Source organism: Homo sapiens, chromosome 7 (assembly GCF_000001405.40).
Source record: "Homo sapiens chromosome 7, GRCh38.p14 Primary Assembly".
In the NCBI taxonomy this organism is placed as follows: domain Eukaryota; kingdom Metazoa; phylum Chordata; class Mammalia; order Primates; family Hominidae; genus Homo; species Homo sapiens.
Window position 1 is genome coordinate 19370045 of NC_000007.14, and position 72089 is coordinate 19442133.

Sequence of the window (72089 nt, forward strand, 5' to 3'; positions counted from 1 at the left end):
TTATGCACAAGTACACATGAGAAGGAATATAGAAAGGTAAGCACATATATTTTTACTCTACCTTCAGCATCTTTTTATGAGTCTATCATTAAGAAAAACACACAGGTCATTAGGATATGTCATCTTTTTGTTTGAGCAACTCCTGGAGCCTGGTCATGGCGAAACATCAAAGTCGAAGGAGATTACGAGCTGAGTTGGGTCGATGGTTCTCAGCACTTCAAACAGTGTGAATGGTTGGGAACATCTAAAATTCCAAAAGGAAAGCATTATCTTTTATATAAAACATGACCTTGAAACAATGTTAATATTTTTTTGGCTATGAGTACTTTATTATCTGCTGTTCAACAGCACCTTTCTAAAGCATGCTCGTCATTTCCATCAATCCAGATGTTTCCTTTTTATTTAAAATAGGAAAGTCTTACCCATGTAGATGCACACAGTTGCATTAAGGAGAGTAGCTAAAGATGATTAAGAAGGGCCTGAGCAGACAAAAAGAAGTACTGTGTTTTCTTGAGGTTGAAAGAAAATAAGTGTGTTTGACTCTTGATGAATGGATAGTTTTTTACTTTCCATCATAACAGTTTGTAGTTACTTCTTATTGTATTTTTAAAAAATAATCCAGTTTACTTTTTCAAAATATTCACATCTGTCATTCATTCTCCTTGCTCCTCCTTTCTCAGTACTTCAACCTCAAACACACACATACCACTCTATCTGTGAATGGGCTTTTTTTTCTCTTTCAAGGAGACCAAGATCTTAGATGTCTTTTTAGCTCCATCTGCCATTGCTCACTATTATTTTGCTTATTGACAATGCAGAGGTGACATGAGTGGTTCGAGATTCTGCACTTATTATGAGGAGAGATTAGTAACTCTGCTGCTTCAGTCTAGGCTAGTCAGGTCACGATTTAGAACTTTCACCAAATTGATGAGTTAAGTCCCTAAGGTGGGGAAATGCATGATCTTCTAATACAGGAAGAACTCTGTTAATAATGCCACCATAATAGTAATGATGTCTCTGCTGTCATACAGGTTACTCATGTTACACTGTTCTGTGCTACCTTTGCGTGGTCTAATCTATGCTATAATTAGCAATTGAACATTAACAACTGTTGCTACACGCTAAGGCCTAAAATAAGTTTTTCTTTCTTTTTTTTTTTTGAGATGGAGGAGTGGTAATCACGTTGCTCCCTGTCAGTAAAGAACTATAAGGGGTGAAGCAGGCTTGACTTGAAAGAGATGTTGGTTAGATGTAAGGAAGCAATGCTTTGAGGTTGATAAATCCTCCAAGAAAGAGTGAGTTGTCAATCATAGAAATCCTTAGAGAATAAGTTTCTTTAACCTTGATGTTTTAGACGTAACTTATATGAAGGCTAGAGGATGATCCAAAAGAGATGTGATATCTTCTTCTAGGTTTGAGTCTGTTCAGCGATGTAAATTTAGTTTCAGATCTACAGCAAATTTACAATGTGACCTTCCCACTATGGGTACTGAATAGATAAACTCCATCTCTCAGGTCCAAGAAAAAAATGGTTGCTTCTCTAGAGGCATTTTATGAATATTTAGATCCCCACCCCCATCCATCTCTGGTGCCAGATAGCCATTTTAAAGGATGTGTGAGCCGTGCTGTACAATTGTGTGAGCATTCCATAAATGTGTGATCAGAAAATAATTTACTGTTTATACTTTAGGTAAAGATAATGGTATTATTACCCTCATACCAACTTCAGAAGGCACATATTAGAAAAAAATACTTTATTTGTATATAACAGCTTCTTCTTTGCACCACTAAAACTTTGGATTGTTATATTTAGATTTCTTGTTCCACTACTTTTCTGTAAAGAAATGTCAATTTTGAGGAATACTTTTTTAAGTTGGTGCTCCTCAATGGCAAAATGTGTTTTAATAAAATGCAGGTAATTTACTCAATCCGTTAATTAATTTACAAATTTAAACTTGTAATATCTCCTTTGCTCCTATGTTAACACAGGTGAAATGAAGCATCAGCAAAGGATTCAGAAACAAAATGTAATTTACAGTTAATCTCTTTTAAGCATAAATATTTCTCCTCCTTTATGAAAACTGTACATAGCTTCTACAGCCTCCAGATTACTCAAAATTTTGAAAATACATGTTTTTCACCAAGCACACTTTTCACATTTAAAAAATTTTATATTCTAGAATAGTTTTGGATTTATGGAACAATTACAAAGATAGTAAAGATACCATCCCACACAATTTACCCTATTAGTATCTTCTGTAGTATATTGTGACATTTGTCACAATTAATGAATCAATATTGATACATTTTTATTAACTGAAATCTATAATTTATTGAGAATTCCTTAGTTTGTACCTGTTGTTGTTTTACTGTCCAAGGGTCCCACCCAAGATACCATCTTACGATTACTTGTCCTGTTTCCTTAGGCTCCACTTGGCTGTGACAGTTCCTCACACTTTCCTCGTTTTTGATGACCTTACTAGTTTTGAGGAGTTCTGGTTAGGTACTTTGCAAAATGTTCCTCAGTTTGTGTTTGTCTGATATTTTCTTATGATTAGACTGGAGTTGCAGATTTGGGGGAGGAAGCCAAGTACATTTATAAAGGAAATTGTTTTGTTCTACCTTCCCATTTTCACACTGCAGATATTGTTTATGTTCACAAAAGTACACGTTAAAGGGTCTCCTGGAAACATGGATGTTAACTGCATTGCTTACCATAAAGTTATATGTAGATCACATAGCAAAGTTAAATTCTCAAAATCAAGGATACATAACTTCAGCAATAATTTGCTTCCTTCTGAAAATAGTCAGGTGGCTATAATGAATTTCTAGTGGTGATTTCCTGACTTCTCAATTATAAATCTATGGGATTGGAAAGGACTAATCCCAGATGCTTGGGAGTCTCTGTAATTTTCTAACTCTTGCTAGCCATGAAAAATATCTGTTGAAATGAAATCTTGCATGCCCACATAAACAAATAAATAAAAGCAAAACTGGTCTGATTACAGCAGGGCCCCAGAAGGACATGCTTAGCATAAATGCATATCCACTAGTTTGGTAGATCGGTAGAATGAACAGGGAGTAAGTATACTACTTCACGTGATTGGAGGAGAATTCAGTGATGTGTGAGGTGTCTAGTGTTGCAACTTAATGGCACATGGTCACTCAAGAAATATCAAATTCCCTTATAAACTATAATTTAGTACATGGATCTTTACTTGCCATTTGAATATCTTTGTGTGTGTGTGTGTGTGTGTGTGTGTGTGTGTGTATGTGTATGGAGGTGTACACGCCAAAGAAAATACATATAATGATGGGATATGAGATAATCATGATGAATAATTAATCTTATATTGTGAAATTATGAGAATTACTGTGGGTTAATATCAAAACTCAGAATAACCAAATAAAGTTATATAAAATATTTCCTGACATCTGAAATATATTACATTTTAAAATGCTTTATGAAGACATAAATATTGGTTGGTCAGCAGTTTTAAAAACGATTGCCTATATATCATCTTGCATTGAAAATGTTTTCATTGATGTTATGGAGTATCTTGTCAGTTATGGTATTCAAATATTAATCTCTACTCTCCAATACTTTAAACAATCCAAAACAACATCACTTATTAAGTTTATACAACAGGAAGATGGAAGCTTAGAGTTCAATGGAAAATTTGTTTTGTGTCCAGTGTATTAGTTGAGAAAAATGAGCAAAGTAAATATGTTAAGGCCATTAAATAATAATTCTAATACACTTTACTGTATTAATATTTTACTAAAAAGTTGCAATAATAATAAAAATGAGTATGAGACAAATTTTGCAATAATTATAATTTGTCTTTGGTATTTGGCATATTTGGTGAATCTAAATAATACATTTTATAAAATTTAAAAAATATTACATTTGATCATGAATGGATGACTAATAACTGTTTAATTTGCTCTATCATTTTATATTATTGTTTCAGGTATTGTTGTCTTAAGGCATTTTGTTAATAATTATACTGCAATTGGTTTAAAAATATTTTCAAATCCATATGAGGTAGGGAGGGAAAACAATTTTTCTTTTTTTTTTAGTTTACAAATGAACAAAGCAAAGCAAACAGCAATTGAGTAACTTCTGTGTATTACAGAGGGACTCAGTGGAACAACTAAGTGTCCTAAATCTCCGGTCGTAGTTTTTCCACTGAAGATCATGGTTAGTTTAGCTACATCTATTCTCTTTTAAATCTAGTTCCTTCCTTCTTTCTGTTTAGCTAAGAGTGTTCCTTTTTCTTTATATTTGAATTGCCAAGTGGCTTAAGTCAGATAAAATTCTGTATGTGATATACTTGGTTTTGAAGCGGCAAACTTTTATGTGCGCTAAAAGATGACAGAGTGAGGTGATGTACTATTATGTGTACACCTAAAGTTCAGAGTCACTGTAACAGCAGTCAGAGCTTTACTTTCTGTGACTTTGTGCCATGATTTTTTTTTTTTTCTAAATTTACCTTGGTCCTGGTCAGTATTATTACCTACGTGTTTCTTAGTTCACAGAAATAAGGCAAGAAGCAATAGTAACTGTAGTCAGGCCACGGTCACCACGAATAGTGATCCCAAACATCATCTGCATTTACTTTTTATTTATTTATTTTTTTTAGTTTGAAAATTTCTTTTTTTATTATACTTAAAGTTTTAGGGTACATGTGCACAACGTGCAGGTTTCTTACATATGTATACATGTGCCATGTTGGCGTGCTGCACCCATTAACTCGTCATTTAACATTAGGTATATCTCCTAATGCTATCCCTGCCCCCTCCTCCCACCCCACAACAGGCCCCGGTGTGTGATGTTCCCCTTCCTGTGTCCATGCATTCTCATTGTTCAGTTCCCACCTATGAGTGAGAACATGTGGTGTTTGGTTTTTTGTCCTTGCGATAGTTTGCTGAGAATGATGGTTTCCAGCTTCATCCATGTCCCTGCAAAGGACATGAACTCATCATTTTTTATGGCTGCATAGTATTCCATGGTGTATATGTGCCACATTTTCTTAATCCAGTCTATCATTGTTGGACATTTGGGTTGGTTCCAAGTCTTTGCTGTTGTGAATGGTGCCGCAATAAACATAGGTGTGCATGTGTCTTTATAGCAGCATGATTTATAACCCTTTGGGTATATACCCAGTAATGGGATTGCTGGGTCAAATGGTATTTCTAGTTCTAGATCCCTGAGGAATCGCCACACTGACTTCCACAATGGTTGAACTAGTTTACAGTCCCACCAACAGTGTAAAAGTGTTCCTATTTCTCCACATCCTCTCCAGCACCTGTTGTTTCCTGACGTTTTAATGATCGCCATTCTAACTGGTGTGAGATGGTATCTCATTGTGGTTTTGATTTGCATTTCTCTGATGGCCAGTGATGATGAGCATTTTTTCATGTGTATTTTGGCTGCATACATGTCTTCTTTTGAGAAGTGTCTGTTCATATCCTTCGCCCACTTTTTGATGGGGTTGTTTTTTTCTTGTAAATTTGTTTAAATGTGAGAATTGCTGTATACATTATTTATTGTTAGAGCCGCCATATATTGGGGTTTGTTTGTCATTTCCTAGAATATTAGAGATATCAAGAGAACATTTGGAAAACTGGCCTTTAGAACTAGGGAGAAATGATGGTGAGATAAGTTGTATTATTTTATATCAATTTAATTTGATAAAGCACATAATCAATGCTGACATTACTAGACTTTTCTGGGTTCCAAGAGATCATATAAAACTGTGTTCTCTGAATCTATATCAGAGAGATGAACAGATATTGCCTTCTGAATGGAAGTCAGGGACCAGGAATCTACTTCTTTTTTGGTTATCCTAGCTGAGCTATCTTTTTCAATTGGAAGTCACTTACTCTAGCCTTTAACTTGCTGAAGTGTGTTCCTGGCCAACAGACAAAATGGACTTCCCCACGGCTAACAGAAGTGCTTAAAGTTGAAACAGAACTATGCAGCCATAGCTGGGTGAGGGAGCCATCAGTAACTCTATGTTCTCAGAAAGATGTTGTGAAAGTATCATGAAACCTTCTTTTCTACAATCAAGCAAAACCAGTTCCTGTTGTCAGGCCTGGATCAGAAAGCCAGAACCTCACCCAGCTTCATGCCATCACATGCCCTCTTGCACACCCACCACTGCCCTTTGAAAGAAACATAAGACAGAGACTTCTGGTTTGGGGCTTTGAAACAAACCAGTCAGCTCTTACTTGCCCCAGCCAATCAAGGCTCAGCTGCACTGACCAATCAGAACTAAGGAAGATTCAATCTTTCATTTGCATAAACAGATCTGATTGGCAACCCAGGCAGGAGTTTCTTGCTATAAAACTTGAACCCTCTCCTTGTTTTCTAGAATGTGCACCTTCATTTTTACACTAGAGGCTGCATCTCCCAGGATTTGGTTCACTGAAACAAAATCTCTTTCCTTCAAATTCCTTGTCAGAGAATGTTTACAAACTCTTTTGCCACAAGTCGTCTCTATTTCTTTATCATTATTTTAATGTGATGGAAGTTATCCATCCTTCATGTGATATATATGATATATTTTGAGAAGATGAAAAGGTCCAAGGCATAATTTTCATTGACTTCCTCTTTCTGGAAGTCCTTCCTGCCACTTCTGTACGTCCATAGTTCTGCGTTTTTACTTTTCTGGTGTACTTCTCTCTTTTAGTTGTGTGGTGTAGTTATGGCTGTGCTTGTTTTATCTTCTTTCCCTGAGTGCACATTCTGATAAGATAGCAAGAGCAATGATTCATCACTTACCACCCTTTTTAGTCCTAGTCTGGTGCTCAGTGTGTTGTAGAAATTCAGTGACAATTATTGAAATAAATCTTTAACATGAAATATTATTTCAGTATAATGCAACTTTTGCTTAATGTCTCTCAATATTCAATATTGTTTGAATGCTACCCAAATCACATAACTCTAAGTTATCAGAACAGAAGGTGCATAGAGTAAACATCTCTCTGTGGGTACATGCCTTTTGTTTTTAGTGTGGATTATATTTTTTCCTCAGGATTTTGGAAAGCCCAAAGTGGCTTCTAAATATTTTAAACATAGAGACATCTCTAGCTTTCTGAATGATTACAAAAGCCATTTCTACTTAAATTAAGCCTGCTTCACGTGTTATAGTTTTATGTAATTTCTTCAGCTTTTTAATAGTCTATACAGTTTAGTAACTGCACGATGTTTAAGGTGTTTGGATGCCATTTGGAAGCTTCATAAAAGGAGGTCACTTAGAGTTCAGAAATGTTTAGAAAAGAGAAAAAAAATCTTAGGAAGGTTCTCTTTGGAGTTAGCAATTCAGAACCTCTTCTTTGTTTGCATTCAAGATACAATATGCCAAGCTAAGATTATCTGTTTTGAATCAGGAAAAAAGCAAAGTTAAAAACAGAGCAAAGTAAGTTGTGTCATATATAAGGGAATATCTCAAGTCTCTTGTGCTTGCGTTGTTTAAAAAAATTGTATTTGTAAATTTATGGTATTTTAAAGTGATGCGCTTACTGAGTTTGAAAAAGAAATTTATAAAAAGAATAACAGAAAGTTTCATTGCTCTGCCTAAAGTTATGGCTCATAATTTTGGAACATATGCTCTAAGCTGTGTCATGAAGTGGTGGGGGGGGGGGGTGCTTCTGAGTCATCCCCCTTCTTGTTTAGCCTAGAGAGAAGTAGAATTTAAGATAGCCATTTATGCATCTACACATACTTAAAATGTAGCCCGCCAGAGCAGAGGATCCATTGAGAGAAAAAGACAGGGGAGACGGAAGTGACCAATAGCTAGCTTCTGGCTGGATAAAAAATTGACACATAACTTCTGGCTTCCCCTCAAGTGGAGCTTTTGCGAGGGATTTATAGGTCAGATAGCTCAGCAGTTTGAGCTTGTTGCCCACCGTACCTTAACAAAGCTTGTGCGTGTTTGTACAGCTGGACTGGTAGCTGTGGGAGTCCCGAGAATCCCACAGCCCTCCCGTCCCTGTACCTCCCCTTCGCCATTTACCAGCACACAAATACACACAGAATGAAACTGTCTGACTAGCAGGTTAAAGGCCCACAATTCAAGCCCTGTTTATTTTCTTTCCTTGATTTCCTGCTGCTACAGTGAGTAAATGATATTTTTCCCCCTTGCTTTTTTTTTAACCTGTTTGTCTATCAATGTCTGCTAGGGAATGGAAGAAATACTAACATTTTAAAATAGTTTATGTGACACACGCTTTGGTGTACTATTTTAAACTTCTCTCCCTCTCTCCCCATCTTTCTCTGAAGCTCTCTCCACTCTCATCTTTTTCTTATATTTCGGGGAGAAGGAATTTACCCAAAGGAAGGAAAGAAAAACATCCCCGAAGTCTTCAAGTGTAACTTCACCCTGAGGAAGGGTGTTATTTTAATTACTGCTGAACCCATTCTGTAGGGAGGCCTGTAAATGCTTGATGCAGCTAGTAGAGTGGCAGTTAATATGCCTTTTGAATCAGTGCCACAAACTACAAAGACTGCCATCTGGGGAGGTATTACATTTTTAAGAAAAAAATAGCTGAGACTTTTCTTTAAATGAGCTTGTAAATTCCAGTCAATCTTAAGTTCATTTCATTTTTTTTCCAAAAAATTCTTTCATATGAAATATTTAAAATTGTATTAATTAACCAGACAAGGAACAGCGATTCTGAATATCAACGACTATGACTATACTTATAGGTTTGATTGGTGTGTTTGTATTTTGAGTTGTTTACTGTCATCTCCAACAGCAAGTTCACTAAATCTCTTTAATTTGAAAAGAACCAAACTGATGAAGAAAAGTTTTTTGCGTGCTTAATATTCCCGAGTTATCTTTTTTTCCTACCAGGAAAAAAGTTTTACTTATAAAGCAAAGGTAGTGTATTTATTAATTTCTGATATTTTAAATAACTGGTCACCCTTCATCCCCTGTGTGTAGCTGTTCTGGCAGATGGTGTAGGAAAGGAAGATTATTGGAGCTGGACAAAGCTGGTCAGAATTCAAGTCTTGCAGCTTAACTAGCACATTGTTCTAAGGCAACGCATGAAAGCATTTGGAGCCTCAGCCTCTTCATCTGGGAAATGGGAAAAATACCATTTCCTTGCCAACCTTACAGAGTTGTTGAGAGAACGGAATGATATAATGGCTGTCAAAGTGCTTTATACATGGAGACATTTTATATAAATCTAAAATAGCCTTATTTTTCCAAAGTTTTAAATTATCCTTGATATATGAGCTTTTCCTTTCCTTCTTGAGGGCATACTTTCATGGCAAATCCATAGCTGCTAGAAGTTACAAATTCTAAATTTCAAAGAAAATTCAAGTCAGACATCAGAAATTCATTTTTGTAAAGGTTACATTTATGTTGTGTCTCTTAATAAAATATAGAGGTACGCGAAATATAATGAAAAAATAAGCAAAGTATTACTTTAGTAGTCAATCCAATTAATCTAGCCGTAACTATTCAGACAGAGTGCCCAGGATCTTATTTCAGAATTCTCCAAGATGCCTAAACATCACACTCTGTTGACATTTTAAATGTACTTAGCAAGAAACCTTCTGATATTTATTCTTTCATTTGCTAACATTCCTTAGATTACTATGTCCCATGGAATTGCAAACTTACAGGTACTTGTTTAGTAAGGAAAATACACATATAGCCTCACAAGTAACAGACTCTGAGCTACATTGAACTTCATGTAACACCTTTGCAATTCACAGTATTCTGAGGGAACAATGGTTGAACAATTATTCATACAGGAATTTTCTTTGTCAAATATTTGAACTCACGTGTGGAAAATATTTTCCAGTTTCCTCTCTCATCTCCTTCCTCCTTCCATCTCCCTATAATCCTGGCCTATGGCAGTCTAATTTCAAGAAGTAGGCATCTCTGTAACAATGTTCTTGTCCATGTCTATATTCGAGTTCATATATCGTATGGATATAGACATATATATTTATTCTTTATCTAATCAGAATAAGAGGTGTTCCCAGAATACCTGCTCTCATCATTTGGATTATGATAGTGGTACTTTCTTCACCTGATAGTTTTTGCACAAAAGTAAATATTTTATTTGAGAATAATTAATAATGTTCTTCAATTAGAAAAGCTTAATGAAAAAAAACTGTCTATTTTTTATCTGCTTTTAAAAGTTTACCTGTATTTTTTCTCCTTCTTTTCTGCCTGCCATCTTTTTAATCTTAATAGTAAGTCTTCACGTGAAAAAATAAAGCATTGGCCAGGTGTGGTGGCTCACTCCTGTCATCCCAGCACTTTGAGAGGCCAAGGCGGGTGGATCACTTGAGGAGTTTGAGACCAGCCTGGCCAACATGGTGAAATTCCGTTTCCATTAGAAATACAAGAAATTGGCCGGGCGCAGTGGCTCACACCTGTAATTCCTACACTTTGGGAGGCCAAGGCGGGTGGATCACCTGCGGTCAGGAGTTCGAGACCAGCCCGACCAACATGATGAAACCCCGTCTCTACTAACAATACAAAAAAATTAGCTGGGTGTAGTGGCACGTGCCTGTAATCCCAGCTACTCAGGAAGCTGAGGCAGGAGAATCACTTTAACCTGGCAGGTGAAGGTTGCAGTGAGCCGAAATTGCGCCACTGCTCTCCAGCCTGGGCAACAAGAGCAAAACTCCATCTCAAAAAAAAAAAGCCAAAAAAAAACCAAAAAACAAAAAAATAACCCACAAGAAATTAGCCAGACATGGTAGCAGTGTCTATAATCCCAGCTACTCGGGAGGCTGAGACACGAGAATCACTTGAACCGGGAGGTGGAAGTTGCAGTGAACCGAGATTGAACCACTGCACTCCAGCCTGGGTGACAGAGCAAGACTCTGTCTCAAAAAATAAATAAATAAATTAATTAATTAAATTAAAATAAATAAAGCATTTAGCATTTAGATTACTATGTGATGGGTCAACTTAGAGTTTTATATTCGCTGTGTTCTGATTATTCATTAAGATAGAATGGCTGTGACAATTAGTTTGTTCACCCCATACAATTGTACTACTGTTCTTAAGGCCCTTACATGGTGGATCAGGCAGTAAAGACAAGCAGTATCTGTTGCTTCCATAACATTTCCATGTAGCCAACTTTGCTAATTGCATGAAACAAATTTACATGGTTAGGCTATTTCTCATAAATGCTCAACGTATACTTGTCCCTCAGCTGTCCTCTTACACTGATAGTGTCTTACTCTAAAGATTCTAAAATATCCCCAAACAATCTGCTTAATAACTACAAGGAGGTTGTTGAAACTTACAGACAACTTCTAGGTTTACACCAGCAGCTGAATACATTTATTGCATGTCCAGCTTAAGGAAGCATTTATAAATTGAAATCTTTAATGAGTTTCCTAACTTAGGCGGGAGAAGAAGATGCAATCAAGATGTATTTTTCCTGTGAAAAGTAGGAGATAGTTGAACAGTATTAGAAGTTGAACAGCTGGTCACTGTTTATGAAAACAGCTAGGCTCTTATCCATAAGACAGGAAAGAGAGTCAAAAGCCAAAGTCTCCTTTTAAGATACAGCTGGAAAGTTTTCAGAGTTCAAGGAAAATTTTAAACCTAGGGTAGATATGCCTTTTTTTCCCTCTTGTAGTAATAGTAAAAAGAAGAGTAAACCAAAAAATCTCAAGAGTAAAAATACCTTTATCAATTCAACAATTGATATTCTACCAAACACATATATTACTTTTGGGAAAAAAAATTGCAAACTTTTACCGCAAGTAAGAACAGGTCAGTGATGCAGACACTTTATAAAAATAAGAGGAAAATGCATTAAATGTAAAGTGGATAAAAAAGTATAAAACAAGAAATATAGCTAAGCATGACTTTCAATTTCTCTTATGGTCTCCTTAATGACTGAAAATAAATTAGAAACTTTAGCAGGAAGTACTTTTTTCAAGGTAGAATGAACAGCTTTCTAGATCAGCTATCTGTTATCTAGTAGATTCACTGAGTTTTATGGCCAAAGGGACTTAGAAAAGGAGCTCTGGATAGAAAAATTAGGAGGAAGTAGATTGAATGATTTATTTCTATATTATTTTATTGATAAGTTTAATCGTGATTCTTTCTGTGGCAAACATTTGTCCACTGTCAGAGAAGGATTAACCTATGTAAAACAGTTGAAATCAGATTTAGAGGCCATTTTGAGTAAGTAAGAAAAAAAAATAAGGAATTAAATACAACATCATCCTACAAATAAACTTCACTCCACTAGGCAGTTGTATTCTGGAAGTATCATATTACTGTATTTTAACAGGTGACGTGAGACTTGCAAAAAAATACCTGGTCCCCCAACAGATAAATATGAATTTGTTCAGAGCTATGTCCATACATAATAACTGGAAGTGCTCCATTGGATTCTTTTATTTTTCTTTAGGTTGCTACTAAGTTCTGATAAAACAATTGATTATTATTTTGGACAAGGGAATTTAAATTATGCATGGAAACATAAATATATGTAAGTTTTACAGAGAAGATAATACTATGAATTTAGTGCGTTTGAATTCAAAAGAAAAGATATCAAATTAAAACGCAGCATGAGTTAAACCATGGTTTTAAAAGCTTGCACACACATCTAGGTTTTCAAATAAATCAGATTAAATTAGCTGTTATTTTATTCTCTTCTTTAGCTGCTTTTGAAATATGTGGCAGGATTCGTCATTTGACTTAAAAAATGAATGTAGTTGCTTATTTCCTTTTCAGCTTTTTTTCATTACTGTAAAAACAAAGTTTTAGCAGTCCATGTCTGCTCTCATTTCATCAAGAACCAGTAAAAATTAAATTTAAAAAACACTTTGAGAGCTTGCCCTAAAGTTAGCAGCAATAAAGCATATGCTGGTCTGCATATAGTTTTAGTTTTCATTCCCTTCAAACTTTTGTACTCTTCTCAAAGCTTTGACTGCTATTTTCTTTCCATGATTAGATTGTTATGGCCACACCATCTACCTGAAGAGAATTATGATACTGGTTTGGAACAAAACTCTCCTTTTTTTGGAAAGTGCAGGTAAACAATGTGGCCTTTGCATTCTGTACTATTGATGAAACCCCGCCTCTCTCACTTTCTTTTCTTGCTACCATTATCAACAGTCCCTCTGCAAAAGAGGATGTAGATTTTCCTTATCTTTCCAATCTAATGCTTCTAAATAATGTCAGTCTTGGTTCACCCATGATGTAAACCACTCTAATTTCCTTTATAGACTTCAAATGTAAAGTTCATTTGATTTATTGGTAACTTATGTGCTACTCCTTTCACAAATATTGCACAGCCTTTGCCAGAGGATGCTTCCTAGACATAAACCCCAAATGGTGCAAAAGTGAAAACTGACTCTAAAAGCTGTTAAAACAGTGCGTGGATGAAATACGCTAGATAATCTTTTTTTTTTTTTTTTTGGTCAAGTGTAAATGAAGCAAAGCTTCCCTTCACTTATATACATGTGTGCATGTGTGCATGCACACGTGCACACATACTACTTAAAGGTTTGTAGATGTAACTTTTGTTGCAACCTAAGTCTCTGCAAACCTGTTTTCTTATATCTTGTCAATAATGCCATGACCAAATAATTAAAATCTTAGACTTTCAGAGTTAGGAACTTGCTTTTGGCTGAGTGGGTAGACATAGAGTTACAGAATGCCTGGGAAGGCTGTATGAAAGAAAAATCATAGGCAAGTACAAAAGCATATAACCTCAAATTAGAAAATAGTTGTGAAAAGAAGATAAAAGAAAAAAAAACATTTCTGTATAGTGTTAAGAAATCTTAAAAAGTAGCAAAATGCTTATCATGTGTATATATAGAATAGCTGATAGAAAGCATAATCCTGAGGTCCTAAAGAGCCTTCAGTAAAGCACAATACTTGTAAGCTATAGGTAATTGGTATTATCTATAAAAGGCACATAGCTCATCTTCCAACTTACGATGACACCAAGAAAAAGTTACCTACTGATGGTTGAAAATTAATATCTAATACTTATTATAGGCAAAAGTTTTTGGGAAAAAAATTCTAAGTCATATTAGAAATCTCCTAAGAGGGTAGTCAATAAAACTAAAGATTTAAAATTTTCTCTTGAGTAAAAACTAAATAAAAAATCTCACATAAAATCCTTAGGTCTTATAAAATATGAAACATTTATTACTTTTTCTCTGTATTATATTTCATTCACTATAACAAGAATTTGTTGAGTTAAAATTAACATGCAATGAACCTTAGTTTCCTAACACCTTGTGCACTTTCGGATATAGAATAAATTTTTTTTATTTATTATTTATTTATTATTCTTATGATTATTTTTTAATTTGAGCCAGTTCGGCAGAAGGCTGGATGTATTGCCAGGGTAGATGTGTTCTGCTGAGAAGCCAAGTACATGTCATAGAGAGTAAGAGGAACAATGGCTTGTAAGGTGGTCACATGCGTGGCTTTAGCCTTTTAGTCAGTAAATAGGGCACCACCATGTGTCACGTCAGAGAGGTCCATCATCCTTCCTTCTGTTTTAGCCTTGGATCCAACCTCACTGAGCCACCCTCAAGGTTAAATGGGCTTTCTGATACCCTTATAATCTGTTCTCTGAGCTACTAACATTGCCAAAAGCCAATGAAGAAGTAGTACTAACATTCATCAGAATTCATTTCTACTCCAGCACCTGTTGTTTCCTGACTTTTTAATGATTGCCATTCTAACTGGTGTGAGATGGTATCTCACTGTGGTTTTGATTTGCATTTCTCTGATGGCCAGTGATGATCAGCGTTTTTTCATGTGTCTTTTGGCTGCATAAATGTCTTCTTTTGAGAAGTGTCTGTTCATATCCTTTGCCCACTTTTTGATGGGGTTGTTTGTTTTTTTCTTGTAAATTTTTGAGTTCTTTGGAGATTCTGGATATTATCCCTTTGTCAGATGAGTAGATTGCAAAAATTTTCTCCCATTCTGTAGGTTGCCTGTTCACTCTGATGGTAGTTTCTTTTGCTGTGCAGAAGCTTTTTAGTTTAATTAGATCCCATTTGTCAATTTTGGCTTTTGTTGCCATTGCTTTTGGTGTTTTAGACATGAAGTCCTTGCCCATGCCTATGTCCTGAATGGTATTGCCTAGGTTTTCTTCTAGGGTTTTTATGGTTTTAGGTCTAACATTTAAGTCTTTAATCCATCTTGAATTAATTTTTGTATAAGGTGTAAGGAAGGGAGCCAGTTTCAGCTTTCTACATATGGCTAGCCAGTTTTCCCAGCACCATTTGTTAAATAGGGAATCCTTTCCCCATTTCTTGTTTTTGTCAGGTTTGTCAAAGATCAGATGGTTGTACATGTGTGGCATTATTTCTGAGGGCTCTGTTCTGTTCCATTGGTCTATATCTCTGTTTTGGTAGAAATACCATGCTGTTTTGGAGAAATAGGAACAATTTTACACTGTTGGTGGGACTGTAAACTAGTTCAACCACTGTGGAAGTCAGTGTGGCGATTCCTCAAGGATCTAGAACTAGAAATACCATTTAACCCAGCCATCCCATTACTGGGTATATACCCAAAGGATTATAAATCATGCTGCTATAAAGACACATGCACACGTATGTTTATTGCAGCACTATTCACAATAGCAAAGACTTGGAACCAACCCAAATGTCCAACAAAGATAGTCTGGATTAAGAAAATGTGGCACATATACACCACGGAATACTATGCAGCCGTAAAAAATGATGAGTTCATGTCCTTTGTAGGGACATGGATGAAGCTGGAAACCATCATTCTCAGCAAACTATCACAAGGACAAAAAACCAAACACTGCACATTCTAACTTATAGGTGGGAATTGAACAATGAGAACACTTGACACAGGAAGGGGAACATCACACACCGGGGCCTGTTGTAGGGTGGGGGGAGGGGGGAGGGATAGCATTAGGAGATATACCTAATGTAAATGACGAGTTAATGGGTGCAGCACACCAACATGACACATGTATACATATGTAACAAACCTGCACGTTGTGCACATGTACCCTAGAACTTAAAGTATAATTAAAAAAAAAAAAGAGAATTCAATTCTATTGCAAGGACATAATATAGGCTATTTCTACCATGTAACACACATTTTTGGTGAAAATATTTGCTAAAATGAGTATTAAACAGCCTCCTTTCAAGATGATCAATATTATATTTCTTTAAACCTCACATATTCTGTGTAGGTGAGTTTTGAGCAATATTTTAAAGAGAAAATATCTCATATAGTCATTGAATTACTTGCAGTGATATAGAACAGCAGTAACTGCCTTGAACAAAAGACAGTTAACAAAATGTATGTTTCATCTTAATGCTACTTCATGATAGGTAGGGAATGAATTTGTCAACCTATATGAGTATAATACTAGCAGGTCAGTTTTAAAGACCACTGATTTGTATAAAGACTTTCAAAGGATTAAAAATGTAAAATAAACACATATCAATCCACAAAGTCAATGACTTATTAATATTTTTAGAACTGTATTAAAAGTTCTTAATTATAATTCTTTCCTATGTTATTAGAAATGCATGTTATTAATTTGTATGTGCTTTACTTAGTTCTTTAAATGTAAAGTGTTGCTTCTAAATTTGTGGACAAATCAGCTTTTGCTTTACCTAAAAGAATCCCACACTAGAACAAATGAGTTCTTTCTTTTAAAGTAGTATAACACGGTGTTTTAATAAACATACACATTGTTCAATAATTTTCACAATGAAGCTAATGAACATGCCTATATACTTAAGACATACCTTCTTAGTGTCTCTGAATTTCAAGCATATAGTGCATTTTTAAAATTGATAGTCAACATGCTGAACATTAGGTCTCCAAAATTCATTCAACCTGTCTAATTGAAATTTTTTAACCTTTGACCAAAATCTCCCCATTTCCTCAACCTCCAACCTCTGGTAACCATCATTCTCTCTCTTTCTGAGTTCAACGTCTCTAAATTCTACCCATAAATGAGATTATGTAGTATTTGTCTTTCTGGGTCTGGCTTATTTCGCTTAGTATAATGTCTTCCAGGTTCATTCATGTTGTTGGAAATGTGAGGACCTTCTTTTTTTTTAAGGCTTATTAATATTTCATTGTGTACACACATACACACACACACACACACACACACGATATATCCATCCATTTATCCATCAAGAGACAGGTGGTTTCCGTATCTTGGTTATAGTGAATAATGCTGCCATGAACTTTTGATAATAGCCTTTTTAATTTTTTTTTGTTGTTCCATACATTATTGGGTTACAGGTTGTATTTGGTTACATGAGTATGTTCCTTAGTGGTGCTTTGTGAGATTTTGGTGTACCCATCACTCAAGAAGTAAACACTGCACCCTATTTGTAGTCTTTTATTCCTTGCCCCCTCCCAGCCTTCCCCCGAAGTCCCCAAAGTCCATTGTATCATTCTTATACCTTTGTGTCCTCATGCTTAGTTCCCACATATCATTGAGAGCATACGGTGTCTGGTTTTCCATTCCTGAGTCACTTCACTTAGAATAATGGTCTCCAATCTCATTCAGGTCACTGCAAATGCCGTTAATTCATTCCTTTTTATGGGTGAGTAATATTCTATTGTATTTATATATACCAATTTCTTTATCCACTTGTTGATTGATGGGCATTTGGGTTGGTTCCATGATTTTGGAAAATAAATATAAAGTGATAACATCTTTGATCTAAAAAAGTGGGCAAAGGAACTAAATAGGTATTTTTCCAAGGAGGACACACAAATGGCCAATAGGTATATAAAAAGGTACTCAGCATCACCAATCAGAGAAATGCGAATCAAAACCACCATGAGATATCACTTCACATCAATTAAGATAGCTTTTATCCAAAGGCTGTTATCTTTGGATAAAAGACTGTTATCTTTGGGTAAAAGGACATGTTTCATTTCCACATATTTGTCAATTTTCCAATTTTTCTCCTGTTATTGATTTCTATTTTTATACTATCATAGTTGGAAAAAAATACCTACTTTCACTCTGCTTAAATTTGCTAAGACTTGTTTTGTGGCCTGATATAGAATCCATTGTAGATAATATTCTGTTTTATGCTTGAGAAGAATGCGTATTCTGCTGTTGTGGAATGGAATGTTCTGTATATATTTGTTGAGATCGTTCAAGTCCAATGTCTCCTCATTGATTTTCTGTCTGGATAATCTATCCATTGATCAAAGTAGGGTATTGAAGTCCCTTACTGTTATTATATTGCTGTTTATCGCTCCATTTAGTTCTGTTAGTATTAGCTTTACATATTTGGGTGCTCTGCTGTTAAGTGCACACATATATATAATTGTTATATATGTGATGAATTGACCCCTTTGTCATTATATAATTACCTTCTTTTTCTCTTTTTACAGTTTTGACTTACAGTCTTCTTTGTCTGATGTAAGTATAGCTACCTCTGCTTTCTTTTGGTTTCCATATGCATGGAATATCATTTTTCATCCTTCGCTTTCAGTCTTGTCTGAAAGCTGAAGTAAGTCTGATAGGCAGCATATAGCTGGATCTTGTATATATTTTTCTTTAACCCATTCAGCCACTCTATGTTTTGTTTACTGGATAATTTAATCCATTTACATTCAAGGTAATTATTTTTAGGTAAATACTTACTATTGTCATTTTGTTATTTATTTTCTGGTTGTTTTGTAGATCCTTTGTTCCTTTCTCCTCTTATTTTTCTTCTTTTGTGATTTGATACTTTTCTTTAATGACATGGTTTGATTTCTTTATCTTTGCTTTATCTACTGTAGCTTTTTGCTTTGTGATTACTATGAGGCTTACATATAACATCTTATAATCTTAACAATCTATCTTAAGCTAATATCTTAATTTGATTGCATATGAAAACTACATACTTACTCTCTTCCCGAATTTTTACGTTTCCAGTGACACAGTTTACATAGTTTTATATTGTGTATTGATTAACAAATTATTGTAGCTCTATTTGTTTCTAATAGTTTTGTCTTTTAACCTTTATGCTAGAGCTATAAGTTATACACATACCACCATTACTGTATTACATATTCTGAATTTGACTTTATACTTACTTTTACCAGTACATTTTATGCTTTCATATTACTTTATTTCACTAATTAGAATCCATCTTTTCAGCTTGAAGTATTCCTGTTGCATTTCTTGTAAGGCAAGTCTAGTAATAATGAATTCTCTCAGGTTTTGTTTGTTGGGGAAAGTCTTGATCTCTCCCTTGCTGAACAGCTTTACCAGGCAAACTATTTTTGGTTGGCAGGTTTTTCTTTTTCTTTTTCTTTTTTTTTTCCTTTTTTTTTTTGAGATGAAGTCTCTCTCTGTCACCCAGGCTGGAGGGCAGCGGGCGGCTCACTGCAACTTCCACCTCCTGGGTTCAAGCGATTCTCCTGCCTCAGCCCCCCGAGTAGCTGGGACTACAGGTGCGTGCAACCACGCCCGGTTAATTTTTTGTATTAGTAGAGATGGGGTTTCACTGTGTTAGCCAGGATGGTCTCCATCTCCTGACCTTGTGGTCTGCCCACCTTGTCCTCCCAAAGTGCTGGGATTACAGGCGTGACTCACCATACCCGGCCTTTTTTTTTTTTTTTTTTTTCAGTACTTCAAAAATATTATTACACCTCTCCTGGCCTGCAAAGTTTCTGCGGAGAAATCTGGTAGCCATTATGGTGTTTCCATCGTATGTGACAAACCACTTTTCCCTTGCTGGATTTAAGATTCTCTTTGTCATTGATTTTTGGCAGTTTGTTTATAAAATGTCTTGGTGAAGTCTTCTTTGGGCTGAACCTGATTGGAGAGTTTTGATCTTCATGTGCCTAGATGGTTGTATCTTTCAGTAGATTTGGGGAGTTTTCAGCCATTATTGAGCTAAATAAGCTTTTGTCATTTTATCTTATGAAATTCCTGTAATGCAAACGTGTCCCATGAATCACACAGGCTTTTTATGTACATCCCTTTTCACTGTTCATTTTCTCTCTTCTGACTAGATATTTTCAAATGTCTCTCTTGAGTTCACAGATTCTTTCTTTTATTTGATTAAGTCTGCTGTTGAAACCCTCTATTGCCTTTTAAATTTCATTCATTTGTATTCCTCAATTCCAGTGTTTCTGCCTGTTGTTTTTTTCCCATATCTATGTTTATTTTTTCATTTTGTTTGTGTATTTTTTTTCTTGATGTTATTAAGGTGTATAACAGTGTTCTCTTGTAGCTTGATAAGCTACTTTAATACAATTATTTTGAATTCTTTGTCAGGCACTTAAACTGACAAATTAGTTTGTGCTTTACCTAAAAAACACCCCAGAGCACAACAAATGATATATCCATTGTATTAGAGTAGGCATAAGTTTCCAACTAGTTTTTATTTCATTATATTTGTGGGTCTGACTTCTAATATTTACATATTTGTCTTTCTTCCATCCATGTCTTGTTGCTGACATTATTAGACCTGTGTTGCAGACGTTAATTATATATGAAATATATGAATTTGGTTTTATACTCTTATGTAAGAACAATATTTCTGTTTAACTTCAGCTGGATAATTTTGAATAGCACTCAGTAACCAGCAGAGAGCAAGATTAATTTCAATATGACACTGCAGAGAGTTCTATCCTGTTGCAGGAAGTGTTGTTTTTGCAACAATGGTAGATGCCCTTTGCTATTTTTCTGTCCCCTGACAGAAATTAATAGTAAAGATCTTACAAAGTAATTTATCAACTACTTTTTAAATTTACAGTCGTACAAACCATATGTCCTCAGTTGAGGGAATATGTTGTGTATGATTTTGCATCAAACTGTTAGTGAAAGGTAGATTCTGACCAGAGTAAGCTCTCGGGAGTAACTGATCCGGGTGACTTTGACTTTGGTTAGACTCACTGAGGCCTGGTCCTGAAAGAAGCTAAAGGGACCTGCAGCAGGACTCTGAGTGATCCCACAAGTTATGTAAACACAGATGTAGCAGGCAGAGGTGTGCAGCCCAGCAAAGAGCCCTGGCCGAAGTCAGAGCAATTAGCACATTTTGAAGTAAAGTGCCCACGCAGGCCTCAGAAAATAAACAAGCAGTTTTGTGTGTGCGTGTGTGTGTGTGTGTGTGTGTGTGTGTGTGTTTCAAAAAGCATCAAGGTAGGCTTAAAATCTTATAAAGTATCATAAAAATGGGATGGATTATGTACTATTTATATCTCATAAAAATATATAGTTGTAACTCTGTATAGATCTTTATGTTTATCTTTAACATAAAGGTAAAATATCCATTTAAAAATGTACTTTCAGCTGCTATTAAGCATAGATTATTATTAATATAAATGCTACCAAAGGTATATATTAAAAGAATATTATAAATGTACCACGCTAATGCAAATGGTTAATAACACAGGAAATTATAAGTGGGGAGGGTTGGATAATAATGTATGGAAACTGTATGTTCTACCCAGTTTTTCTGGGAATGTAAAATTACTCAAAAAACCCCAAAGTATATTAATTTTAAAAATATTTTTAAAAACAAAGTAAATTTAAAGCCATAATTCATGATGGGATAAAATAACTCCCCCCAGTGTCTACTTTCAAAAAGAAGATTAGAAGTGCTTTGTGTGTATTCATAATAGAAACAAATTGCTATAACTTATAGAAACGCTTCCCTTAAAAAATGAGGCTGAAGTATACATGAAATACTTTGTTAAAAATTTAATAATTTATTCTTCCAGAGTTTTTGTGTAGAAAAAGGTAAACAATATGTGTGTATATATCTTTTCTTTGTGTGGAGAGGGCAGAGGAGAGTTTCATAGCAGTATTTTCTAGTGATAGATAAATAATATCCCTTTTCTTAAAAAGCTTTGGAAATGATGAACATATTTAAATGTGACTTAAAAATTGTTTGACTTCGTAATGTAAATAAGTATTAATACATACAGAATCAGGCTTCATTTTATGCTGGTGTGGTATGGATAATGTGTATTTTCCAAAGTCTAGTGCTAGAGAGAGAGAGAGAGTAAACAAAAGTGTGATATCCAAGTGAAAACTATTAAAGAGTATTTTCCAGTAGTAAGCTTTATTTCCCATCATTTATCTTGTGCCACATCCTTCCTTAGAATATAACTTTTGATTCTGTTTTGTCTGAGAAACAATAGCAAGTTGATTAGAAAGCCCTGATGTTTAAACAAAAAGAAGTTGAAGCCTTGACAAAGAAAAATATTCTAATTCTGTCATTGGATTTACAGGATCAGAATTTATGGAGGCCTGAAGTTCCTGGCTCTCTCCGACATAACTTGCATTATTTGATCTAACCACAGTACCCCAAAGCTGAAAAAAAATCAGTCAGGTAGAATTCACGTGTATTTTTTCCTTCAATGAAATTCATTGTAGAGTAGCATATGTTTAAGGGAATGTGTGAGTTTTATTGCAGGTCAGAAAGGCTACACTACTAATCCGTGATTCACAAAGAAAACAGAGCACAGAAAGACCAGTGCAAGACTGCTGGGTTGGAGGTTGGAAGGTTCTAGTATGTAAACCATATTCCAGTCTGATATGTGTGCAACAATAGGGTAATGAAAATGAAAATACTCCATGTGGCTAAAAGACAGTCTTCTTTTTAGAGACCTTAGTGTTTTATTTAGAGGTTATTGGTCAGATTCAAGCAAGGCCAGAATGATTCTAAGTAAAGGTGCTTTGTGAAGTGCATAAACCATTTGTGAACTCAAGGGGAATATTAAATAAATTTCATTTGCCAAGAAGTTAATCAGTCAACCACAGATCCTTATGCAATGCAATTTATTGAACACCTGCCATATTAGAAGAGCTATAGCCAGCCAGGTGGTAAACGGAAATGGCAACACTGCCCTCAAGGTGCTTATAATCAGAAAAAAGTAAAAAGGATGGAAACTAAAATTTACAAAGGCCTCCAATTTTACAGTATTTTACATGCACTTACAAAGGATGCTTGAAGCATAAGTTACATGCAACACAGTCACCACCAACCAAAAAACAGATACATAAATATATACATGATCAGTCATAGGCATTTGTGTGTGCACATGAGCGAGTGTGTGAACATGGAGAAGTGAGGCACTTGCCTTTAGTTGGACTAGTTTTAGAAAGTAGTTGAACTTGAAACAAATTTCTGAAGAATTGGTAGGAAACAAGGAAGACACTTTGTAATTAGAAGACAGAATTCTGAATGATGTGTTTGGAAAATAAGTGCTCTGTCAAATTGTAGTAATCAAGTAATTAACTGTTGGCTTCCCAATTCAAAGTATCAACTTGATTTTAAAATAATTGGGAATAGTTAGAAGGATTTGAGCAGGGAAGTGATGCAAATAATTTGCTTGAGGAAGTCTCTTCTGTCTTATTTGTAGGACAAATGAGTTAAAAGAAGCAGGCCAGTCTCACAGCTTGAAGGTATGAAGAAGACTGATCTTTCTAACCACATTGTAAAGTTCTAGACATGTCCCAAGAAGTAGGGTCAGTTTTTCTTAAAATCAACTTTATTAAGGTGTAATCTGTATGTAATAAAGTGCTCCTATTTTAGATATACAGTTTGGTTGTTTATGTTTTGTTTTTTCAGCATTATTGAGGTATAATTGTCAAACAAAATCATACATATTTAATGTGTACAGTTCTGTAATTGGTTATATATATACATTGTGAAATGACTACTATCAGGTTAACTAGAACATTCATCACCTCACATAGTTACCGTTTTTTGAGAACATTTAAAATCTACTCTCTTAGCAAATTTCAAATATGTAATATGGCTTTACTTATTCACAACCTCTCTGCCTATTACCTCATTGAGAAAAATAGGACTACAACAAATGATTATTATAAAAATTATGAAATAATAGAAATAGATATGGCACATAGTAGATACTCAAATGACTAAGCTTCATCTGGATCTAAAATACAAATCCAATTATAATTACTATAATAGTATATTAATACATGGCCTCAAAAATAAAGTGAGTCTAAAAATAAATATAGTTTTTAGTTTTACAGTAAGATTATCCAGAGAAAATTAACATTCGGCAAAAGCCATATGTTTATAGTATCATCCCACATTCAGAAAAAAATACCTTTTTTATATAATCCAATGTATGCCCTATTACAATAAATCTATAGTTAATCGGAGGGATTTTTAAAAATTTGTTTTCTGAAGTAATTTTATTTCTGAGAAAATCCACAAGGCTGTGAACAGAATGATTTTGAACAAAGTGTTCAATGTTTCTCTTCAACCACCTAAATGGACATTTTAATGCAATCTCAGTCTTCTAGTCTAATTTTTCTTTCCTTATCAAATGGAATCTCAAGGAAGTACCAGTCTCTTTTTATTGTTGAGTATACAAAACACCAACACAAATGAAACGGCAAGATTAAAAAGAAAAAAAAACTGAATGGTTCTAATGTAGAGCATTGTTTTAACTAACTTTAATCTGATGGTTCTTTGGGTTTAAGGATTTGGGTTAATTTACATATATATTTATGTTTGTGATATATAAATAAACAAGGAAAGTTATTTGTGTGGCCATTCCATTGTAGTACCAACTTCAAAGCCGGAGAGTTTTTTCTTTAAAATTTAGCTTCCCTTCTTACCTGTTCTGGAACTCTGGCAGAGTTAACCTACCTTCAGGAGTTACTATACTAAATGAGGTTAAGAAAGCAGCCTAGGCGGGGCAACTTATCAAATAACTTACCCCTTTCTTTTCTTTTCCTTCTTGATTTGTAGCTACATCAGTCCAAGTGCAAGTAGACTCAAATCTAAAATAATTAACAGGGATAAAAACAGTCACTTGCATTTACTCAGCACTCCACAGTTGGCAAATGCTTCCAGGTTTATTATGCTATGTGGTGTGGACAGAGCAACTGTTTCTATTACCATTACACAAGATTATTCTGAATTTAGAGCAGTTTGGTTAGATATTATATATAACAAAATTAATAAATGTTATGGTTAGACTGAACCCCAGATGTCTCCACTCTAAGAGCAGGGCTCTCTACCATTCTGTACTGCTGTTGGCAGAGGTAGGGCTTTGGGGAGAGCAAGCCAAGTAGATAAATGAAGGCCAATTCATGCTAGGAGGTCAGTTTGAAGCCTTGGAATAAGCCAATGCTCATTTTTATGTGTCAAGGTAAATACTAAGTTTTCAATATACATTTTTAAAAATGCAGGTACTTGAGATAGAATTAGGGGTAGAACCATGTGTAGGCAAACAGCAACTATCAAAGGTTTGAGAAAATACTGAATTTAATTTTGGTAGAAAATAGTGAAATAGCAGGTTTGTAAGTCCTTTTAAGACGTTAGAACACATTTCTATTAATTAATGCAGAGCTTTCAATACTTTGTGTTTAGGGCATACTATCTAAATGTATTTGGTTTATTTGTTGAATTTGTAATATATTCACATTTTTCCAATTTTAAAGATGTAAGAGTAGATACAGCCAAAAGTTTATCTCCTAGATCTCTCATCCTAAACACATAGTTACCCTCCTGTATCAACCAGGGTTCAACAAAGAAGCAGTTGGAGGTAGTAGTATACATTTTTCTTTCTATCTATCTATCTATCTATCTATCTATCTATCTATCTATCTATCTATCTATCGGCTTACCTGATTGTGGGGTCTGGCTAAGCAAGTCCAGAATCTGCAGGGCAGCCAGTCAGGAAGAGTGAGATTATGGGCAGTCTCAAACCCACAGGTGGAGGCTTAAGCTATTAGCCTGTACAGCAAGGTAGTCAGGAAAGGAAGAGTCCAAGCAGGAGGGAACTCCACAGTAACAGCTAGAGGCTGTTGTCCATAGGCAGAAGGTCTCTTTTTCTCAGGAAATCTCTCTGCTGCGTTTTTGCCTTCTAGTGGATTCAGTCAGGTCCATGCAGAATATCCAGGATAATCTCTCTTACTTAAAGTTAACTGATTAGAAATTTTATTTATGTTTGCAAAATACCCTACCTGCAACATCTAGATTAGTGCTTGATTGAACAACTGGAGACCTTACATAGCCTAGCCAAGCTGACAAATCAATAAAACCAACACACCTTTCTAAAAATCTAATAATGTTATCAGTGTCTTATGTAGTTTTTTGGGGGTCAAAAAAGGTCTTTAACTGTCAGAGATTATAAAACATGCTAACATTATTTCTTCTAGCATTTATATAGTTTAATTTATCACATTCAAATCTTTGATACATTTGAAATTTACTTTTGTATAAGACTTGAGGTATGTAACCAAAAATATTTTATCCTAAGTGGCTATTTGTCTTTCTCAACACAATTTCTTAAGTAATTCATTTTTTCCTGTAGTGATTGAATTCCAACCTTCGGACTGCAATTTCCTAAATGTATTTGGGTTAATTCCTGGACATTCTGTTCTTTTCAAATTATCTGTTTATTTCTTCCTGCACTATTATCTTACACTTTTAACTACTATTGCTTTTGAATGTGTTTTAAAATGTGGTAGTACTAGGCTCTCCCATAATTTATTTTATTTTAATCCTTTGTTTTTAGTTTTCCATATGAATGCAAAAATCAGTTTGTCTGGTAAGAAACAGAAACATCTTTCTAATATTTCATAGAAGTAGCATTAAATTTATCAGTTACTTTAAATTTTGGGGGGGTTTCCTTTTATAAAAATTTCATTTTTTCCAGTCTCTCTTATAAAATATAGTAGTATTTTAAAATTTGCCTTCTATAGATCTTGTGCATTTCTTGCAAGCTTATCAGTAGACAAATTTTAAAATATTTCTATTGTTTCAGTTAATCATTGTTGTAAAAAAGGAATTTTCTCCATTATATCTTCTAGTCTATTGTGTGTCTATATGAAAGATATTGATTTCAGATTGTCCTTGCCAATTTACTGATTTCTCTAGAATTTTAATCTCTTAGATTTTCTATGTATGCAATCATGACAGTTTAGCTAATTCTATTTTTGATCTTGTATGTCTAATTTTTATGCTTCTGATTATTTTCCTAGTTGAACTCTAATGCTAATACTTCTTATATAGTGTTAAATGATTGTGAGGTAGTGGGCATATTTGTCTCAATTTTTACTTTACTGAAGATCTTCTTGGTATTTCTGCATTAAGCCTGAAATACAGGTGTGTGTATATATGTGTGTATGTGTATACATATGCACATGTATATATACACACATACATACTTATAGGAAATTATTAAAGATGATTTATCAAACTTCTTTTAGCATTTTCATAATTGTGTGATTTTTCTCTTTGGATCTACTTGTATGTTGAATTAATAGATTTTTTTAAATATGGAAACATCCTTGCTTTTTGGAAATAAACATCCTTTACATCTTTTAATATTCTTTTAATATTATGTTGCATTTTGTTTTGTTTTTTCCTGAATTAGTTATTTGCAAGAGAACTAATGGTATAGTTCCAGCCTGAAGCTTGGTATTCTTGGAACCCAGGAAGAACTGATGTTTTAGCTCAAGTCTAAAGGCAGGGAAAAAAAGCTGATGTCCCAGTTTGAAGGTCATTGGACAGGAGGAATTCTTTCTTACTCAGGGGAAGTTCAAACTTTTTGTTCTATTCAGTCCTTCAACTGATTGGATGAAGCTCATTCGCATTAGGAAGGGCAACTGCTTTATTAGTTAATTTCATCCAAAAATGCCCTCATAGAAACAATCAAATGTTTGACCAAAGGTCTGAGTGCCCCATGACCCAGTCCAGGTGACACATAAAAGTGACCATTACAAGCCCAGAGTTTTGCTGTTTTCATGTTGATTTTTCATGACAAGAGAAGCTGTGTGAATGCTCCTTTTCTGCTTTTTCTCTGTTTCTTACTGAGTTCCCAGCCTCTTTTCTAAATACATAGTGATCTAGCTAGACTTTGAAAAGTATAGGTTTAAAAGGATGTTAAATTATTAGCTTGTCTTGAGTACCCACGGATCTTGGTCTGGCCCTGTTCCTAAGGTTTGTGCATGAGGCTATCTGCAGCTCGAGGAAGTGAAAGCTCCCTTTCGTTCAACAGTGAGCCACCCTATGTGGGAACCTGAGGTTTTGTTCACATGACCTCATTGTGGAACTCAGCATTAAAACAGTGGGTAGAGATCTCTGAGGCTACTTAATAGTATGGTAGTACGTGAAGTTTCTCCTTTTGGGGTGTGGTATGTAGAAGTTGTGGTGACATTTTTGCTGATTTTATATGGTGAACCAACATGTGAGTCAATAAATGGATTTTTATAATTCACTTATGTATTTTCATAATAATAAGTGCCCAAAGGTCAGAATGAAGAAGCCACATCCTGCCTTTATAAAAACAAAATATCTGAGGAAGGATGTTGCCAGTTGAAATGTCATCTGTAGAGCATATTAAAGGCAAGATTGTTTGGAACCTGAATGAATAAAGTGTCAAAGAAGAATAGGCAAAAGAAGTGTCAGCGCTTGTCCAAAGGAAAATAATCTAAATTTAATGAAGTCTTAATGACTATATGCCTGTTGTTAGTTTTTATTATTCTTTTTTTTAAGATGGAGTCTTGCTCTGTCACCCAGGCTAGAGTGCAGTGGTGTGATCTCAGCTCACTGCAACTTCTGCATCCAGGGTTCAAGCAATTCTCCTGCCTCAGCCTCCTGAGTATCTGGGAATATAGGCATGTGCCACCAAGCCCAACTATTTTTGTATTTTTTTTTAGTAGAGAAGGGGTTTTGCCATTTTGGGCAGCCTGGTCTTGAACTCCTGACCTCGAGTGATCTGCCCACCTCGGCCTCCCAAAGTTCTGGGATTATAGGTATGAGCCACTGCGCTTTTAGGAAGAGCAATGTATAAGATCCTATTGGAAAATTCAAGAGAAAGATTAAAGAAAAGAAATCTATGCCTGAAGAACTTACAGTTCAGTGTGATTAATGGATAAAGGATGAATGTGTGAAGATAAGATTGAAAAGACAAGCTCTGGCTATTCCACTGAGGGCCTTGTTTGTGAAGCTAAGGCATGTGAAACTTCCTTCTGTTGTTAGCGACCCATCAAGATCATTAAACAAGTAAGTGACACAATTGGTGAGTTTTCGGAAAAATGTCACTGGTGATAGTAAGGATGGATAAAGGCTTGAAAAGAAATTTTAAAAGACCTGAACACTGAAAAGATTCTAGGGGCCCCTTTTATACGATTTAAAATAATACACGGTGGGCGCAGTGGCTCATGCCTGTGATGCCAGCACTTCGGGAGGACGAGACGGGCAGATCATGAGGTCAGGAGATCGAGACCATCCTGGCTAACACGGTGAAACCTGGTTCTCTACTAAAAATACAAAAAATTAGCCGGGCATGGAGGCGGTTGCCTGTAGTCCCAGCTACTCGGGAGGCTGAGGCAGGAGAATGGCGTGAACCCGGGAGGAGGAGCTTGCAGTGAGCTGAGATTGCGCCACTGCACTCCAGCCTGGGAGACAGAGCAAGACTCCATCTCAAAAAAATAAATAAATAAAAATAAAATAATACACAAAGCATACACAAATGTTGAAATTAAAATAACACACAATTTATATAATTATAACTGCTTTCCAGAGCTTCAAATTTCAAATTTCTGCATACATTCATTGAACCTAAGCTTTTCTCATATTTTATATTGTGTTTGCTTTACTGACACCAGAATAACATGGTTTTCTTGCCCACCAGGTAGTTGAGCCCAGCATTCCATGAGAATTTGAATTAAGGCAATGGCAGTGGAGATTCATGGACAGTAGGGAGATTAGGAGGTGGAGTTTAGATAATGTGGAAACCGAATGGCAGCGGAGGTCAGAGATTTGAAGGTTTCTAGCTTAGAATCATGGGCAGATTCAAATAAAAAGGTATAGGAGAAAGCAAATATTTGGAAGCATATGCTAAGTCTAAAATGTAGATTAATTCTTATTGCCTCACATGGAAGTGGTTTGCAAATAAATTTTCTGGTAGTAGAATAGTGCTTTTTTCTAAATTTATATGGACTAAAGTTATGTTTTTGAAAAATAGAAATTTAAATAACTTCTAGAACCGAGCACAAACTTGAGATTCAGGATCAACATTTTATCTTTTCCTCATGTAGAAGGTCTTTTGATGTCAGAGACCTTGGCTAGTTGTTTGAAAAAAAGCTAGCATTCATTACCAAACTGCATGCATTTGTCAACTGTCTATTATTGTTCAAGGCTATGAATGACTTTTATTTCTCTAGCCAATGCCGATGATAAATGTGGGTAGATGACTAAAAAGTAATAAAAGGAACTAACAGTTTCAGGGTCCTAAAGAACCTATGCCTGCTACAGAATTCTGAAATACTTTTCCTTTTTGACAGTTGTTTCTTTGACATAAACATACACACAAAATCTTTATGAAAGCCTGTCCTTTGCTATGGTATATGAAAGCATGTAATCCATTCTTTATGTACTAGTACTTTCCATTCTTTATGTACTAATACTTCTTGGCCTGAAATTATATTGGAAAATGCCAGTATTAAATAAAATAATGAAGTATTAATTATTCTTGCCTTGTTGCTGATCATAGTATGCTTTGGAATGTTGTTAATGAATATTAGCAAAAGTAAGAGAAGACATTCAGACTGATTTAGGATGAGTTCTGATGTAGAAACATAGCTTTTCTTTTCTCCTCCTTCTCCTTCTCTTTCTCTTCCTTCCCCTCTTTATCATCTTCTCTTTCTCCTCTCCCTTGGGTATTGAATACAAAAATAAAAAGGCAAATGGAGCTTACTTCTTAGGTTCTTATAGTTGGCAATCTGACTGTCTCCTGACATAGTCTTTCTTTTGGCTTTGGGAAAATATCAGCATGAAGAGGGTGACCCTGTGCACTTGTTTTAGATGAAGGTAAACAGAAGACGATATTACTTGCCTGAATGGAGTAGACTATCCCATGGAGGAGAATAATAGCTGTCTTCTAGTTTTTGTTTTTCTAAAAAGACCAGTGAAGACTTAAAAGGAGAAAGAACTGGAGAGGAGGGTGAAAGATGATTACCTTAAGGATTAGAGCTGTTACCCTGGTGAAGTCTGCAAATACTGTTTCTAAGCGATAGGCTGAATGTCTCTTAAATGAAATGAATTACGACCAAGGGATTAGCAGTAAATCTTTACAAGAAAATATCTCTCAGTTAGTTATTCATTATGATGGTATGATTTCAATAAGAATGGATATTGTTTCAGTCATTAACCATGCTCAGATAAATATTATTTTAAAAGATCGGTAGAAATACATCACTTTCTGAAAAAGTTCAAATTTCTCATTTCATCACAAATTCAGCTATGTTAGCTAACATAAAATCATCAAAACTGATTCTTTTAATGAAAAAAACTGCATTCTTCCTGCTCTTTTTAGTGACCTTACAAATAGAAATATTTTAAACATTTACGTAACATGTACTAGATATAGGAGGTTTTATAGATGCCTTGTACAATGCTATAATACTCTTGGCATTTTTTATTTTAAAAAAGTAATCAGAAACACATTGGGAGCTCAAGAAATAGTATATATGCTTCAGGTTAACGTGGTAATGGCTCTGGCCTTTAACCCTGATGCAACTGTTCTATCCTAACAGCTCTTTGTGAAAGGATACCAAATACTGAAGAAATTGGAAAGGTTAACAAAGTTAGTGGACAAAATAAACTTGATACTGAGAATGAACTTTCACATGCAGCAAAAAAATAAACAGTATTCTCTTAGGCTAGTCTTCAAAGGATGTTTAAGATGCCTATATGCTTCTCAGTGCTAAGTTCGTCCTCTCTTTTGAGGAGAATTATTTATACAAAGGGTTACCAAATTCATAGTGAGTCAATGATTGCAAATTCATAAGAACTAAAAATGTATGGGATCATTTGAAAACAATTGATAACTGGCTGCCACTGGGGTGGCAATAATACCTGAGAACTTGCCATTTTTCCAGTCATTTTCATGACATCCAAGTGTAAGAGGTATTCTCAAGCTCTACGTAGAACTGAGTGAATTATTTTCCTTCATAATTTACAGAATTTGGGCCCAAAATATAACCTGAATTGTTGGCAGCTACAAAGTAATATAAAGCCTGACTTCTGTTACTGACACATTTTTAAAGTTCACAGCTTAGGCTGACTCTACAATGGGAATTACATATCAGATTACTTTTCTTTTTTTTATTATTTATTTATTTATTTATTTATTTTTATTATTATACTTTAAGTTTTAGGGTACATGTGCACATTGTGCAGATTACTTTTCTATTGTAGAAACAGTAAAGAACACTCTTACTATAAAGCTCTTTGTGTGATCAGCTAAAAACAGTGTGGAAAGACCATTAAAAATACACTGAAAAGGTAAAGGTATTTTTTTACTTGTTTCTGCATGCCATCTAAGTAGTTTCATTGGTATTTTCTAAAAGCCACACATCACCCTGAAGATGTAAAGATGGTTTCTCTCTACTGCACACAAGTGCCCCTTAAAAGAAATACCCCAGACCAAAACTCAACAAAGCAGTCTGAATGTTATTATTATTATTATTTTTGTAATGAGAAGTACAGGTTAGGGACTTCCCCCCATCAAGAAAATAATGTTTACATGTAAGAAAAAGGAAAGGACAGACAAGATTGGTCATATCTGGTTTTGCATTTAAAAATCCAATCCTTGATGGCTTAAAAAATAAAATTTCAGGTGGTCTTATTTTTTAACTCAACAAAGTTCCAGTTGTTATACAACTCGTCTTATTAATTTATTGTTGGGTTCTGCAAAAGCTTCTCCATTTTGCCAGTCTTCCAAAGTATTGGTTGATGTGGCTAGCAGTCTTTCAGAAAACACCAGGATTAACAGGGTATTTGCACACCTGCAAAGCTCATTTAATGACTGAAATTGCAAATGCTGCACAAGTAAAACAAAAAAAATGTATATTTTAAGTTATTTTAGTGACCACAGCTATATAACATTATTCATAAAACCAAACATGCATGTCTATATATTATGTATTTCAAGATGTAGTTCTGATTGATTATTATCCCATGTCAAATATTTTGATTTGCTGGAAGAAATGACAAAAATCCTTAAGAAAAATGGGCAAATTTATAAGGAAATACCTAAACAGCAAAAGCATTAAGCAAAGACCCTACTAATCTTGGGAGTCCTAAAGTCAAGGAACAAATGAAAGCAGACAAGAATCAAGAACAACAAGGCGGGTTATTTTTCTAAGGACTTGCATTTTGATGCATTACCATGCATACTTAGACTACACAAATTAACTTCCCTGGGAGGTATTCTCTGGATGCTCACCCACTTTTCAGATGTGTGCATTTTTTTTCAAACTGGCATTTGATTGTTAAGTTTTCCTCAAGAGATTCTCATTTTGATGATTTCTAGTTTTCTTGAAAATGCTCTTTTTTCATAAAATCATTTTAACTGAGGGCTGAGCTTTCACCCTGACTTAGTATGGTGACCTGAGGTTGAGAGGGATTATATATTCAGGACTGAAATTATAACCTGAGCAATAAATATCATATAGAAATTCTACCCACGTTTCACTTCTAAAGCTCGTAGCAGACTTATCTAATTGATTAGGGAACTAGACATAGCTTGAGAATCTTCCACAAGTCCTTGTTCAAGGCAGCCACCATTAAGTTCTTGGTTCAAATGATGAAATCTATTTGGCATTCCACATTAGATTTATATTCTAAGCTTTAATATCTACTCTTTCTCTTCTCTTCATTGGAGATGATAACATTTACTTACTGCTTCACTGACATAAGAACCAGCCCTCGAGAAGAATATACAGAGGTATAGTGCAACTTTTTCTTCTAAAGCTATTGAACTATGGTAAACATCCTATGACTAAAAGAGACTTTAACAGAATTTCCCTAAGAGATTATAATCTTTTATTTATTTATTTTTTGAGATAGGGGCTTGCTGTGTCATCTAGGCTAGAGTGCAGTGCAGTAGCACAATCTTGGCTCACTGCAGCTTTGACTTCCCGGGCTCAAGCAGTCCTCCCACTTTAGCCTCCCAAGTAGCTAGGACCACATGTGCTTGCCACCAGGCCCAGCTAATTTTTATATTTTTTGTAGAGACAGGGTTTCCTCATGTTTCCCAGACTGGTCTTGAACCCTGGTCTCAATCCTGCCTGCGTCAGCCTCCTAAAATGCTGGGATTACAGGCATGAGCCACCACGCCTGGCCTATAATCTGTTTTATTTCTAAGTCACCGTTGCTCATCCTACGTTCATTCTTACAAAATGAGTTAACTATATTATTGAGTTAATCCAAAATGGAATTTTTTTATTTTTTATTTTTTTTTTTGAGATGGAGTCTCGCTCTGTTGCCCAGGCTGGAGTGCAGTGGCACCATCTCGGCTCACTGCAAGCTCTGCCTCCTGGGTTCATGCCATTCACCTGCGTCAGCCTCCCGAGTAGCTGGGATTACAGGCGTCCACCGCCAAGCCCAGCTAATTTTTTCTTTTTTTTTTTTAGTAGAGACGGGGTTTCACCGTGTTAGCCAGGATGCTCTCGATCTCCTGACCTCCTGATCCGCCCGCCTCGGCCTCCCAAAGTGCTAGGATTACAGGCGTGAGCCACCGTGCCCAGCCCAAAATGGAAATTTTTAGGAAGTTAGGTTTTGCTTGTGAAAGTGATCATACGCTGTCCTACCACTATCATTTTACTGTGGGTGCAGGAAAAGAAGAAATAAGATTTGCTCCTTAATAGATAAGCTTGGTGTTATTGACTTTAAAATGAAAATTATCCTTAAAAACCTTAAAAATCACAGCTTGCTAAATATTAGTAACTAATGCACTCACTGCTCTCTTTATATATATTTTTCAAAATGTAAAGAATTTGCTACTTAACTTTCAGCTTTATTTGAAAACTAATTTTCAACTCAGAAAACCTGTGGGTTTTGTACATTTTCAGTATAAGAGAATGGGTACTAAGTTACAGTTAGAGGCTTTAAATAAGTGGAGATTCCCATTTTGAGTGGGTGTGAGGGCACATCTGCAAATTGTAGTCCTGATTCAACTTCAGTCTGTGTTTTCCTCAGTGTGACTCATTCAGTCATCACCCAGGCTGTGTGATTACTGACTCCGAAGTATGTGAAACACTCAAACAGTTGGGATTCCTTTTGGAGCATATACAAACAACTTAAATCTTCCAATTCAGATTATGTGGTTGGGCTTAAGACCGTTATGAAGGCGGGGAGGAAAAACCTGAAGGCTGTTTGTGGCTACAGGGTGTGGTGTTGTGGGGTTGGTGGCAGAGATCTGTGGTGTTAGTTAATACAGGAAGATACTCAAGTTACATTCAGTGTAACATACCAAACTTGCAAATTCTGTCTCCCTCCCTCTCTTTCTTTCAGGAGTAGTTGCCAGCAACCTTCCTGCCAACTTGGCCCAAGGTAGGTTACTTTAGGTACACTAGAAAACCAATTTCTCTGCAGTTTTTCATCCTTATCAAACTCACCTAAAGTCTAAAGAAAAACTCTTTCTGATTATAGATATTTGTTTCAATCAGTTTTATAGGAACGGCAGTCTCTGCTCATCTCTCCTTCCTGAAATTCTAGAACTCTTTAAACACAATTGCCACAAAATTGCCATGGAAGGAAACCTTTCATCACTTTTTAAATTATTGTCTCCATTTTTCAATTCTTTGGATGTTAAAAATTGGGATATAATTTGCATACCATGATATTCACTGTTTTAAAGTGTACATGTCAGTGGTTTTTAGCTTTTATTCACAGAGTTGTGCAACCATTATCATTATCTCATTCCAGAACATGTTCGTCACCCAGAAAAGAAACCCCATACCCGTTAGCCATCACTTCCCATTCTTCCCTCTTTCTAGCTCCTGGCAACTCCTAATCTATTTTCTGTCTTTATGGATATGCCTATTCTGGACATTTCATATAATTGGAAATAAAATGTGTGGCCATTTGTGACTGGCTTCTTTCACTAGGCATAATATTTTCAAGATTCATCTATGGGTGAATAATTTTCTATTTTATGGATATACCACATTTTATTTATCCATTTATTGTTTGATGGACATCTGATCAGGAAATGAATTCCTTCCTCTTTTCTTCTTTTCTTATTTCTCTCATTTTGCTTCATATTATTCCAGTTTTTGTTAACTTTGTGATATTTGTTACAGGTTATTTGATTCCACATATGGAAAATCCTAGTCTTGCTTTCTGAACTAAAGCTCTCAAACTTTAATGTGCATACAACCACATAGGGCTCTTTTTAAAATGCAGACTCTTTAATAAGACAGGATGTGAAGCCTGTGATTCTGCATTTCTAATGAGTTCCCAGGTAAAGCTGATCCTGTTGATTTGTATATTACCCCTTGGACATCAAGGATTCCAACTATGCATTCCACTGAAGGAAAATGTTCTAATTATCATTGTTAATGCCAGGCACCCTTGTAGATGTTTTCACAAATTTTAAGTTTATCTGAATATTTTATTAATAGCTATTGAATACCTGACAGAGACCGTATAGCCCACAACGCCTAATATGTGGACTATTGAGCCCTTTATAAAAAAATTTGCTGACCCATGGTTTAAAGACATACTATATTGTGAAACAATTTAAATCAATCTACGTAGGCAAATCTATGTACAGCTTAAGAAATTAGGGATTAGAACTGGAGTAATTTAGCACTGTTGATGATCAAGAACATTTCATATGTATCACTTTTTCATGATGATACAACTGAAAAATAAAAGTGAAGTCAATATTTTTAACCATTTGAACGTGTAAAGTTTGGCTTGAATCCAACTCTGTAAATTCTGTGGATGTACCCAAGCAGCTGAAGGAGGCTGGAAAATAAAGACAAAAATAGTCACACTTTAATTTTATGATTAGCAAACTCAGCTGGACTGTTAATGAAGTATAGCAATTATTTCCCTAACCCATTTCCATCCCTACCCTTCTAGATGACTCTCCATGCTTTTTCTTCTCCATCCAAACCCCCAACACCTCATCTCCCATTCTCAATCTTAACTGATGACCCCTTCCTTTCTACTAAGGAAATAAAATCTATCAGAAGAGAATTTCCATTTGTTCCACCACTACGTCCTTCTCCACCTGCATCTTGGCCTCTACTCTGGTTTTCCTATTTCACTAGATAAATTGTGCTCTTGACAAAGGCCAAATCTATCACTTGTGCACTATATCCCAACCTCTCTGACTTACTCCGGAACATCGTGACAGCATTTCTGTTTTGCTCCTGTATCATCAAGTTTAGCTTTTCTACTAGATTTTTTCTATCAGCATACTAACATGTTTTTTTTTTTTTGTCTTAAAAAAAACTAAAATTTCCTGACACATCCCTCTTTGAGCATCTCTTTCTCTCCTTACTTTGATAGGAAATGTACTTGAAAGAGCTTTCTATACTTAGTCTACAGCTTTCCATCCATTTTCTCTCTAGTTTACCCTAACGGAGCTTTAATTCTTCCACTTCCCCTGAAACTGCTCTTACTAAGGCCGCCACTGACCTCACCATTAACATTTCTGGTGGTTATTCTCAATACTGATTTTGTCATTGTCGTGAAACACTCGTTTTATAACATATGTATCTCTGGCTAAGACCCACACTCTTCAATTACTGTAGCCATTTTCTCTTCACTCCCTTTTGCTATTTCCTTCTCATCTCTGAAGCCTAATCATGGGTCCTCCTCCTTTCTCTATCTACACTAAATCCCTTATTAAATCATTGCTAAGGGATGTAATACCACATGTATGCCTACAGCTTCAGGATTTGTATCTCCATCCTAAACTTCTCTCCTGAACTCTGAAATCTTAAATCCTACTACTCCCACACCATCTTCCTTTGGATGTAAAATGGGCATCTCTCAAACTTAATGTGCCTACAAGTAAATTATTAACATTTTCCATCACTCCAAATCGTCTTCTCCTTATGTCTTACTCAGCTCTGCCAATGGTAATTTTATTTTTACAGTTGCTTAGACCAAAACTATTGGGATCATTCCCGATTCCTCTTTCTTTCATACCTCATATCAAATCCATCAAGACATCTTGTCAGCAGTTTACTTAAAATACATCTGGAACCCAATCACATTTCTTCATTTCTACAGCCGCCATCCTAGTCTGATCCACCATCATCTCTCACCTGGATTATTGTAATAGCCTCATCGTGGGTCTCCCTGCTTTCTGCTCCTGATTTCCTTTCCTATTTTCACTAGAGCAGCCAGCGATTCCTAGAATACCACATCATTTTATACATTCTTCAGTAACTCTTCATTTCACAAAGAGTAAAAGCCAATGTGTTTCCAATGGACCACAGGGAACTACAAACTGTTCCTATGATTTTATTCCTTATCTTTCTCTCCTTGCTTGTTCTGCCTCAGCAGCCTTGGCCTCTGCTTTTTTCACAAACCTGCCAGGCACATCTATGCCTTGAAGCCTTTGTGCTCTCAGTTCTGTTCCCCTGGAGAACCCTCCAGATTTTCACATGGCTCATTCCTTCATTGTCTTCAGGTCTCAATTCCTTCTCTGTTAGGCCATCCTCCCTCATCTCTCTTCTTTGATTTGATGTTCTCCAAAACACTTAGGCACCCCAACCAGACAATATCTACCTGCTTACTCTGGTTATTGAGTCTGTTGTCTTAAAACGTAACCTCAGTGAGAGTAGAGATTTCTATATTTTGTTTACTGTTATATTCCCAACTCTTGCATCGGGCACATAGTTGGTGTCAATACTATGTGATGAATGGATAATTTCCAAACTAAGTAAAGATTGGTTTTGTTCCTGTGAGCATACAACTAAAGGCTTAAAACCTTCAACTTCTAGACAAGAGTTCCTCTGTCTAGAGCAATTTCAAGTCAATGTTATCTCCTCAAGGAGTGATCTGGGTGCTGTTACTTGTCATTCTTTTTTTTCTCTCTCTCTGCGAGATTAAAAAGACATAGTGCTGACTTTTGCCATCATTCAAAAACACTTCAAGGACTGTTACAATGTTTTCTGCACAGACGTCTTCTTATGTCTTAGAGTAACAGTTACCAGTGCAGCTCTGTGTTTGCCTTTGAGTTGCTTTAGCCAGGACAACGCCTGTCATATCTCAAAACACCCCAAGTCTTCTGATTAAATAAAAAGAAGACTTTATCCTATAGAGAAGTCCTCTTTAGAAAGTGTTTTGCTACTACTACAAGGAAGCATTGTTGATTTGAAAAATCATTTCCCATTTACAGAAAACAAAGATAGCCTTTGAAATCTCTGAAAGTTAAAAAGTCGTGTTTTAATGCTCTCCAAAAGGGGCTCATAGCTGTTCCATTTTGCCTCATGTGTGGGCTCTCTAATCTGTACCAATTTGTAAAAACTTTTCTTTTAGGTTCAGGAATACGTATGCAGGCTTGTTATATAGGTAAACTGCCTGTCACAGTGGTCTGGTGCACAGATTATTTTGTCTCCCAGGTAATAAAGATAGTACTAGGTAGATATTTTTTTCTTATCCTCTCCCTCCTCCCACTCTCCACCCTCAAGTAGGCCCCAGTGTCTGTTTTTCCCCTTTTTGTGTCCTTGTGTTCCTATGGTTTAGCTCATACTTACAAGTGAGAACATGTGGTATTTGGTTTTCTGTCCCTGCATTAGTTTGCTTAGAATAATGCCCTCTTGCTCCATCCATGTTCTCGCAAAGAACACGATCTCATTCTTTTTTTTGTGACTGCATATAGTATTCCATGGTGTATATATACCACATTTTCTTTATCTCATCTACTGTCAACAGGCATTTAGACTGATTCCATGTTTTTGTTACTGTGAACAGCACTGCAGTGGACATGCACATGCATGTGTCCTTATGGCAGAACAATTTATATTCCCTTGGGATATACCCAATAATGGGAATGCCAGGTCAAATGGTAATTCTGTTTTAAGTTTTTTAAGGAATCGCTATACTGCTTTCCGCAACGGCTGAACTAATTTACACCCCCACCAACAGTGTATAAGTCTTTCCTTTTCTCTGCAACCTCACCAGCATCGTTATTTTTATGTATTGACAAATGATGTCTCATTCAGAGTCCAATGGAGCAGCTGTAAATTTATTGCTAGCATCTGCCTTTATAAAATTCAGGCATTTAACTTCTCATTAGTAGGATTGATAGGGAAGTATATTTTGTTTATATTTATATATTTGTATAAATTTATATATTTATATTTGTCTCTGTATTTAGAGACTATTGGTAAACTTTGCCTGTCCCTAAAAAAAAAAAAGGATATAAAAATTGAGAATGAATAATAAGTCAGGCTTCCTGCTAAATTGCTCCCTTGCTTTGAGGAGCTTTGCCAGCATGAAGAGCCAGTCCACAGCAGCCCCAGATAGTGGTTTTTGGCTAAGCATCAAGTGATTAACATTATTCATATATAGTCCAAAGCACAAAAGCTGGCTATGTTTTATACTAAGATTAGAATTGTGTTGAGTTAAATACAGAATTTAATATTTTGAAATGTTACCAAGAGATTTGATTTTTTAAAAATTGGTGTGCTATGGATTCCTTAATTTTACCTAGAATTATATTGAACTCTAAAACCAAATTTTCGTATGCACATATAATTATGCAACTTCAGTATTCATTTTCAGATTGTCTTACCATCATGGTTTTTTCTGTCTTGCATCAGAAGAAGAAATAGACTCCTTTTCCAAATGTGAGATTTCAAATAGTGCCCATTGGTTCCTTTTTCTTATATCCTAAGAGACTTAGTTCCATCAAGTATTCCTCTATACCAGCTGTCTTTCTAAAGGATCCTTCTTTTCAGTCTAAAATATAACTGAGTCTTGTTCAATTAAAGCAAACAAGCAGCAACATTTTCTGTATCCTACTGACCCTTTATGCCACCGACAAGCCTCTCTTAATGTCTTTATAGTTAAAGTACATTTGAGTCATCTCTGAGTTTAATTTGCTAATCCTTACGCAGTCTTAAGGGCTACTTTTAAGGCCCATTTACTTAACTTTGAAGTTAGAGAACAGCCTAAGTAGGCTAGCTGCCTTGTGGGTCAGTTTGTTGTGAGGATGATGACAGTACTAATTCACAGATTGAAATTGCGCTTTTTATTTTAAAATCACTTATAGAGGCATGTGCTCACTTGTTATTGAAGAATCCTACACAGTCTGTGGCAAACAGATTTAGCTTATAATTGTTGTGGGGGTTTAACATGCTCTTCTATAAAAGGGGATATTTAAGTATATTAATGGAGAATGGCAAAAGGATTTTCTTGGTGTTTCCACGCTACAATTCACCTTAAAACGTCTATCCTTGTATTTTTACTATTTCTGTTTTTCCATTACTTATTCTTGCAGTGGTTTCTGTCTAGCAAGCTAAGGAAAAAATTTAAGCCACCTTGCAAAAACTTGCAATAATGTCTTACTTACAAACTGTTTTCGGTCCACATAGTCCCATATTCTCTAAAAAATTTAATGTTGTTAAAACCAAGCTTTCCTTGAAAATCTCTTATGTTGACTTCTATGTGTCTTCTTTTTCTTTCTCTGGGTCTGGCACGTTCAGCAACAAATGTTTTTGGACCTTCTACTTTTTACTCAAGTTTCTGTTCTTGACTCCTTATAACCCTTTGGTAATTTCGTCAACCAATGGAAAAGTATTTTGTGAATGTACATCTCTAGCCCGGTTCTTTTTCCCAGGTGCTAGCTGAGCATGACAACTAGCTGACTCCTTTATTTGTAAATTTCATATACCTCTTTCTGAAGTTACTTCTCCTCCCCATTCAGCTTTTTGTGTTTGCAATATTGTTCCACCACTCCCCAACTCATGCAAGCTTGATGTTTTAATCAACAATATTTTCCTAGCCTCCTTTGTTAATTCTACTGCTGTCTCCTATATCCCCTCTTTCACACGTCAGTCTCTTATAATCTATCAGAAATCATTACAGCAACTTCATTTTTCTTTTGTACCCCTAAATTTGTCCTGCTCGCATATATTCATCTATTTTTATATTATTTTATTTTATTTTTTATTTTTTGAGACATGGTCTCACTCTCTTGCCCAGGCTGGAGTGCAGTGGTGGTATCATAACTCACTGCAGCCTCAGTCTCTGGGCTCAAGTGATCCTCCCTCTTCAGCCTCTCAAGTAGCTGGGACTACAGGCCCATGCCACCATGCCCACCTTATTGGTTTTTTAAATAATTTTTTTACGTAGAAATGAAGTCTTGCTATGTTGCTCATTCTGGTCTCAAACTCCCAGGCTCGAGTGATCCTCCTGCCTCAGCCTCCCAAAGTGCTGGAATTACAAGAGTGATCCACCGTGCCTGGCATTCATCTAGTTTTAAATCATGTTTCTGATCATATTTGTAGACTCACAAACCTCATCTCCTGAAACTCAGCTTTGCAGCCTTGTCTTCTTGAGAGAACATCAGTGGTAGTCCCTCTAGCCCTACATGTCCCATATTTGTCTTTCCTCAATATAATTCCCCATAAAGACATTCCTGATCACTATGGCTAGAAGAGATTCTTCTCTTTTCTGATCTAGCACATAATGCAATCATGTTTCTGCATGACTTGCTTTCTATGTTGTATAATTGCAATGTATTCTGGTATTATAAACTCATCAAAGACAGATTTCAGGTTCAGTTACCTTTATATTCTCTATGGTGATTCTTCCAGGGCTTTATATATCAAAAGCACATGATGATTGGTTAATGAGTACAAAAACCTAATATTCATTATATTTATACCATAGTTGCATTATATGGTACATAAAAATTACATGATCCTGTAAATGAAAGATAATTCTGGATATAGCATCATGTAGTATAAGAGATAATAAATATATTCATCACTTGTTATGGGTGTATGGTTTCATAGCCTTAAATTTTGTGGGAGCCCTGTATATTCAATAAGGGACATTAATCTGAGTAATAAAGGATGGAGAATACCATTATCTTGGGAGTTTTCTAAAACTGCATAGAGCAATAGGCCTGGATTTGGCACCACAGGTCATTTCCCCTTTTCCCCCAACCTCTCTCCCCAGCCATTGCCACCAAAAAAAAAAAAAAAAAAAAAAAAAAAATTGCATTTGATGCTTTAGAAGTCCCAGGTATAAATCTGTAAAAATTTATCCCAGGAGCAAAGTACTACTAGACATTATGGTGCTCAATGTCATTACATAACATACTGTTAAATGATATGGTATTTGTTGTATATTCTGTGTTATTTTCAAGAGTTATATATTATGGTTTTGCCAAAAGAAAAATCCTACAATTAAAAAAAATTTTCTTGTTAAATCACAAAATACCTAAATAGAATATGTTGCAAAGGGAGCTATTTTGAATGTAAACTGAAGCAAAATTAATTAGTAGTTGCTGACTTCTAGAGAAATAATCATAATTTTAAACGAGCTCCATGTGATGTTTGATTTCATTACTGACAAAATCAGAAAAACTTCATTTATTATACCGTGAATGTTCATTATTTTTGCAATGTATCGCACACACATTTCCATTCCTTCCAACCTATTTTTTAGTCTCAGCATTTCTATTTTGACGTTAGAAAAATATACAACCAAAATCTATAAGACTTTGATTAAATGTTGATACAGCTGATTTCAACACAGCCAAAGCCAGTGACCATACATGGAATCTAAACAACAGCTAGTAATTACAGTGTCAAAGGCATGTATACACTGTGTGTTATGTTTCATTGTCTGGCATGCAAATATAGTCTCCGTTTCCTTTACACTATGTCCAAAGTATAAAGAAAGCCAACCAAAGAGTTCTGTTTCGTTTACACAAAAGAACAAGGTTCAATCATGTTTGATAAGTTGCAAATTACTGGTAATACCACAAGTGTTGTTACAGCTGCTAAGAATGGTCAGGAGGATGTACAAAATGCAGCAAAGGCATGAATCAAAAGAAAAAATCTAAACAAGTTTGAATGATGGTGTATAGTATGGCTAACTTTAGCTTCACTTGGGGCCTGGAAATGCCATATTGGGTGCAGTGTGAGGTGCCTCATATGGAATCTGGCCTTGTATTGATCTGCTAGTCTTTCAACTCTTTTCATACAAATGAAGTGGCCTCTTCTCAATTGCATGCAAACACAGGATTTACAAATCAAAATTCTTAAAGTTTTGTGTTAAGGCCTGAGCCACCAGGGACAATGAAAAGGAATAAAGATGGTGAAAACATTCAGAGACAAAAAGAAGCAATATGAATTTTCCTCAACAAAACAGAAACTCTATTCCAAGAAGCAGACCAGGTTGGTGTAGTAAAAGAAAAAAAACAAAGCTACTCTCCTGTGAACTTGAGTACTTGAAATATTAGATCTTTGAAAGACTCTAATTCATGTTGGAATTTAACTCATAAGCGCTTTTTAAATCCTACATTGTGCGGTAATTTCTCATTTCATACAATTTCATCTCTGATCCTCCTCCCCTCTACCCCACCCAATTTTGGTAAATGTCATTCAGAATAGGAAAAGGCTGAACGAGGCTCTGTGATTATGAAAAGAGAGTCATAAATTCCCGTTTCTATTCCTCATTGACACTGTGATCTTAAATAAGTTTCTGAAGTTCTCTGGGCCCTCGTTTGTATGCATGTAAAATGAAAAGGAATAGGTGAAATAAAAGTTCCAAACTGATGGCTCTACAGCCAAGTGTGGCCTACAGAAACATTTAATTGGATCCACAGATTGAATTAGGTTTAAATACTAAAAAGGCAGGACACTTTATATAAAACTCCAGATTTCCAGCTTCACTTGAAAAATCATAAAATCTGGCACTGCTGGGCTTGCATTTCCACGCAGCAACAATTGGGTGCAGGTGAGTAGCCGTGGCCCCTTATATAATGCGTGCAATTCCCTCTTTAGTATAGGACTTTTAAGAGTCATTTACGTTACCTGTTGCACTTGGAGTTTTAACTTCTAAATGATCTCTTTCTTCTCTGAAATTTACAAAACCATATTTTAAAGTTTGTACTGAGACATTTATTTATGATGAATGTTCCTCCATATTAATAATGTAAATATCTACTAAATATCATAGAAGTTATGTCTAATGAAAGTAAATTTTTAGTATTTCCTACTTCATAGTTATATCAGTACTAGTAGTAGTCAATAATAAAAATAATAGCAAACATTTAATGATTGCTAAGTTTGTACCTGGAAGAATTCTGAGTGCTTATATATGTATTAACTGGAAAAATGCTCACAACAGTGTATTACAATCTAAGGTCCAAGATGATGGGCCGTCCATTTGAAACCAGTGAATCTCAAACTTTAACCTGTATCACAGCTCTCTGGAGGGCTTGTGAAAACAGATTGCCAAGTGCCAACTCCAGAGTTTCTTACTCTGTAGATCAAGGGTGGAGCCTGATAATTTGCATTTTTAACAAGTTCCAGGTGCTGCTGATGTTGCTGGGCCAGTGATTACACTGAGAGCCGGTGTTCTAAATACTATTTTATCTTCCATGCCTAACTGATGTAGTCAGCATTCAGCAAGCCTTTGAAAAAGAATAGAAACTGTATTATGTAGGTGCTGTTACTCTATTAAGTGATGAGGAAACTAAACTTGGCTAAGGTCACATGGCTACTAAATATCAGAAGTCAGATATTAATACTTGCACCTACATCTTAGAGGTATGGTGAGGATTAAATAAGAATGGATGTAAAACTGCTTGGTACAAATGAAGTGTGCAATATATCTTAGCTAGTTTTTTATTATCCTTTGGGATGGTATCTCTCTGGCCATTAAACATATGCAAAGATTTAACATAGTGCCCAAGCAATTCCATATAAGTTTCCAGAATCACTTGCAGTTAAACTGATCCATGGGATTACCAGTGCTTTCTATTCTCTTTCTAAAACATACTTATCAATGCCCAGGGCATGCGGAAGCTTCACAGCTAACACACTAGTGTATTGCCACACTGCTGCTTCCGCTTACTCTCTTTGATTTTTTTTTTTTTTCCCAGAGACAATAGGTTTGTTTCCAACCTGTATATTCCTGTTTTGGTTATCCTTGCAATTTGAGTACTAGGCAAACCTATAAAATAGGAATTTAAGAAGTAACAGAATTGTTTCTAGGAAAACTAAGTTGAATATTGTAGAGGAAATTTTAATCAGAAAAAAATGTGTATTACATTTATAGTGCTGTGCCTTTGTCTTTAAATGATTTATTTGCAGTCAAAAGAGAAATAATTTGGAAGTTACACTTGATTATCAATGTGATTTATGCAGGGATGAAAACAGAACACCAACAGTGAACTTATGTCCTGAGAGCCAGCAACTATGGCTTATGTCAAAAATGGCCTGAGGCCTGTATTTGTATGAACTATGACCTTAGAATGATTTTTACATTTTAAAAGGTTGTAAAAAGAAGAAAGAGAAAAAGAAGACGCAGAAGGGGGTGGAGGAGGAGGATCTGCAGCAGCCCAGCAACAGAGGCCAAACGGGGCTCTCAAAACCTAAAATATTTAATATATAGTCCTTTACAGAAAAAAATTTGGAACTCCACTTTATACAATGAAAAGGATGTTGTCCCATATTAGCAGCATATAGCTAGAATATACATCTATTTATGCTTTAAATTAAAATATTCCAGATATGTATGTCCTTGTTTAAAAAGAAGATAATTAGCTTCGGCTGATTTTTAAAATATTGCTCAGTAAATTTGATCACATTGGATATAAAATTTTCCACTAGTAGAAGTGCATACAAAATACTTACTCTCTTATTGTTCATTTACCTTATTGGCTTCCAGTCAGTTCACCTCCCTTTAGTGGCAGGATTCTAAAGGCTTTATTGCCAGATCTCACATTTTTTAATCACCAGGCTTCCTGAATAGTGTTTTGCTCCTGTGGTGTTGAATAGTCCTTACAAATGATAGCAAAACTATGAGACTCTATCCCAGTGTCATTTAAAAAAGGTACTCATTGGTGCATGTATCATCTATAACTGTCAATTCGGTGCCAGGCAATATGCTTGGTCACTGTTTGATAAGACCCTCAGTCTGTCTCTGTTAAGGGGCCCCATTTTCATATCGAGTTGAACTAAAGAACCAACTCCTGCAGGAACTCTCTTGTTCCCTGCATGGCACTTTCCACAGCTAGTGTCTCTGCATGCATTGTCGTTTGGAAGCAGAATTTAATTCACTTCTGAATTACTTTGCTTGATGTAAGTATGACTTCATTCACAGGAATCTTGGCTAGGTGAGGTAGTAGGAAAAGGTAAGGGTGTAAACTGTAACCTTCATACATTAGCCATTTTCCCCAAAATGTATAGATGTACTGGTATTTTTTGTGTAGCAGAGAACAACCTTAGGAAGTAGTATTTTTTAAAAGGCCTTTTAACCTCCAAGGTAAAATAAAGGTGTACTATAAAGCCATATGGTAATACTTTACAACAGCTGGACTGAGACAATGTACTGCTAATTTGCGCAGTTCTTTTATGTAGGCTAAATGTCTTTCTTTTGCTAAATGCAGTTCTGAAGGCAAGGGTATTATTAACTGCTGGTGCTGCCCCCTGGTATTCCGATATTCACTGCTAATTATATAAGCCAGTACACTAGTCTTAGTGAACCATTTTTCTTCTGCTTGGAGATATTTGATCAGAAGGAATTCCACCTCTGGAACAACTTGTACTAGGTTAGCCCCCTGGGAAAATTTTAATTTACAAGATCCTTACTGAAAAAAAAAAATCAAATCTGTTTCAAAGAGATTACATTATAAATGTAAACTTCCTAATGAGCTTGAGTGAAATGCTGTAGGCTACAACTGGTGAACTTTGAAAGTTTTTACCCTTTTCCTCTTCCTATATATATATATTTTATGTAATCTGTATCCTAAGCCCTGTAAAGAGACCAGCTGTTGCTTACAGTGAACTGACGCTTATAGCCAAATCCTACATTTTTTCGGATATAGGTGACCCTTTCCTTTTTACTCTTTTCATTAAAAAATGCTTACTACTAATAAAAGCTAACACTGCACTGATTATATACCAGATGCCAGGGTAAGTACTTCAACATAAAATACCTCATGTGATCATCACAACAGGTTAAGGAACTTACCCACGGTTTCCTGGCTATTAATTGAACTAAAAAAATGTGGTGCTTCAAGTTTGCTAGAAATTCAGATATTTAAACAATATTGAAACATGAAGAAAACAGAGATGGCAATTATTCAATTTTTTAAATGAATGCTCATCTTGTAGAAGTCAGAACACTGATTTGTATTATGGCTTCCTTTGTTTTCTTCTATTTGCATGTATGCAACTTAAATTTTAAAATATATCACAATATTATTTATAGCTTACTATATTTCGTTTTTTAGTAAGTCTAAGAATAATGTTCAAATAATTAGTGATCATAATAAATATTGTCAACTGACAGATGTCTTGTACATGGTAACTTGTTTATATGATTCTAGTACATAAAAATATTCACCCCATCTCTACTAAAAATACAAAAAAAAAAAAAAAAGCCAGGCATGGTGGCGGGCACCTGTTGTCCCAGCTACTCAAGAGGCAGAGGTAGGAGAATGGTGTGAACCTGGGAGGCGGAGCTTGCAGTGAGCCCAGATCGCACCACTGCACTCCAGCCTGGATGACAGAGCGAGACTCTATCTTAAAAAAAAAAAAAAAAAAAGTTCAAAAATTCAGGTGACCTGGTTGAGGGTCTAAACTTACCACTATTATGACATGTATGGACAAATGTCTTCATCCCTGAGGAATTCAGTTTCTTCATGTAAGTGAAAAAAGAGAATGGTCATATTTTGTTGTTTTTAAGGTAATTTATAACTCCAAAGTTCTATAAAATTTTTAATTAAATTTTTCAAAAATCTTAGTTGCGTGCTCAAATAAAACTACAGATTTTGAAATCTGGTACGTAGCTCATTTGCTTCTTTGTTTCTTGCCATTCATTTTTCCCTATTTGACTCCGTTTAGCTACTCTACCCTTTATCACTTTCCTTCTCTGAAATAACAGTGACTCTTCATACAGCGACTTCTCTAAACAGAACTTCTATGTTCTTGGGAGTGTAACAGAGGGTTAATTTCAGGGAAAAGCTGGCAGCTCCACGCTAGTTAATCGAAATAAAAAGGCAGAGGAGGAAGGAACTTTTAAGCAATCATCCTTTGATGGCTATCCAACTTTCTCTCTGTTTCTCCTTTCCTTTTTTGCTCCTTGCAGTAATTAAGCAAACCAGGACTAAAACGACTTCCTGTTCATTTCTTGTCCGATTCCAAAATGTTTCATTACTGTGTCTCCGCTTACATCCCATCCCCAAAACAGATCTTCAAAGAAGACGCCGAAAGCTCCTGTAGACCCTACCTGCTGTTTCTTCCCAAACTGAGGCACAGTCACGCTTAGAGTAGTCGCCATTTTCTCTAAAGGGCACTTTTAGCCTGACAGAGGAGATGAGAAATGTTGATGGGAGATGAATCAGCTATGAACTTCATCAGTAGTTTCTGGACAAATTATTAATGTTTAGAAACTGGAGATGAAACTCTCAAAAAATAATCCTGATGTCCAGGTTGATAGAAATTTATTTTATTCATTGTGTGGATGGAAGAGAGGGGAGGTTCAGAAGAAGGTAAATAGAAGAAAAAAAAAGAGAGTTCGGACATTGTGGCTCACGCCTGTAATCCCAGCACTTTGGGAGGCTGAGGTGGGTGGATCACCTGAGGTCAGGAGTTCGAGACCAACTGGGCCAACACGGTGAAACCTTGTCTCTACTAAAAATACAAAAAGAAAATTAACTGGGTGTGGTGGCGCATGCCTGTAACTTCAGCTACCTGGGAGGCTCCGGCAGGAGAATCGCTTGAACCCAGGAGGTGGAGGTTGCAGTGAGCCAAGATCGTGCCATTGCACTGCAGCCTGGGCAACAAGAGTGAAACTCCATTTCAAAAAAAGAAAGAAGGAAAGGAAGGAAGGAAGGAAAGAAGGAAGGACGGAATAAAAATCCATTTCAAGAAAAGAAGGAAAGGAAGGAAGGAAGAAAGGAAAGAAGGAAGGAAAGAATAAAAATATAGTACACTGTGCCCTGAGATATTTGTCAAGTAATACTCTGTAGCAATATTTCTCTTTACATATTGTAGTTTGGTCTCTAATTGAGGGTTTTTCTCAAATTAGCATGGACATTCAGTATTTATAAATTTTTCTTTTTCTGAAGATAACCTATATTTATTTTATGAATATGAAGAGGATTTCATAGAAGACCTAAAAAACGACATCCTTATGGGAATGGATACATCAATTTGGAGTGAAGAAGTGTTAATTTAGGGAAGTGCAGTATACATTTTGAAATACTGGTAATTGGAAAACATAAAGATACCTCCTGTATAATTTCTATAAATAGCCGCTCTCCCTGAACTTTTTAAACATACCCCAATGCTATGTAACAGAAAGTGACAAGAAAGGGTCCGATCTAGTCAATTGTTTGTGGAGTCATTAACTGTATTTATCTTGGCTGAACCTAACTCTTGCCTCCTTCCCCAACCCAGAGCATATTACTTTCTGTCTGTGCAATATTACTTTCTTCATAGAATACTTTCTAAGATGAAATAGGAGACATACTCTTCTCCTTCTTTTGCTTGAGGTCATTGTCATTATTATTAATCCAATGATACAGAAAAAGTCGAATTTCTGAACACTGATGTGAGGATATTTTTGTAGGGCAAGATAAGATTTGATCAAAAGATCTTTTGAAAAGTTACCCTAGGATCACTCCTGTAATCCTAGCACTTTGGGAGGCCAAGGCGGATGGACTGCCTGAGCTCAGGAGTTTGAGACCAGCCTGGGAAACACAGTGAATCCCCATCTCTATTAAAATACAAAAAAATTAGCTGGGTGTGGTGGCGTGTGCCTGTAATCCCAGCTACTTGGGAGGCTGAGGCAGGAGAATTGCTAGGACTGGTACCCAGTGTTGGTGAAAGGAAGAAGGGACCCTTCTGAACAGTGTGTGGGAAGAATGGTTAGAGCATTGTGACCTTGTGGCTGGCAGTAGGAAGTCATATGACCTTGTGGCTTGGCAAAGAGACTTTTTTAAAGTGAAATATTGTAGGCTGTGGGCTGTTACCTACCTACCTTCCCCAACCTGCAATCTCATATCAAAAATAGTATATTAAATATGCTTGCATTTCTTATGAAAGAGGGGGAAGGGAGTTAGTGTTTCAGGTCAAGATTGGCGTTGGCGGAAACATAGTCAATAGAAGGAAGCAGTTGACATCAGGGTGTTATTATTGTGAAACTAAGGTTCTTAGTGGATTTCTGGAGGAAGCTTTCTCTGTTCTTCTCAGCTTTAGACGTTTCCTTCCAATTACATTCACAGTCTAGACACCAGGTTCAGGTAAAAAATGTTCTGGGAAAAGCCTTAGATAAATATGAAAATGCCAAAGGGTGTTTCACATTTATCTAACAGTGTGAAAGGCCCAGCAAAGATGGAGGCACTGATGAGTATTAACTAACATTTAATAAAGCACATTTAATTTCCCTAATCTTAGTTGCACGTATTTACTCCATATCCAGCGGTGAGTCTACCTGATGTTGTATCGCCCATTATGCTATTTTGGCCAGAAAAATCAAGAAGGAATGTAATTCAGCATTGTTTAAAGTCTGTCAGGAATCCTTAGTTGATGAAACAACCATTCTCAAAGGCCTCATCTTCTCTGTTATCCTGGTTTTAACTAAATACAGAAACTATTTTGTTAAAATGGATTGCAGACACAAAGGAAAACCATTTCCAAACCCTCCAGTCAGGTGAAAAAAGTCACTGGCACTTTGTCCCGGGATCTACAGCAGTGTTCCTGGAGCCAGGAGCTCACACAATGCTTCCCCCCTGTCTTGCTGCTGGCAGATATGGCCTCTGGTTGGGAATAATCGTTTTTAATAATGCAGATCATCACAGGAGCTCATGGGAAATCACTCCAAATATTACCCTTGGACTTTAGTATAGAAATATAGCAAAGGGAAATTGTCCCTATGATGCTCAAGGGTTAGAATAATATGGAAAAACCAACTCAGTTCAAATAATTTATTGTCTCTGCCATGCTTTTTGCATAGCACAGCTTAAGCTGTCATTCACTGACGGGCTATTTATATAGTCTGAAATTCCAAAGGATTCCTGGATTTGTGTTCTTCTACACTCTTTAAATGATGCATAATAAGGTACTCCACAGAGGTCTTTTGTAATGAATATGGAGCTGTTTAGTTTGGGCCCCTTCAAAGGGATGGAAGAACAGTAACTGGCTGTTTGAAATTTTATATTATAGAAACTATACTCTGCCACTACTTGAATTTGTTAGCATCTTTAAAATAAACTCTACTCCCAGACAAAACCAAATCAATCTTTGTATTCTTGACATTTCACTCTCGAGGCCAATAAGAGGTGTAAATAGAAGCCCTGAGAAATAAAGGAAGTAGTTGTTCTAGAGGGGTATTCTGGAAGAGATGTGTCCACTATTGTTGATGTGTGTGTGTGTTTTTTTAAAGGTGGCCAAGTTTTTCTTGGCTTCTTTAGCCTAATTATAATGCCTACTTTCTAGCTAGGTGTGGCAGAGTTCAGATTCGAGTTGCAGAGTTGTCAAGCCAAATACCTGCTAGACACCTCAAGCTGGAGGTCTTGCAGGAACCCCAGCCCAACGTCTTCAGACTCTTCTGTCTAATCACCACCTTCAAGTACCTAATTTTTCTCTTTTATTCATCATCTCAGCAAATGGCAAATTATTTGCCCATGAATCCAAAACATAAATGTGGGAGTATAGTGTGAAGAACAATATGAGGAGAGAGGGAGATATTTAGCTCAATTTGGGGTATGTTGACCAGGCATTAATAACATAATTCTTACAACATTAGTGGGTTGTATCAATGTGAATATCCTGGCTGTAATATTTTATTATAGTTTTGCAAATGTTATAATTGATGAAACTGGGTAAAAGGTACACAAATCTCTTTATTATTTCTTACAACTGCACCAGCTGTAAACGTATAATTGTCTCAAATTTTAAAAAATGTTTTTAAATGTATCTTGATCCAAGTACAGAATTCACGTCAATAGTATTCATTTAAGCATAAATTCTATTTTCACCATATTATAGATGCATGCATAAATGTTATAGGTAACTTTAAGAAGATTTTTCTTCTGTATTCTGGTTCTTTGGTTATTCAAAGTTTTGAGCAGATAAATAAAAAAATATTTTTACTGGTTAATTATCAAATATAGTTGTAGGCTGTTGTTTGACATCCTATACAAAAACAGGCACATGGCAGGGTAGTCAAGCGAGTACTCTTTCACTGCTAAACTTGCACTCAGTGAGTTTCTTCATTTTACATGTAGCTTTGTCATTGAGAGCACTTTACCCTCCTCTCCTGAAATGCAATATGATTTTTCTAATTATGTGTGACTCACTTTATATTTCAGATTTCTCAAGGGATACTGAAACAGATTAATGATGATTCTATTTGTGGATTCTGCATTATGATTAATGATCTAGCCGAGAGTCACTAGAATACTTTTGTGTCCATGGGATTATAGGATTATTTCCAAGGCCATCTGAGGACCTCATAACGGCAGGAGACAGTGAGGAACAGTGTGACTTTTTGTTTCTGTGTAATGTTTAGGGATGTGATTTGTTAAAAACAGATGAAAAAATCAGGATGAAGGTCAACTTTACAAAAAAGAAACTCCTAGTCAATAAAAGTTCTGCCATACTCCCAGAAGACTATCTTGTCCTTTTACAATGTCTTAACCCATTGCTCACTTAAGAGAAATAAGTACAATATGCTGCTAAAAATTTAATTGCAATCAATGAGTTTCCAAGCATATGGAATGTTTTTAAAGACATGTTATTTGGGTGAGCTCTTGTTCTGTGAGTTGAATGCCAATCTACCAGTTGTTGGTAGTTGAATACAGTCATTTTTGGTCATTTAAGCACAAATAAAGATCTTTCCTAATGATAGACAGAATATATAAGAAAAGAGAAACTCTTCCTTTTGCTCAAATAGACTGCTCAGGATATGCTTGCCTCAAGTGCTTTGATTTTCCCTCTGGTCATTTTACATGAGAGGGTATATTTTATTCCCTAGAAAGCTTAATCTGTAATCAGTTATATTTAACAAGTTAACTCAATTGTAAATGATATGATACAAATGAAGATTAAAGCTAATTTAGGACAGCATTTTTACTACTGTATAAATTAGCATTGGAAGAATCAGAAGGAACCATGTTTTTGATTAAGGTTTGGTTTAGGCTGAAGGGTTTCAATAAGATCAGTTTTATAAAACTCTGAACTGGAGCCAATACCAGCTAAAAGATAACAGGATAGATTAAAGCCATGGTAGAAGTTTAAAAATAAAGTCCCTGAAAACCTTTAATCAGGATACAGACATGTGTGTTTGTCTGTGTGTGTGTGTGTGTGTGTGTGTGTGTGTGTTGTAGTCAACCCTCACCTGCCACAGTTTGTTCATGGCCATACATTTATGCCCTGCTCCCATTACTCCAAGTCATTCTTTCAGCCACTGTAGCCAGTATTACTGCTTTCCTGGCTAGCGTTCCCTGTGTACAGTTTGCACTCCCCCTTAAAAATTTCCAGTTCATTTTTCATGTTAAAATCAAAACACTCTTTCAAAATATCTTGATCATGGCCAGTTTTCTGCATAATCCCCTTTCATAGCTCTCTATTGGCCTCAAGATGGGCCAACAAGATGGGCCAACATTCTTTACTGTATAAAATGCTCTGTAGTGTCTGCTTCTGTTCAACTAAGGTCATCCTTTACTACCTCTTCTGATTTTTCCACTCACCCAAATTATGCTCTATGAATCTTCTGAGATTTATCTCCTATTCTTTGCAGTATTTTTAGACTCCTCCTGTAGTATTCCCCCACTACCTTCCATACCTGTCATCTGACAAACTTCTAATAGTGTCCGAGGTCATGATTTGGAACTGAGGAATCTCCTGGCTTTTGCATGATAGCTTATTTGTCTGTCTTTCCAATAAGTAGGAAAGCTGTTAGATTTGGGACTGGGTTTTGTTCACCATTATATCTATTTTATAAGATTAAAATATGCTTTTGATGGTAGGACAAAACACAATGACAGAAAGATGAAAGGCAGAACTCTTTGTCACTTATAGCTCCAGAGGAGAAAAGGCTGCTATGCAGGACCACACAGGGAAGAATAACAACAAGCTGGAGCTGTAGGGGACAGCTTATGTATGGCAAGTGGGGTGGGTTTAGATAGGTTACTGGACTGCTAGTTTATTGGCAAGTTTGAATACTTTTGCAGGGTCCGGGGCTTTGAGGCTGCTTCTAGTTGTCTGGTGTCTAGCTCTGGGGCAAGCAGGAGGGTTCATAATTATCTAGGAGTGTAAGAACCTGATAAAGGGAGTGGCTGGTGTATAGACATAAATAGCAGCCCAAGAAGGGGATCTGGTTGCCTCTAGCTATTGCTGCAAAACTGGGTGAAGACAAGGTTTCAAACAAACAAAAACCAAACTGTATTACACTATAGTTCAGAGTTTATATTGCGTGCTTAATGCATATTTATTGATACAATGAGTGAAAAACAGATATATGTGTATATGCATGAATATATGTTACCATTTGGCTCTGTGACTACTGTGCTTTTCCTTAAGCTGCTAGTTATTTGGTATAATCTTATAAGTATCTAAACGTCACCTACCAGTTACTGTTTCTGGGCCTGTTTTCACATCTCTAAAATGGGTTTCAAATCCCAGCACTTTGGGAAGCCGAGGCGAGCAGATCCCGAGGTCAGGAGTTCAGACCAGCCTGACCAACATGGTGAAACCCTGTCTCTACTAAAAATACAAAAAGTAGCCGGGCGTGGTGGCATATGCCTGTAATTCCAGCTACTCAGGAGGCTGAGGCAGAAGGATCACTTGAACCCGGCAGGTGGAGTTTGCAGTGAGCCAGGTTCACAGCACTGCATTCCAGCCTGGGCGACAGAGCAAGACTTCATCTCAAAAAAAAAAAAAAAAAAAAGAAAAAGAAAAAGAAAAAGGGTTTTAGACTCCTTCTTACAGTGAGAAGTGGTAAGACATTTGGGAAATTAAAAATTTATATATTTTATTTTCAGAAACATTACTTTGATAATTGTATTTATGCAAGATAAAACTACCATAAATATGCTAGCTGACCAGACATAAAATTGATAGTTAGGCCAAGAAGCTGTTTCTAGAGCTGGCAGACCAAACTTGCTCCCTGCTTTGAAAGCTACACTTAAAAATTAGCTTTTTATGAAACAATACTCTTTTGGAATATGACTGTTGGCATTGCAAATAATAATGCTAACACATGAGAGAAAAAATAGATTATGCTTTATCTTTTAAATATTAAAAATAATTTATATACTTTCTAAATTATATTCTTGCTGTAGTTGCAATTTGAGAGGCATAATAAATAAATGTATTTGCAGAGTTTATTCAAATTGAACTGTTTTAAAGAACCTTATGAAGACAAATGTTGCTTTTCCACCAAGGCCAAAGTAAAAAATGAAGAAAAATTAAAGCTGAATTTTTCTGGAGTTAGTATCTTTTATACTGTTTTGATTTGTTTGCATTGTTAATATTATTTACAATATGATTAAGACCAAGCAGCTTATTACATAAAGTTTTTTTTAGCTATAAATAAGAGATAAAGTATTCTAAGCCACGAATATATGATTAACAAGATGTTCATCATGTCTCCAATGGTCTTAAATTGTGTGTGTCTGTTAAGTACCTTATCTCTAAGGAAAGTGAGGGAAGAATATGTGCAAAAAAAGTGCACTAAAACAAAGTAGCAAATAAACAAGAAACAGATGCTAAGGTATAAGGTGTTAGATCACAAAAGAAGGAACTCATTTAGAGTCACTCAAACAGTTAATTTTGTATCTTTTATCCCTTGCTGGAATCATCTATTTTAAATGTATTTTTATTCTGAAATAATCCCGTAAAACTTGCAAACACAATTCAAAGTATTGATTTTGAAAGTAAGTTGTTGACCTGATATACAACTTAAATACCTTAATCTTGTGAGATTTATTATAAACATAGTCAATCTCCTACATAACCACCATACAGCCATCAAAATCAGGAAAATAACATTAATATATTATTATCAACTCAGCCTCAGACCCTACTCAAGTTTTTCCAATTTTGTAAATAATGTTTTTTTATAGAAAAAAATTCAGGTCAGAATCATGAGTTGCATTTAGGTGTTATGTCTCTTTAATCTCCTTTGGTCTAGAGTAGTTCCAATTATTGCCTTGACTTTCATGACCTTGATACTTTTGAGGATTACAGGACACGTATTTTATAGAATATTATTTAATTTGTGTCTTTCCAGTATGGCCTCATGATTAGATTCGCGTTATGCATCATTGTCAAGAATATCTCAAGGATGCTAGGTCTTCTTGTTGCAGCCTATCAGGTGGTTCACAGGTTCTACTTATTAATGATGTTAACCACTCTAGCTGATTGCCTATACTGGCCACCCACCTCACAGTGTGCATGAACCTCTAATCCGCTTTGGCTGACAACCCATAGTGCGCCACCTCTCCACAGGTGCATCTTATTCAGCCTGACTTGTTCTGGCCACTGATGTTTTTAAAACTGATTTTTCAAGAAAGGGAAGGGAAGGGAAAACAAGGCAAGGGAAGAGGGAGAGAAAACACCTTTAACTTCACAGACATTGTATACTCACAATCTTTAATGAATTAAAAAGTAATACATGAACTTCTGGTTTCGGATACTATATAAAAATGGCTTGGAAGCCATCTCTCCCATCCACATAATAAGGAAAAAAAAAGCTGAATAACTGAAAGTTAACAGCTTTTCTTGGATACATCAGAGAAGTGAGTTCACAAGGTAAACCACCATCCCCAAAACTAGAGAGTCAGGTATGAACAAACAGTCACAGCGTACTGAGCAGGAAATGCCACAGGAGCATTTCCTCACCAGGATCTCACCAGGAGCATCTGGTGAGAACAGTTAAAGAATACTTAACTGACTAAATGCCGAAGACTGAGTGTGGACTAGCTTAAGAGATAAAAACTCCTGAAATCCCGGAATTAGGGGGTTCCTCATACTTTTGTGAGTTTTACCTCTAAGAGCGCCAACATGTTCTCACTGTGAAGATCCATGAAAAATCCCCTCCTGCTTCCAGCAGTAAGAGAGGAAGAGTAACCACTTGCAGATGTATCCATAGCACTCCCTTCTCCTTAACAAAGGCCTGCCCTCAAAGGACACTATTTTACCAGAGCCTAACCAAGTTCAACTGTACCTGAGTTTAACTGACCTGGGTAAAAGGAAATACCCAACTCCAGCCTACTCCAGCCTTTCTATCTCACCTAAGGGATTGAACATAAAAGCTGAGAAACCCTGGTAAAAGTCATAACCTGGGGCAGAAGCTCACTAAAAGACTGAGACCTACCCACAGGAGTACACAGCACTTTTCTTCTGACATTTTACTACCATGACAATAAGGAACTTGTATAATAGCAAGTGATTGCAGCTGAAAAAATCTGTGAGGTTCAGATGCTGTTTAAAAAGTGGTCTCTAGGGAAACCTGAACACGACAGGAGAGACAAAAACAAGGACATCAGAGAAAATTTTAACCTGTGAAATATACAACTATAGCAAACAGTAAGCATGCCTAAATCCTAGCCAGGTAAACAACACCCCACCCTATAGCCTATTTATCTTGGTTCCTTTTACATAACATATCATTTCTAACTTTCAACAAAAAATTTATAAGGCATGGTAAAATAGAAAAAATCAAAACAAAACAAAAATAAACATAGTCTAAAGAGACAGAGTGAGAACTAGTCTCATATATGGCAGATTTTGGAATTATCCGATTGGGAAATTATAACTGTGACTAATATACTAAGAGGTCTAATGAAAAGTAGTGGACAACATGAAAGAACAGGTAGAGAATATAAGCAGAGAAATGAAAATTCTAAAGAAGAGTCATAAGGAAATACTAGAAATCATAATGCAACACGAATGAAGGATGTCATTGATGGGCTCATCACTAGACTGGACATAGCTGTGGAAAGAATCAGTGAGGATGAAGATGATAGAAACTTTCAAAACTAAAAAGTAAATAAAAATATTTGAGAACAAAATATCCAAGAACCATGAGTCAATTTCAAAACGTGTAATGTATGTGCAATGGGAATACAAAAAGAAAAAAAGAAGGAAAAGAAGATATATTTTAAGAAATAACATCTGAGAATCTCCCCAAATTATTGGCAGACACCAAATCTCAGATCCAGAAAGCTCAGATAAGTATCAAAAATGTATACCTATGCATATTATATTTAAACTTCAGGAAATCAAACACAAAGAAGTATTTTGACAAGTCAGAGAAAAAAAAACACCTTACCTATAGAGGAACAAGAATAAGAATATATCAGACTTCTCATCAGAAACCATGTAAGCAAGGAGAGAATGCAATACAAAGAAAGTATTTAAATAAAAAAAACCCAATGACCTAGAATTCTGTGTTCAGTGAATTATTCTTCAAAAAGGAAAGAGAAATAAAGATTTTCTCAGACAAAAAAGTTGAAGGAATTTGTTATGAATAGACTGAAGTGAAACAATTCAGAAACAGAAAGTCATATTGCATATTCTCACTTATAAATGAGAGCTAAATAATGTGGACACATGGACATAGGGTGTGGAATAGTAGTCACTGGAGACTTGGAAGAGTAGGAGGGTGGGAAGGGGGTGAAGGATGAGAAATTACCTAATGGGTACAAGGTACACTATTTGAGTGCTGGTTACACTAAAAGCCCCGACTGCACTACTGTGCAATATATCCCTGTAGCAAAACTGCATTTCCCCTTAATTTTTGTTGTTGTTGTTGAGACAGAGTCTCTCCCTGTTGCCCAGGCTAGAGTACAGTGGCACAATCTCGGCTCACTGCAAGCTCCACCTGTCGCCTTCAAGCAGTTCTCCTGCCTCAGCCTCCTGAGTAGCTGGGATTAGAGACACGTGCCACCACACCCGGCTAATTTTTGTATTTTTGTAGAGACGGGGTTTCACCATGTTGGTTAGGCTGGTCTCAAACTCCTGACCTTGCAATCTGCCCGCCTCAGGCTCCCAAAGTGCTGTGATTACAGGCATCATCCACCTCACCCGGCCTGTACCCCTTAAATTTAAACACACACACACAAACACACAAAATGTTAAAAGAATTCCTCCAGAGGAGAGGAATATGATATAGATATTAAAATTGGATTTATATAAAGGAAGAGCATTCAAATTAAATAAAAGGGGATAAAATAAAATTGTTTCTATTTTGTATTTTAATGATCTAAAACGTAACAGTTAAAAACATTAATAGCAACAATGTATTGAACAAATACAGCTTATATATAAGTGAAATGTAAGACAGTAACGTTCTAAGAGATGGAGAAATTGGAAATACTTTGTTGTACAGTACCTGTAATAAAAAGTGGACCTAGATTAGTTGTATATGTATATTGTAAACTTTAAGACAATCATTTAAAAAACTAAAGAAATAAGTATAATTGATAAACTAAGAGGGGAGAGGAAATAGAATCATATAAAATGCTCACAACCAGAAAAGGAAAAAAGAGAGTGGAAGACAAAAACAAAGAAAGAACAGGGGAAACAAATAGAAAACAGCAACAAATGTAGCCAATAATAACCCGGCACTATCAATAATCACTTTAAATGTCAATGATCTAAATACAACAATTAAAAACAGGCTGTCAGAGTGGATATCAAAACCCAATTATATTTCACCTACAAAAAACCCACTTTAAATATATAAACATTAATATATGAGAAACCAAGGTGTGAAGAAAGATATGCCATGCTAACGTTAATCAGAAGAAAGATGGGGTAGTTATGTTCACTTCAGGGAAAGCAGACTTCAGAGCAAGAAAAATGATCAGAAATAAAGACAGGCTTTATGTAATCACAAAAGTGTCAGTTCTCCCAGAAGACATAATAATCCTGGATGTGTATATGTTTAACAAAAGTATATTAAAATACATGGGGCAAAAACTGTTAGAACAGCAAAGAGAAATGGGAAAATCCACTATTATATTTGGAGAATTCAATTTGCAGGAATTAAACAGATTCAGCAGATAGAAAGATAACACTTATATAATGAAACTGAATAACACCATCTATCAACTATCTATTTGACATTTACGGAAGACTTCACCCATCAACGTAATAATATATATTCTTTTCAGGTTCACAGAACATTCGCCAAGATAAACTACATTCCTGGCAGTGAAATACCCTGAACAAATTAAAAATAATAAAAATAATACAACGTCTGTCCTCAAAATTACAATAGAATTAAACTAGAAATTACTAACAGAAAAAAGTTACAAAATCACAAAATAATTGGAGATTTAACAACACACTTCTAAATAATATGTGATTCAAAGAAGTCTTAAGATAAATTATAAAATATTTCAAACTAAATGAAAATAAAAATATCAACTATCAAAATTTGTGGCCAGATATGGTGGCCTACGTCTGTAATCCCAGCAGTTTGGGAGGCCAAGTCAGGTGGATCACTTGAGCTGAGGAGTTCAAGACAAGCCTGGGCAACATGGTGAAACCTCATCTCTACCAAGAAAAAAAAAAAAGAAACTAGCCAGGCATGGTGGCACATGTAGCTGTAGTCCCAGCTACTTAGAAGGCTGAGGCAGGAGGATTGCTTGAGCCCAAGAAACAGAGGTTGCAGTGAGCCAAAAACATGCCACTGCACTCCAGCCTGTGTGCACTCACTCTGTGAGTGAGTACCTGTCTCAAAAAAAAAAAAAAAAAAAAAAGATAAAAATAATTGTGATATGCAGCAAAAGCAGTGCTTGGAGAGAAATTTATAGCACTAAATACACGTATTAGAAAAGATAAAGGATCTGAAGTCCCTAACTAAGTTTCTGCCTTACAAAACTAGTAAAGGAGAGCACATTAAATCCAAGGAGAAAATAAATAATAATAAATTACAATATAAATTGATAAAACTGAAAGCAGAAAATTAGTACAGAAATCAATAAAACCAAAAGATAGTCCTTTGAAAAGATCAATAAAATAACTAAACCTCTTGCTAGGTTAACCAAAAACAAGAAGACACAAATTACTCATATCAAAAATAAAAGAGGGGTTATCACAGCTGATAGCACAGACATTAAAAGGACAATAAAGGAATATTATTATCAATTCTATTAGTGTGTGTGCTGCTGAAGCGAGCACAATTCTATTACCCAGAATTTGAAAATTTAGATGAAATGAGTCAATTCTAGAAAGACACAATCTACCAAAAGTCAAGATTATATATCTGTTAGAGAAATATATAATTTAAATAGGTCTATATCAATTAAAGAATTTGAGTCAATAACTAATAAATTTTCAAAACCGGGAAGTCCAGGCCTAGATAGTTTCACTGGTAAGTTCTAACAAACTTTAAATAATTCTCTACAATCTTTTTCACAATCTAAAAACTGAAGAAATACTTTCTACCTTATTCTATGAGGCTGGAATTACCTTCATATGAAAATGAAACAAATATGTTACTGGAAAGGAAATTATAGACCAATATCTCTCACAAAAATATATATAATCTTCAACAAAATATTAGCAAAACAATTCATAAAAATAATTATACACCATGACTGATACGGTTTGGCTCTGCGTCCCCACCCAAATCTCATCGCGAATTGTAATGCCCACAATCCCCATGTGTCAGGGAAGGGGCCTGGTGGGAGGTGATTGGATCATGGGGGTGGTTTCCCCCATGCTGTTCTCATGATAGTGAGTAAGTTCTCAGGAGATCTGATGGTTTTATAAGTGTTTGACCATTCCTCCTTCATATGTTCTTTCTCACCTGCCACCATGTAAGATGTGCCTGCTTCCCCTTCAGCCATAATTGTAAGTTTCCTGAGGCCTTCCCAGCCATGTGGAACTGTGAGTCAATTAAACGTCTTTTCTTTACAAATTACCCAGTCTTGGGTATTTTTTACAGCAGTGTGAAAAAAGACTAATACAATGACCGAGTAGTTTATTTGGTCATTTTTTTGGTACATTATTTTTATGTACAAAGCTGGTTCAACGTTTGAAAATCAGTTAATATGGCCCATCATATCAATAGGCTAAAGAAGAAAAAAATATGTGGTCATGTCAATAAGTGTAGAAAGAAGCATTTGATAAAACCCAGCAGGCATTCATGATAAAGACTGTCAGCAGCCTAGGAAAAGAATTAGCATCATACTTATTGATGAGAAACTAGATGCTTTCTCCCTAAGATTTGGGACAAGTAAAATATGACATCACCTCTCACCAGTCTTATTCAGCATTGCTCAGGAAGTCTTAACTAATGCAATAAGATCAGAAAAGGAAACAAAATGTATACAATTTGAGACAGAATAAATAAAACTCCTTGTTTACAGGTGATAAAACTGTCTATGGTGGTTAATATTAGGTGTCAACTTGGTTGGATTGAGGGATGCCTGGATGGCTGGTAAAGTATTGTTTCTGCGTATGTTTGTGGGAGTGTTGCAAGAGGAGAGTCCGTGGACTGGGGGAGGAAGATCCACCCTCAATTGGTGGGCACCATTCAATCAGCTGCCGGATCAAATCAGCTCCTGCTAAAACAACGCAGGAGGAAGAAGGTGGGTTAAGTTTGCTTGGCTACTCTTCTGGCTTTCTTTTTTCTTCTTCCCATGCTAGACGCTTGGTTCTGCTCCTCCTGCTCTTGGACATCAGACTCCAGGTTCTTCAGCTTTTGGACTCTGGTACTTGACCAGCAGCTTCCTGGGAGCTCTCAGGACCAAAGGTTGTACTGTCACCTTCCTTGGTTTGAGGTTTTTGTGGTTGGACTGAGCCACTATGGTTTCTCCTTTCCCCTGCTTGCAGACAGCCTATCATGGGACTTCGCGGTGGAATCATGTGAGCCAGTTCTCCCTAATAAACTCACTTTTATATATACAAATATTCTATTCACTCTGTCCCTTTGGAGAACCTTAATACATGGTCCATATAAAAAAAAATCCTGGCCGGGTGCGGTGGCTTACACCTGTAATCCCAGCACTTTGGGAAGCTGAGGCGGGCAGATCACTTGAGATCAGGAATTCAAGACCAGCCTGGTCAACATGGTGAAACCCCGTCTCTACAAAAACACAAAAATTAGCCAGGCATGATGGCAGGTACCTGTAATCCCAGCTACTCGGGAGGCTGAGGCAGGAGAATCGCTTGAACCTGGGAGGTGGAAGTTACAGTGAGCTGAGATTGTGCCATTGCACTCCAGCCTGGGTGACAGAGCGAGACTCCATCTCAAAAAAAAAAAAAAAAAAAAAAAAAAAAATCCCAAAGAGTGGACATAAAACCTCCTAGAACTAATAAGTAATTATAGCAAAGTACTAGAATACAAGATTAATATGCATGTCAATTGCATTCTTACATATCAGCAATTAACAATTAGAATTTGTTTCATTTATGTTAACATTATCTTAGCACCAATATTGCCACCAAAAAACCTGAATTGGTGTAAAGCTAATAAAATATGTGCAAAACCTATATGAAGAGAACTATAAAACTCTAACGAAGAGGTTCAAAGAAGACCTAAATAAATGGAAAGATATTGCATTTCATGGATGGTTATGCCCTAACATTTCCCTAAAAATAAAATATATTAATAAAAAAGTAATAAATGCACAGGATAAAAGATGCATTCATTATAAAAAGAAATTAAATTGAAGTATGTTCCCCTTAGACTTACAACTCTACTTCCTATTGTTGCAATGTTCTTATACTTCCTTGTAGAACATTATCTGTTTACTAACATAAATATATGTGCATATTTATTTATTTATTTATTTAGAAATGGAGTCTTGCTCTGTCACCCAGGCTGGAGTGCAGTGGTCTGATCTTGGCTCACTGCAACCTCCTCCTCCTGGGTTCAAGTGATTCTCCAGCCTCAGCCTCCTGAGTAGCTGGGATTACAGGCACGCACCACCATGCCTGGCTAATTTTTGTATTTTTAGTAAAGACGGGGTTTCACCATGTTGGTCAGGCTGGTCTCGAACTCCTGACCTCGTGATCCACCCGCCCCCGCCTCCCAAAGTGCTAGGATTACAGGTGTGAGCCACTGCACCTGGCCATACGTGCATATTTATATGTGCACTTATATATGTGCATACCTATACTCCTTTTATTTACACAATTTTCATAGTGATTTATTTTGATAACATTGCTTGGAGATCTATATTGGCACATAGATATATATCTCATTATTTTAAAAAATTGAGTAGTATTTGCCAAATATTGATGAATTCTAAAATTTTTGTGTTGTCCTTGTTTTTTGTTGTTGTATCCACAGCAAAAATTTCTATCTGTAGAATTATTAGGCCAAAGGCATGCACATTTTAAATGTCAGTAAATATTGCCAAATTACCCTCCTAATTTTGTAGCAATTGATAATATCAATTTTCCCACATCTATTTTTGCCATTCCCATGGGTGAGAAAGCATATTTTATTTAATTTTCATTTGTGTTTATATAATTATGAATCATATTGTTCCTTCATATTTATTAAATTATTGTATTTTTTATAACGAATCATTTCAAGTTCCTTTTATATTTCTACTTGTACAGCTAGACTCCCTCATTAGTTTTTAATATTTTCCTGATTCTTTTAGGATATTTTCCAGATGAACTTGACAACAATAGTCACAATAAAACACAGTTTCTCCTATTATTAACATTTTGCATTCGTGTAGTATATTTGTTACAATTGAAACTTAGTATCATATTGTGATTATGAAATAATTTAGAGAGCAGTGATATCTTTAAAATATTTTTTCTGTTAAGAAATATAGCTTTATTTCTCATTTATGTCTCTTAGAAGGGTTTGAAGTTTCAAAATTTAAGTAATATATATGTTAATCTTATTTCTAGAAATATCATTTTCCAGTCTTTTAAATAGTGACAATCTAATTCTGTGACAACATGCCTTATGATAATCTAAGGAACACAATACTTACTTAAATACATTTTTTCCCTCCTATCAACAATTGTTTTCATACAAACCTTTCAAAAACCAGATTCTGTTATTTTAGTGCTAATCCTAGAAATAAGAACTTTTATGGTTGAGTTATGAAGCACTTAATATGATATTTACCACTTTTCTGTTCATTCCTCACACATTTATTATATCCAAAAACCATGGACTCTTGCACCTTCCTTTATGAGATAAGCTTTATAAAACTATAATTTTAGAAATCAGTAACTGGTTTCTGTACAATTCCAGATAGAATATTATCACAGAAATTACTCAAAGTAGGGAAGTCATTTTCGGGGTGGGGTAGGGTGGGGATGGCATGGGTTTTGGGGATGAGATAGCTGAATGGGAACACAAATTTTCAAAAAAAAATTATTTTATCCAAAGTTTATTGGATTCTCATCTTCTTTGGGCAAGCAAAGAAAATGAAGACAGTAACAAAAAAATATAAAGCTGGGTGTGAGATCTAATATTACCAGTGCACATTTCTATGCTGCAACTTACGTATACTTCAGGACAACATTGTGAGATACATTCTTTGTTATTTTACAGATCAGAAAATACAGGCCCAGGATGCTAGAGTAAATTTCCAAAAGTCACAATCATAGACTTAGTTACGAAGGCCTGGGACTTGAACTCAGTCCTAGCCTGACTCCAAAGCCCATGTTCTCTTCATAATGCACTCTGCCATTCAGAAACCATTGATTGCATAGGGAAAGAATACCAGGTAATGCACTATGGGTAATAGAACAGAGTAATAAAATATAAATATTAAGCGCAAATAAAATGGAAAAAAATTCAAACAAGCACATTTTCCACTTATATTCTATAGGGAATTTCATCAGGCATATTACATTTTATGATACAAATAGCATAAACGCCACTGCTTCTACGTTATATACTTGGTTTTTTTAATGCCGAATCATCCTGTCTCTCTATTGCTTATAATACATGGTCTTTCCTATGAAATATTTTATTAGCAAGCTATTTAAGAACCTGAATTTATTTTCTCTTATAGAATAAGGACTTGATATCAGCCATTTAACAGAGGCAGGCTGTAGCCACTTCCCTTCCCTAATCCACTTTCATTAATTTTTTCTTTGTTCTTGGCATTATAACCTTTCTGTGTATACTCCCATACATTTCTCAGGCTGTAAAGAGTAAGCCATTTAAAAACAGCAAATCGAGAAATTTAGAGTTGAGAAAGCCCCTGGAGGTCGTCTGGATTACCATCCCTTATAATGCCTTATATATAGCCAGAAACAGTGTATAAAATTACACTCAGAACTGATCTAGAAGACATCACTTCTCCACAAACACAATGACTTTCACTGCCGACAACATTCAGTGCTTGACTTAACTCCAGTGCTTCGAGAAATTGGATCTATAGCCCTGATTTTATCCTCACTAGAATGAATTCCAAGTATTCTCTGCTACTTTGCATCTCTGGCTCATACTGCAGGTGCTGCTGATTAGACCCTAGCTTTATGCCTGCATCTAGCTCCAAGGGTCTGAGAAAGCAGGTATCTGATATCTATGGTAGGAAAAAAAACTGTCAAACATCCACTACATTTGTCAAGATCTCTATTACAACATAGCTTCTGAAACTGAATGCATCATTCCAGATGGCTTCTGACCAATGCAGTATGCAATGCAATTAGCCACCTTGGTCTGAACAGAATGCATAATTATATTGAAGCACATGCTAAGATTATATGAGTGATTTTCATATCCACATCAAAGGGTTGGTTCACAATTAAGCTTTCAGTTAACTATAACCCTAAAACTCCGTCATCTTTTACTGCTGTTTCATCATGTGTTCTCCCATCCTGCATTTGTACATTTGTGGCTTGATTTTTTAACCCAAATATAGAACTTCATAATTAGCCCTGTTACATTTCACTTTGTTAGTTTTGGCCCATCTTTCCAATATTTTTCAATCTTTTTGAATACTGTCTCTATCATCCAATATAGTAACTACTGCTACACAGCTTTGTATTATACACGTACTGGATAAACATGCTTTTGGTTTTAGTCCAAATTCCTGATAAAAATGCTGAAAATAATATAATACATATAAAACACTGTGGGATACCACACAATATTTTCATCCACGGTGGAATCGAACCATTAATTCATATTTCAAGCCATTGACTAAATTTATCTAGAGTTATGTTCAAAATGTGTTCTTTTTTTAGTTTGCATTATGATGATGATGATGATGATGCAAAGGGACACATGAAAGATATTTAAAAGAAAATTTCTTTATGGTATAAGCATTATGCAATAAGGAAGTAGGATGTGATTAATAATCAAAGATAACATATTCTCCAATGTGTGGACAATATATTCTTAAAAAATAAAATTATAAATCCCAGATTACTATCATGTATACTTTGTAGACCTGTCATAATATCATATTACTATAAATCTCAGAGCAAACAGCAAACATTTTCTGTGAAAGACCAGATAGTAAATATTTTGACTTTGCATTCCATGTGCTTTCTCTTGGAAATACCTAACTCTGCCCTTGTAGAGAAAAAGCAGCCATAGACAATACATATATGAGTGGAAATGATTGTTCCCATAAAACTTGACTTGTAAATATATGTGGCAGGCCAGATTTGGCCCATAGGCTCTAGTTTGTCCAACTGTTTTTAGAAGATGGTCTATACAAGGCCCACAAAGTGGGCATGTGGACTCACATATAGATGAATATATTACAATATTACAATATTCCCATAGTGTATATTTAATATTTTAAAAATTTCATATACTAGGTTTTCAAGAGCCAGAACTGTCTTGTTTCTTTTTTCTTTTTTTTTTTTTTTTTTTTGAGACAGAGTCTCGCTCTGTCGCCCAGGCTGGAGTGCAGTCGTGCAATCTCCGCTCACTGCAAGCTCCGCCTCCCGGGTTCACGCCATTCTCCTGCCTTAGCCTCCCCAGCAGCTGGGACTACAGGCATACACGACCACGCCTGGCTAATTTTTTTTTTTTTTTTTTGTATTTTTAATAGAGACGGGGTTTCACTGTGTTAGCCAGGATGGTCTCGATCTCCTGACCTTGTGATCCGCCCACCTCGGCCTCCCAAAGTGCTGGGATTACAGGCATGAGCCACTGTGCCCGGCCTGTCTTGTTTCATTTTGAACTTCAGTACCTAACAATGTTCTGGCACTTGCTAGTTGCTCCATATAAGTTGGTCATTATTCAAATAGGCATTAACATGCTATTTAAAATAGAGTCAGCATTCCTAGGTGTGGTGGACCCAGTTCCTCCCTTAAGAACAAGAACAATGGGCTTCCTACCTTTAACGCTAAGAGTGCTGCTGGTAGACAGCCCTCAGCTGAAAACCCTTAGAAATTACTTAGGGTCAAGAGAGCAACCTCTTCTAAGGCCGTGTCTCCTTCCCAGGACACCCTGTTTCCAGTGACAGATCAACATGAGGGATAAGGCTGATGTCTTTATTCTAACTCAGGACAAGTCTGAAGGTCATTTTAGCTTCAGAGTTCCTAGCTGAGGTCTTCATTGAGACTGAATTACAGCTAACCCGTCTCTTCTCAAATCTTCTTCCCTAAATTTTGATTTCAAAGGACTCCTGATATAGTTTGGCTTTGTGTCCCACCCAAATCTCATCTTAAATTGTAAATCTCTAGTTGTCAAAGGAGGGAACTGGTGGGAGGTGATTAGATCACGGAGGCAGTTTTACCCCTGCTGTTCTCGTGATAGTGAGGGAGTTCTTACAAGATCTGATGGTTTAAAATGGCAGTTTCCTCTGTGCTCTCTCTCCTGCTACCATGTGAAGGTCCCTGCTTCCTCTTTGCCTTTTGCCATGATTTCCTGAGGCCTCCCCAGCAATGCTGAACTGTGAGTCAATTAAACTTCTTTTGTTTATAAATTACTCAGTTTCAGGTAGTATCTTTACAGCAGTGTGAAAATGGACTAATACAACCCACTAATAATCCTCCTGCATTCTAGTATCTGTCACAGAGTCTACTTTCCAGTGAATGCAACCTGCAACAGCAACCTACAACAAGAAGAATATTTGCTACGGTTTGAGTGTGGCCGCTGTGAAATTCAGGTGTTGCCAATGTGATAGTATTAAGAGGTAGGGCCCTTAAGAGGCGATTAGGTCATGAGGGCTCCTCCCCAAATTAAGGCCCTTATTAAAGTGGCATCATGCAGGGTTCAGCTAGCTTTCCCTTCTGCGGATGTGGTGTTCTTCCTTCTAGAGAATGCGGCAGTAAGGCACCATCTTTAAAGCAGAGAACAGCCCTCACAAGACAACGGAATCGAATCTACCAGGGCCCTGATCTCGGACTCCTGAACTGTGAGAATATAAATTCTTGTTTTTTTGTAAATTACCCAGTCTTGGGTGTTGTTTTATAGCAGCACAGAATGGACTAAGGTGGTATTTTTACTCATTATGAAGATAGTAATTTAAATGATATCCATTCGAGGTTTTTCTACCTTGAGCTAATCTCATACAGGCTAGCCTTATGAAGTATGATTTTGAAAGCTATCCTCTTATCAGAGCCCATGTGGGTTCCTTTTGACTTCCCAAAACACTCCCCTATTGCAGTTGGTTAAAATTGGTAACCATACTAATTGCTCACTATTTACATCACTATGTTTTTACAGTTCTCACAATTCCTAGAATAAGCACCTCCTAATTACTAATGTTGAGGGCCACTAAGACCTTGCCCCACCAATCTTGAAAGTTTTTAATCTTCACCAGAAGAGACAATAAATAAATCTTCAGTGAGTTTCTATTTTGGAAAGGGACTTTGTGGAATATTAGGGAACAAAAGAAGTAAATATAAGACCAAGTTTCTTTTTCACAGGAAAATTCAGTTCCTGTTAAAAGTTCCTAGTCATGTTAAGGAAGTTGCTATTAAAATTCAGTTCTAGAGATTAGACAAATTAAAGGGAAGCTAATGCTTCTAATAAATATAAAGTGCCTAAAGGGTAGTGAAGAAACTTCACAGTGTGGAACAAGATGATCATGGAAGGGAAAAATGAGGGTACTTTTAAAGGAAATGCCTTTTTTTCCCCCAAACTGCTTTTCCTCAGGTGATTTCAAAGTCATGTATATAAAATCACTTTGGGGGTAATTGAAGGCAGGAGTGAGAATAAAAAGAGAACTGAGAGAAGAAACGCTAACTTTTATTTAGCGCCTTCTGTTGCTAGGGGTCTTTTTAAGCACTTTACATCTGTTAATCATTTCATTATTAACTCTGCGAGGTGGGTTTGGTGTTTCCCACTTTACAAATTAGGGAACAGGTGTGTATAGGGAGGTCAAATACTATAGTTAGTGATACACAGCTATTCATAGTGGATTGAGACTAATTCATTCTGACTGTTTTTTTCTCTTTAAATTACATAAAAATCATATAAAACATGCTGAAAAAGACAGAAACATGTGTACATGGTAATTTCAATTGCAGCCCAGTGAAGATGCTTGTTCTGTTTTTTTTTTTAATTAGCATCAGAGGAAGAAAACCTGATAAACGGATTTCTAAATCGATAGTCAGAACTTGTTCTAGTTATATAGTATCATATGCATTTGGATTGGGTGAACTGTGAAGATTCTAAATTTTGTTCAAACAAGGTTTGTGTCCAACCATTTTACATTTAAGAACCAAAATAGCCGCCAAGCTGTGATGTTTCTAGAAAAATAGTGAAATACATTTTTTTAGTGATTAGAAATTGATAAACTGCAAGTGTTTAGCATTTTTTCAAAGATTCTTTAAATCCTGGTGTTGCATTTAAACGAAAACTATAATTACAACTTGTAAATATGGATAGAATATGGATTGGGAAACAGTTTCTTTTGAAAGAAACTGAAATGTTCTTTCTGAAAGTGTATTTCAAAAAGCTTGGTAATGAACAAGGGCTAAATGTATATTACCAAATGTTGAAAGTTTCCGCTTAAACACTAGATACAATCAAAGCTGATTCCAAGGAAAGTGCTACACCATAGGCAAGTTACAAACGACTTATCAGAAACTTGTTACATACCTTACACATCTTATATACATAAGGCAGTTGAAGCATAGGGAAGTTGGTGATGAGGATTTCTTTAGAGAGAACTAAAGGTGTAAGGTAGGAGGTAAGATCCTCTTCCTGTCAAGACGAGAGAGGGTTTTAGTGGGAT

The 72089-nt window shown here is 35.9% G+C and overlaps 1 long non-coding RNA gene across 2 annotated transcripts, besides 3 other annotated features; it reads left to right on the forward strand.

Annotated features, from left to right (window-relative positions):
• Window positions 1–10899: 10899 nt before the first annotated feature.
• LOC105375179 (uncharacterized) lies at window positions 10900–35859 on the forward strand. Of its 2 annotated transcripts, none has more exons than XR_007060244.1 (6): window positions 10900–13038; window positions 18384–18411; window positions 22224–23400; window positions 26499–26531; window positions 33657–33719; window positions 35288–35859. It is a non-coding gene; the product is annotated as an uncharacterized LOC105375179 (long non-coding RNA). The 2 variants fall into 2 exon arrangements; XR_007060243.1 differs by lacking the exon at window positions 26499–26531 and having other exon boundaries at window positions 22224–22324; window positions 23358–23400.
• Window positions 11169–11369: a silencer, noted in NCBI's record as "peak6420 fragment used in MPRA reporter construct". NCBI's record gives its function as "represses an SCP1 promoter by STARR-seq MPRAs in K562 erythroleukemia cells {active_cell/tissue: K562}" and the evidence as "EXISTENCE:reporter gene assay evidence [ECO:0000049][PMID:32103011]".
• Window positions 40774–40943: an enhancer, noted in NCBI's record as "experimental_98149 CRE fragment used in MPRA reporter constructs". NCBI's record gives its function as "activates a minimal promoter by MPRAs in K562 erythroleukemia cells, with activity observed for the introgressed 7:19450526 variant allele {active_cell/tissue: K562}" and the evidence as "EXISTENCE:reporter gene assay evidence [ECO:0000049][PMID:34662402]".
• Window positions 51743–52267: an enhancer, noted in NCBI's record as "OCT4-NANOG hESC enhancer chr7:19461410-19461934 (GRCh37/hg19 assembly coordinates)". NCBI's record gives its function as "activates a minimal SCP1, AML or CMV promoter by ChIP-STARR-seq in naive H9 embryonic stem cells {active_cell/tissue: H9 hESC(naive)}" and the evidence as "EXISTENCE:reporter gene assay evidence [ECO:0000049][PMID:30033119]".